The sequence below is a fragment of the Haemaphysalis longicornis genome, unplaced genomic scaffold (assembly GCF_048455015.1).
Source record: "Haemaphysalis longicornis isolate Haplotype H1 unplaced genomic scaffold, Haemaphysalis longicornis Haplotype H1 scaffold_7, whole genome shotgun sequence".
NCBI classification, from domain to species: Eukaryota; Metazoa; Arthropoda; class Arachnida; order Ixodida; family Ixodidae; genus Haemaphysalis; species Haemaphysalis longicornis.
The window spans coordinates 65,319,885-65,383,050 of record NW_027526422.1 but is presented as its reverse complement, the minus strand read 5'-3'; the positions used below and the strand labels follow the sequence as shown (position 1 = coordinate 65,383,050).

General features: G+C 46.9%; 2 long non-coding RNA genes across 2 annotated transcripts; one reads left to right on the top strand and one right to left on the bottom strand.

The window, feature by feature from the left end:
- Positions 1–18,922: 18,922 nt before the first annotated feature.
- LOC144144410 (uncharacterized) lies at positions 18,923–62,887 on the top strand. Its single transcript, XR_013317247.1, has 4 exons — positions 18,923–18,969; positions 22,652–22,705; positions 58,036–58,185; positions 62,758–62,887. It is a non-coding gene; the product is annotated as an uncharacterized LOC144144410 (long non-coding RNA).
- On the bottom strand, positions 38,846–51,615 carry LOC144145837 (uncharacterized). Its single transcript, XR_013317599.1, has 3 exons — positions 51,262–51,615; positions 40,669–40,788; positions 38,846–39,174 (listed from the first exon to the last, which is right to left on the bottom strand). It is a non-coding gene; the product is annotated as an uncharacterized LOC144145837 (long non-coding RNA).
- Positions 62,888–63,166: the final 279 nt, after the last annotated feature.

Below are 63,166 nucleotides of genomic sequence, written 5' to 3'. Positions count from 1 at the left end.
GCTCCGGATTTACTCCGACCACCTGGGGATTTTTAACGTGCGCCGAAATCTCGCAGCCAAAATCTCGTGCACACGGCGGTTTTGCTTTTCACCTCCAACAGAAAAGCGGCCGCCGCAGCCGGAAATCGGACCCACGTTCTCGTGCTGAGCAGCACAACGCCTAAGCCACGGAGCCACCGAGGCGGGTCGCTTGTTCAAAGTTTCCTTTTCTTTTATTCTCTACTATATATATATATATATATATATATATATATATATATATATATATATATATATATATAAAGAGAGAGAGAGAGAGGTGCAGTAAAACTTTTAGCTGCCTTAGAGGAATTCCTCCAGATTAACTCAGCATGCAAAAAAAGCGTGGACTCGCCTGAGAAGTTTGGAAGATCTCCAGAGCACCGTTTCGGAGAACCTTACAGGGTCCTGACACGGAAATTGTGATCTTGGTATTGTTGTTGTGATAAATAGCGAATGACCTACTTATCACGTGTGAAGACCCACTTAGTTTCAGCGTGTGACAGTTCTTTAATTTGAGGCGTTTTCAATGCAGCCTGTCGCAGTTTCGGTTTCAGCGGGTGCCCCAAAACGTGAGATTTTGTATAAACAAAGGTGACCACGGGACCGTCGGAGCGATATCACAGAGCAGAGCTGCCGTAGTACTGTCGAATCCGCGTCGCTCGCAGTTTCTGCGAATTCCCCCACGTGCTGATCTCGTGAGCCGCTTAATAAAAATTTTTTCCGCAGTAACACAGTGGAGAGAAAGGAAATTAGTAGACCGGCTGCTAATGCACCCTCCGAGGAAGTTATTAGTAAATACAGCTCAAGCAAGCTTTACGTTCCGTAGTTTCCCTACATCCCATCCGCTCCTTTTGTCATTGGCATGTTATGTCCCAGTAAATTTTAAGCCTTGTTACAAGGTCTCCCCCCAAAACACATTACAGCACGACGAATCAGATCATCTGCTGCCTTTTTTCTCTGTCGTTAATATTTCTCGCCCCGTTATCTAGAAGATCCCTGCCCATAAATGTCCGGCCCGCGCATGCAGTCCCCATGGTCGCAGCTGTGCGTCCCTCAGTGGTTAATTACGAAACCGCGACCCTTTCACGCGTGCCTAGTAACGACTTGCCCCGTTCAGATCATTATTTGTCAACGCTTTTAATGACTCCTCTTCCGCAGCGTCGACAAGGGCCGGGCGGTCGACTTTGGCACCACACACGAGCGACGTTCGGAATAAATGGCGAGGGCACTCCAGGGGCGCTCTGGGGGCGTTTATCAGCGCGCTCAATGTGTGACACGCCTCTTGAAAAGGGATCCCGCCAGGCGCGATGATGCACCAGCAGCAGAAGGAGCAGCAGAAGGAGCAGCAGAATGAATGAGCGGAGACGAACAAAATTATGTGCCAAGCCTCCGCGAAAGTACGCGGGCAGCTTAGAGATTTGCGGCGGTTTTCGGCGGAGGCCGCAACTCGATTTTACGTGTTTTTCATTATTAAGGGATATTCCGTCGCGTGGACTTCCGCCTTGGGAACGTCGTCTTTAGATAAATGAGCTGTTTAAGTTTTACACCACTGATAATATCTGTCGCGCTTCGTTCACATGTTTGAACTCATTTTAATGACTGGTAAACGTATGACTTTGGTGAGACTTTGATGCTCCAATTACAAGTTTCTCATTAGCTTCGGTGATCACGAAGATACCAATATAAGGTGGTCGGCGTAAACCGGTACTCAAAAAATATGGAAAATACACCCACCATTTTACAGCTCTAGTTGGCGACAATCAGCGGCCCTAGACCCCCAGCTCTAGACCCCCCCCACCACCTTCGTTTCGGTCGCCCACGAACTGGCACAAACCTCCTTTGTCGTCTATTGCTGGAGGTGGAATTCACGAACGCTTACTTATATAAGTGCCGTTTCGACAGGTATGGGGCGCTAACTGTGCGGCACGCCGGAAACTAAGTGGGCATTTTTTTGTATATGCGAGGGCCTTATTTTATTACATCAACTGTGGTAACTCTCCTGAACTCCGACCAGCCTCAACTCGAGGCGAATATTCTTCGAAGAGAATACCCTGGGGCACTGGCCTTATCCGTTATTAGAGCAGATGAAGGCGCTCATGCGCTGACGGCAAACTACGGACTTGAACAGGAGGACCTTGAAGCAATCACTATTGGGCTTGAGCTTATACGGTTTAATGCTGCGCGCACATTCCCTCCCTCCACCGTTTTTTATTCACTCTCTTCCTATTTCCCCCTTTTGTCTCGCTTTCACCTCGCCCTTTCCAGGATAGCAAACAAGGCTGAAGCCGGGTTAAGATTCCTGCGTTCCCCCCACGTTCTTTCCCCTTTAAACTTGGCTAACCTCAGGGCCTTCCCGTTCACATTTCTCCTCCTCCCTCCAAGCCGGGTATGTCGGGGTGAGGCAAGAAAACAAGACACTTCAACTAGTTCACTTTTAGGGGCGGAGCCACTTAAGGGATGGGGCTGTTGGCGTCTCCTGTCGTCGTTGTCGTCGTCGTAATCGTTGTCCTATGTAGTCAGTGTATTAAAACACCGGGAAATGTAACGCGTACTAAAAAAAACACCAAGACACTCGTTTACGCCTGGCGCTAGAGAGCATCAATCTTCAAAGACGACTTTTCCAGAAAAGCTGTGTACCTGTACCGCCCAAAAGGTTTGATCTCCGTTGGCAAGAACGTCAAGGGGCCAAGAATACACATGTACACTGCATGCTTCTCTCCTTTCCAGGTTTCACGTTAGTAGAGATGGCCCGGGATTTTCTCCTATCTTTTGTATATTTTTTAATGTTCGAAAATAGCGAATATTGAAACTCTACTCACAACGTTCCTTAGCAATTTTCTTCTGTCAATAAGCTAAGTATTTATGCGTCCGATACCACCCCATATAACCCTCAGAAAGAGCGGCGCGGAAATTTTCGTTCACAAGGAAAATAGTACTACACGGTAGTTTTGAATGGCGCCCCATTACTTAGTTCCTTAAAAATTGAGCCGTAAGGTAGCATACTCGCGTATTATTGTAATTATGCAGCGTCCATGTCAGCTGTAATTTAAAAAAAAAACTAACATCCCCCTCGCGAGGGGCACGGTCAAATGCAGAGCATTTTCGGGGGGCGCACATACCCGATTTTATCTGGTTCGAAAGAAATTGACAGCGAGAGCGAACGCCGAGAACCGCCCCATCACGGCACGACCGCGCCACGACCACGTCACGACTACGTCACGATCACGCCACAACTGTTGTTGCTCCCGCGCCAAACTACGACGCATGCGCGCCCCACCTGTTGCTCAACGCGATCCGAGCACGCAGAGAACACGCGAGGAGCAGAGGAGAGCAGGCGAGGAGAAGTGGGGGAGAGGGCGCACCTGGAACGGTTGTTGCGGACGCCGAGGCACGCCAACGCCGGGTGACATCGTGAGTTAAAGAAATGCTCTGCATTTAAAAGGCGACCATGGACGTGAGGGAGGCGCTGCGAAAGCAAATTGTTGCTCCGGCTGGAGAACGACGCGCGACGCTCGAGACAGTGGGTAGACAGTCGCGCGCCGGGAGCAGCCGGCCTGTCTGCCCACAGGTCCGCCTACAAATGCGTTCGGCTTAACACTGCGGCGGATATTCAACTGCCGCTCTTGTAAGCGGTGCAGATCACGACTTTTACTGCAACCCGTCATCGCATAATTAAGTCCTTTCTCATATGCGCTGCAATGTTTGGGACTTGGGTCCCATTTCGTACAGAGGTAACACGCTATCGCTCGAGCTACCTGCGCCGGTTTGCGCCACTTCGCGGCCGTGGCCGTCGCCTGCGCAGCGACCGTGCGGCCCGCTCAGTGGCCTTTTCGTGTCCCCGCCGCGTTTTCTTATCCAATGTAATAAAAAGCAACAAAAATGGAGTGCATGGAATTGCTGTAGAACCTAGATCGCGGCCAGTTGCCCGATGAGCCAACGAAATCACGGCGCCTCTTTCGCCACCTATCGGATCGTTTGTTGCTCGAGAGCAGAAGCTCCGACCTCCGATTGAAGCGGCGAGCCGGCGAAAAACGCCGGCAGTGCGGAAGCGGCGTACACTAACTCGTGACGTGCTTGGATGTTGATTATTTACAAAATATCCAGGGAATGTCAACTGCGCGAGGTCCCCTGCTGGCTGCTCTGTTGGGTTTCGCACACTTTAAAATTGATTTTAAATGTGGTCTATGCTGTATTTGCCGCTGATATTTTGCAGATGATGTATGTGGGTTCACATCAATGTATCTCCATAGTTTCTCGCCATCAAAATTTTGTGTCAGTAACCCTTTAAGTCCATTTATGCTGATGGCAACGCTAGAACATCGCTCTGAGTTACATCACGGTCGCTACCCTCCCATAACGGGGCCTTCCATTACCGCGATGTGCAGATGCCGTCAAAAGCAATTGGAACCCTGTATCATAAATATACAGGCATTTTTTCTTCCGGAAACTGCCTGGCTGCATTGGTGTGCGTTTAAACGAGTCCTCCCTAACAGAACAAGCTTCCTGTAAACTGATAATGGCGGTCATAAAGCCAGCCCGACAAATATTTTGTGGCCTTCACAAATCTTTGCTTCAATTAATTTTGAGGGAACATGCACAAGGACGACTTGGCTTTTGGAAAGCATTCGACGCTGCTCAAGACATGCGAGGAAATCCTCCGCGGATTGCACGGAGGCCACCATCCGGTTTTGCTCCTCGTGTCACGAGCTAACGAGGCCCACAATGTTCTCGGGAGTTCTCGGGGCTCGCGGTAGGGAGAATAGCCCATCTTCGGCCGGAAATCAAGGCATTTTCAGGAGTGGGCATTGCCTCCTCTGTGTCGGGGGCACCCAAAACAGACTCTCATATCCCTGCAGACTTTCGAAAGTACCACGGGAATACACCGGGGGTAGTGGACGCAGCTCACCTCCATTGCCACGTTCTCCATCCCTGAATAAACCTTGAGTAGCACTCTCTGATAAATAATAAATATAATAATTCTGAAGTCGAAGCAAAGAACGTGAATCAAGATAGCCAAGACTGTTTCCGTGAGTATCAGACGCGTGTGCTACGAATATTCTAACTCCGGTGAAGCGTTTTTGTGGGGCTTTCCAACGGACAAACAGTGATTGCCCTGCCATCTCCTGAAGAACTGAAGGTTCACTGCTTATAGTATCAAGTAAAAGACTGCTTTTATTGGGGTTACACGCAAAATTGATGCCAAATCGGAGCCCCACAACAAAGCGGTTTGCTCTGCAAACCTTTGCATGCATTTTGGATCTCCTCGAGTATTCAAACGCGTTTGTTATCACTGTCAAGATCCTATTTCACAATGTTTAGAAGTGCAACCTTTCTTGTGACGATGAGGTTCCGCAGGATTTATATCGAGTTTGATGACAGTGGTGCGACAATTTGCAGCCATTCAATGGGATTGATATTCCCTGATTCCCAAGTTATGGCTTCGGTGGCGGCGTTACAAAAGTGAGGTTGCACTTATTTTGTGACGATATGCTCAAGTCTATTGGGTTGCAGATGACGTATTTATGGAAACTGAGGACAACCCCAAAGGATAACCGCTAGATGTTCGGGGAAAGGTGAGTAGCGCTGATAAAGGACGTCACACCAGCTGAGCTAGAATTGACAGCTGCACGCACGAGTCAGTGTATAAAGGAAACATCTACCTACATCAACTACGTTTTAGCAGAAAAGGCTGTTCCGAACAAAGGACGTGACAAGCGAGTGCAGTGCCAATCCTTGTTTGTCACTTCATTCGCCTGCAAATTTTTGTTTTTAATGATGGGTGATCATGGAGCGCCAACTTGCTCGAACCTATAGGTTACCGACATCGGTATCACGGAGACAAATCTGACGGACTCTTTTATAATCCTATGTTTGATTCGCAGTGACACTTATACATTAAATACGTCGCTGAGGAATCGGGTAGATGAAATTAGAAGCCTTACCACTATAGCTGAGTTGCGCTATAGCAGAGAAAATGATAACACGGCTGACCTCCTAACAGGCCAAACATGACCTCAGTCGCTGCCGCTATCCACGTCTTGTTGCGAAGAACCCACAGGAATGTTTTCTTGTCGTGGCTGGGCCCGGAACCAACGAGCCTTCCCGTGCAAATACAATACTTAAAGGGACCCTGCAACACTTTTGATAAACCCTTTCACTCTTACCTTTGCGTCTGGAAGCACTGCGAAAGCTACAGTTATCGCCAGCACAGAGCGGCACTGCGGGATTTGCTCGTCCAACCAGATACACCCTCCGTTTCTGCTTTGTTTTTGGGGCGTTATTTTTAAAGTTGCTATCGAAAAGCGTTCATTGCTTCAACCGAAAGAAAACCGACCAACCGCCGCTAAACAGGCTCAGTGACGTAATTCGGGCCGCCTAAGAACGTCAATACCGGGAAAGAGAGAAAAACCTTTTGATCGATTTTCCACGTTATTGATGGACATAAAACAGTAATTTCTGGCTGAGGTACATTGCGACCCCTTAATCTGAGTACTGGGTGTGTTGGGTGACTACGTTCTGCAAGCATTTAAGACTTCAAAAAAAGTTAAAAAAGTGTTGCAGGGTCTCTTTAATAGAGGATGATCAAGCCGCTTATCTTGAGCCTTCAGGCATCGACCTTAAATCCGGTAGAAATCGCCCTGTTCAACTCTGATACGACTTCACCGAGCATGCGCGTGGTTGCATCGATATGCCCACATCCGGCCGAACGCGGGCAAACTCACTCGGCCCCTGACAAATGATGAAATTCGGTAAGAAAAGTACGCCTAGAGTGCACAAGGTTCTACATTACCTTGAGAAATAGGGTGCGGAACGAAGGAACTGCGCTTGGCGAACATGTAACCGCTTGTTCCTTAAACAGCTCTATAATTTACTTGCTGAAAGTACGGTAGCCGCCATCGAAGAAACCTACGATGTAGAGAACACTAATAAATTTCCACGCTCACGTGACGCTGCGGGTCCGGAACGCGTCGTGAAGACTTTCACACGCTCCTTGGCGCGAAACGCTAGTTCAACTGGGACGGAGGTATTGGATCCTCGGAGAATAACCGGTTATTATGGATTATGGATGCGCTCAACAAGTGCACCGTCTGCAAGCGGTCCTCAAGGCCGCTTGCAGACAGTTGCAGTTTCTCCGGCGCCACCACGAAAGTCCCCCCCCCCCCCCCTTCCCCTCCTCAGCGGCACGAGTGCTGATGGCTTTTTACCAGAACTAAGTCGCTTAGTATCGTTTAGGTGGTTGTGCCAGACTGTACACATTGAGAGGCATGAACTTTCAGGAGGGCCTCCAGAAAACTTTGACCCGCCGTGGTGGCTCAGTGGCTAAGGCGTTGCGCTGCTGAGCACGAGGTCGCGGGTTCGATTCCCGGCCGCGGCGGCCGCTTTTCTGATGGAGGCGAAAAGCAAAAACGCCCGTGTGTACGAGATTTCGGCGCACGTTAAAGATCCACAGGTGGTCAAAATTAATCCGGAGCCCTCCACTACGGCGCGCCTCATCGCCTGCGTTGCGTCGGCGCGTTAAACCTTACAATCAATCAATCAATCAATCAATAAAATCAATCAGAAAACTTTGGAAGACGCACTCTGCAAGACCATAAGGCAAGCGAACCTACACGTGCATTGCACAGATTCATTTATATCGTGGAAGTTCAGTGCTGTGGGATGACGGCCGGTGCGTTCCCCAAGTCACGTTGAATAAAATTCTGGTACGACGGCTAGTTGTCCCTGTACGGCCAGTGTTCACCGCCGGCTAGTTGTCCACCACCTTACTGAAATATCGTGAACGCTCGCCCTCTAACCTTAAGACAGGACGACTTATCGGCTTCTCAGAGCCCCTCCTTTGTCACCGGCGTGCTTTCTCGTCGGTGCAAGGCTCACTGTGGTATTACCACCAGGTACTGAATTAGCGATTCGACTTCCACGAATCTGAAGTGAATGTTTGAAAATAAATATTTTCTAACCTTTCCAAATTTACAACTTTTCTACACTTGCAACATGTCCGATCTCTTGTTCGGCCAGTGACTAGACGCTACGCTTTTTCTAAAGCCTCATCCCGATGTGCTCACCGACTACTTCTTTATGCTGCTACAGAAATCCGTAAGTGGTCACGTTAATTTGTTTTCGAGTAGAGGGCTCCGGTGTGAACGTGTTCTGTTTCCCAGAGCGACCTCACACTCCTTTGAAAACGTTAGTGAGGTCCCTTGAGCACGCATGGGTTTGTTTTAGAGCTGATAGCCCTTTTGGCTGCTTAATTGGGAAAATTCTGGTAATCCGGTTTGTCCCTTTACTAAGGAGCCCGGTCAGAAGTTAAAAGAACTCTCTTCCAAGTCATTTCTACAGGCAAAACTCTTTCAGTAGCATACTACACGCTTGTCGAAATGGCGGAGCAAAAAGAAATACTATTTGGAATATTTAAAGCAAAACAGAAATACATAACGATATAGCAGTTTTTTTTTATTAAAATAGATGTACCCACAATTTTTTTCAGAGTAAAAAACGCGTGAAAACGGTATTTTAACCTCAAAATACAAAAGGATCTCGTGACCGAGCCTCGTGCTCGTGGCTCTATAGCGCGACGATACGAACAGTAACAAAGTCGGCTCGCCAGCAGTGTAAACGCGGGAAAACAAAATTGAATTCAGGAAGAGTCCATTGCGTTTATAACGGGAGCGCCAAAATAGGAGGCAACTGTGTGACAGGGGGGGGGGGGGAGGGGAGAAGGGAGACCGGTACAGTGCAGGGCGGCTCAAAACTATATGCTTTCGACATTTGCAGAGAAGCGCGCAGATTTTCTCTGAAGGCGCATCGGTTCACAAAGGGCTCATAGTGCATTGCTACAACTATCGCTTAATAGTTTAGCAAAAATAGGTTACAAAAGCACCCACACGAGCGCAAAGAGAGGCGTGATCCCTGAGCCTCCAAATGCATTGAAGCAATGCGCATGTTGTTGTAGTGTTGGTTGTAGAAATTACATTCCAACTCTGCTAGGCTCTTTAGTAACTGCCAGCTTTCGAACACGGACGTTAGGGTGGTGTGGTCGCTGGCTTGTTTTAGACGGAGTAGAACTCCCTGTATGCGAATGGTTTCCAACACGAATAAAGCATGAACATCAGCCCCCGTACAATTGTTTTCTGCATTCATTTGCAGTTTCTACGAAAACTCTCCCACCTCTTCAAGACAGAAAACTGGCACGACGTAAGTATAATTGCCACGCTGTAGAAAAAAAAATTGTAACGATTTCTGGTGGCCCCAAAATATGGCTCACGTACCGCTCGGGTTTTCTAGTTTCCTTGAACAATGTACAAAGCTGTCAATTACCCAATCTCTACTAGCTCCCAAAGCGGGTCCATGGTTTTCGGGGCAGTTCGCGCGTGTAGCCCTCCCTTGAAGATGAAACTCGGCCGAAGAAAAAATTGTTAAAATGCGAAGCTTTCTCCTTGGCAACCTAGTCAAAGTCCAAATTCCAAAATCGGAATGGCGAAATTTGATAGACGTCGGGTTCATAACGAGAGGGACCCAGGTTTGATGATTCCGTCCGCGCGAAGCGTCTTTTTCTCAAGGCGCTTGATGGGCCGTTTTGGAAACCAATAGTGTAAGTTGGCTTTCTCGCCGAGCCGTTTGGGCGCAACGGTTCGCATTTCGGGCTTCGACTTTGGAACTTGAAGACATTGTCTGTGGGCGAGAGAAAGGTCCGCGTTTCAACCATCTTTCCCTTCACCCACTATCACCATCATCGTCAGAGAAAGCTGGCTTTCCTGCAGTGCGTTCTGGGCCAACTTCGTCATCAGCAATTCATAGAAGGCTCCGCTTAAAAAAATGGCTGACGATTACTATACTTCCTAAAGCGAAATTTGTGCGTAGCGTGAACTCCAGTGTCCTCGGTCACGGTGCAAGCTGCTGCGTCTCAGAAAGGGATCTTATGATCAGCGAACGCACTGCGGCGCGCGTATTATGCCGTTATTTCGCAGCGCGTCGCCGCCGCCGAGCATGTTGTTGTACTGTACACTCTAAACTTTTTTTCCACCCATATACTCCCTAGAGGTTCTTTTTCGCCTGTCCTCTAGTGATCCTCCTTGTAGGAGTATTTTTACTACATGGAACAGGGAGGTTTTGTTTACCTCCTCAAAACAGGGTGTTTTTAGGTGATAGAAAGGAGGTAGTTAGGGAGTGTTAAGAAATGTTAGGGAGAATTTAAGGAGATCAAACTGGAGTATTCTTTACTTCCTCAAGGCGTTTTTAAGTGATGTTTATGGACTTTTTAGGCGGTTGAATAGGAGCCTATTATGGCTCCCTTGGGAAGTACTTATGTTATTTTAGGGGCGTTTTGAGGAGGTTCAAGGGAAGCATTTACTTCTTTGGCATGGAGTTTTACGTTTTGTCGGCCTCGCGAGGGAGTTTTTAGGAGGTTCAAGGGAAGCATATATTTCTTTTGAATGGAGTTTTGCAAAGTTGGGGATGTTTTGTAGGCCTTCCGAAAGGAGTTTTTTCAAGGACACAAGGGAGAGTTTCTAGTTCCCTGCGGGAGTACTGATTTCACACGGTTTTTCTCGGTTTCAGGTTTATTTCAAACGAACTTTCGCATACAAGTTTACATGGTACATGGTGTACACAAGGAGGCTCCGAAATAAAAACTTTGGGCGACCTCCTATAAATAAGAAAGCAAAAATGGTAAATTGCTTAAAACACGCCAGTTAGGAATGGAAGACAGCAATAGAATGCTAGTTGAACAAACCGTAGAATTAATATTACTACAAGAACTGGAAATACGCGAAAAACAAAGATAGGCGCAAACACAACCACATCGTAAGTGAAATCATTATATAATAATAGCGGGTCGGGAACGCGTCAGTACTTATCAGAACTTATCAGAACGCATCAGCACTCAGTACAGAAAGTGAAAAAAATGGTTGCAGTGGTTTACAACAACAAAAAAATTTCAGTTGGTGGTGAAATGAGCGATCTGTGTGCTAGTTGAACAAACTGTAGAAACAATATTACTACAAGAACTGGAAATACGCGAAAAACATATAGGCACAAACACAACGGCATGGTAAGTGACATCATTATATAATACTAGAGGATTGAAAACGCGTGAGTACTTATCAGTGCGCATCAGTACTCAGTACACAAAGTGAAAAAAAAAATGGTTGCAGTGGTTTACAACAACAAAAAATTTTTTTCAGTTGGTGGTGAAATGAGCGAGAGCTGTGTAACGATTTGATATTGAAAGGTAACGAGCATTTTGTAGATGGTAAAGGCACAAGAGATAAATGATGTAGGAGACATACAGCAATGAGATGGCTATGGATAAATGAGTAATATAAAGAACGAGAAATATGCTGCGGGAAATACCAGTACGTTTTGATAAAGACACAAATGCGCCAAGAAAAGTGACCCAGTCTGAGGGGTTAATTGCAAGGGTATAGAACAGAATGCGTGGTTTTGCGACAGCTTCTTCAGAGTGAGAAGAAAAAGCCATGTAATTCGTGTTTTTCCGATAATTTTAAGTTGATTCATTTGGCACCAGTTGCCAACATTATTTAGATAATTGTTTCAAGCTATATTAGTTGGTTAATATTATTGCTCACTAAAAGATAGCTGTATTATCAGCATACTGAAGGGCCCATCAAATATCCCCTGTTCAGTAAAAAAAAAAAGAAAACGTCAGAAACATAATACGAAATTCTTTAAACTACTATCCAATGATTACAGGATTGAAAACAAATAAAATATTGGTGAGGGATATTGATGCGATAAAAGTTAATTAGTTCTAAATCCTTCACACGTGGTTTGGTGCTGGCAAGGTCCGAAAAGGCATGTTCCACAAACGTTAGAGCTCTGTGTGCCTTCTTGGGATATTGAATGTTGAAAACCCAGAACGATGCAAACAGACTACACAGTCCTCCCAGTAAAGATGATGCAGTCAAGACACTCTGGCCATCGATGCGGAGGCTAATTTCCCCGTTCGCGGAGTGCAGGCAGGGAGAGTCAAAGTAACATCTACCTGAAAAAGCAAAAAAGAAAAAAAAATGACCCACATGTAAAATTCAAAACAGACACTATGGTTAAATGAACTTAATAATTCGGTACAGTAATAAAATTGTTATGCCAGGTTCCCTGCGAAGATTCAGTACTTAAATTAGGAATGCAAAGGCTTCATAAAACCAAGTGCCAGTACATTAACCATCGTGGCTTTTGCAGCAATAAAAAAGATATTACTTCCGCACAATATACTCGAGCACAACTTTAAATGACAGTGAAGTTAAAATGCAAGTCTCTCTAGGTTGATAGATTAGCTCACGGAGAACACTATGATACCCCTCTTACACCTGGCATTTTTTTTAAAATAAGGTTGAAACTAGCAAAAACACGTTTTCACCGAAAGGGCTTAAGTGGCCTGACGCGCACAACTTCTTTCTTGGCTGCCGCTGGATGGTGCTACTCGTCCATACTTGGGGTGGCAGTACCGCTTTCCAAGGGAGCATGCGAGCTACGCACGAGAAAATCGTTCGACGCCAAAACTTGCGGGGCCTCAAAAGGCCAATGTTTTTCATCAGTGAAGCGTAAATACTGATCACAGGTCCAATGGAGAAACATTTTGCTTTGTGGTCTCGAACGGCAAATGACAGGGGAGTTTGGGGAAGCATGAGCGATTTGACCGGAACTGAACAAACTGCTTGGTACGTGGTAATGTTGTATTCAGTTGCTTGTATACTGCTATTAATCACCGCTGCTTCACTTGCTTCCGGTTTATCCTGATGCAAACAGCGACTGCAGTCGTGTTTGCGTCACGTTTGATGAGCAGTTGAACAGCGATTTCTCAGCACTTAAGGCATCTTGGCACTAAATCAATGCTGAAATGGCTATGCGGAGGTCCGACTTCCGTTTGAAATCAACTTGCTGGTTGTCTTCAATGACCCTTTAACAACAAGTTACCCTTATGCCTCATCACTGCAACCGATTGTTCCTCCGTGTGGTCCAAAGTGTGCTACTGTGAGTATTTTCAACGTGAAACGAACCGTTTCTGTGATTTGTAAGACTGATTCTGCTATTAATTACTGCAGTGACAACAAGCTATGAAAGAAAATCCCGCCATCTCCACGAAGTGAATGATGATGAGAGGGGCGAATCTAAAATGCTTATCAGCAGACAATGTGACGCATTAAGTGCAAGCTGCTTTCATAGTGTGTGCATTGACATTAGAATATGGCCCCCTGGCAGAATGATGCGCTGCGCGAGATTTTGCCGTACCTAAAAGGACAGGCAACTCATTTTTACGGAGTATAGGAGGTTGCGAGTTGGGCGAGTTGGTAATTATGCATTGCGAAAAATAAACTGCGCGCAAATTAACGAGGACAAGAACACATGAAGACGGCATAAGCGCACACTCGCAACTAGTTTATTATTGCACAATTCAAAGCTTTATATGCCCAAGCGCCTAATTGCCGCGCCCCCAATGCGTCACAGTTCTCGGCGCACTCAGCCGAAAATACTAAAAAACCGTAACAACAAAACCACAAAACGAACTTTGAGGCGCAGGAAAGGCGAAAAATCAGCAAAGATAACCGCATCATACATGGATTAAGACCCCCCTCCCACCCCCAACACGCATTCCCAGAAGAAGCACCGAAATAGCGCTCAATGTGCGTCTAAATATGCGACTTCTCGATTAAGCAGGGCGATACAGGGATGACTGATACATTCGGAACCAGCTTTTCTGATGTGGCTGGCTTCTACAATTTCTCGCGTTCGCTGGTTCTTATGTCGCAAAAGGATGGCTGTGCGCTCAAACACAGGGACACAATCAGGTCTCCATGCGCGGCAATGAGAAGATAAGTGGCTCAGGTCACGTTGAAAAATGAAAAAAAAAATATACGGTACTTCGTCGTACGCTCGAGTTTGTGACAACGTACCCGTGTGCGGCTCTGTCCTGAAGTTCGGAGAAATGCAGGCGGGTTGTGTTATATTTCTCGTCTTGCATTACGCTTTCTTTTATATATTAGCGCCCTCTTTCCCGATCTCTCTACCTTCCTTCCCGCTTCCGTCTGACTGCGCTGATTTTCGCCAGCACGAAGTAACCGTCACGTTGCTTTGAAACGACGCCGCGCGCGACAAACGATTTTATCTCGAATGCCCTGTTACAAACCGGCCTACAAAAGAATGCGAACGTATACCCCAAAACACACAAACAAGTAAAATAATACGAGTGTGCGCTTTTTTCTTTGCCCGTGCGTGTACGAGCTGTGTGCGGCACGGGTACCCGGGTACTTCGCTGTTAACCCTATCCAAACGTTTGACAAACGCATCGACTGATGAAAGACCACTTACCAGCGAGCTGTCCACACCTGTCGCCGTATCCAAATGCTGCTTGCGGCCGTTCCTCGTGTGACAGGGGCAAATGAAAATCTTTCCACCAAATGGCACTACTAGTCCTTCACAAATAAGAAAAAACGACGGCCCAAGGCGAGGCTTGCAGCTCCGGCCGCGCCGAGTCACCGGCCGCGCTGCGTTGATAGTTGTTTACATCCGGGCAGCCAGTCGTGCCGCCAGGGCAAGTTGAGTCGCTGCAGGCGGGTGCGTTGGCGCGCTGGCACGAGAATTTAAATCGTCTATGTATGCGCAAGCAAGCGAAGCAGATGAACATTGCAATTGTTTGCAACGGCGAGAACTGCATCTTCGTTAGCAGCAGAGTTTGACAACACCTATCGCCAAAATAAACAGATTTGGACAACACGGCCGCGCTCTCTGCCTGTGATCGCGCTGGTTGAAGCATCTATACGGGTATACGTACGGTATTGGTTTTGTAGCTGCGTGCAACCGTCACGTCCTGCTTACTCGTTCTAATTAGCATTAGGCCACGGTTGAAGTGCTGGTGCACGGAGACAACAGAAGACTAACATGGCGACCGCCCGCTTGAGATGATTACCTCAGATAGGGCGTTTATTGTGGACGTGGTAGTATACAAGGAACGGAACGCCATCTCACAAATGGTGTTAAGTCGTTCTAAATCCTCCCTTTTGCTACCCGGATGGGCAACGGTACTACCATGGAGGTTCGTCCACTTCTTTAGATCATGCCTAGGGAGTACATTTTTTGCTATAGGTACTTTTCAGGGCACATTACTTGATTAAAACTCCATTTCCGGCTAGTTTGCGTTTACAGTGTATATGGTATTTGAACCTCCCGCGAAAATTTCACGGGGTTCGAGTGAGCCACGCAACGAGGAGCATGTCTCACTGCTTCCCCCTCACACTTTCGCCAAGCACGGCCACCGACGAGCGTTTCGTGTAGGCTCAGCATACTGCCCTCCCCGTCACAATTTCGTCACACTTTCTTCCGCCGCTTTCTTTCTGTGTTCGCTCGCTCGGTTACGCGCCGTCGCTGCCGCCAAACCACAGTAGAGGCCGTAAAAGTGCTGCGCACTACAAATGCGTTGCGTGCTTTATCTTTCCTTTTGTGAATAAGCAAGGGCACGCGACAATGGCACAAACGTACACAACTGCTTTTGTCTTTCCAACAGTCAACCTATGATTACCCCCTCTATCAATATGGTCTTTCATAGCATTTTCATACAGGCCGACCGAGTTGACACAGGTTCGCACTTCTTAGTTGCCGGCAGAGATGATTGAAGCGCTAAGCTTTGTCTGATACAAATTCGAACTTTAGACTGAAATCCAACTAGCCAAGGTCACAATCTACGAAAACGTTGAGCGAATTGAGTGTGGCGTTTTAATTTCATATCTGTTAGTTTGTAAATGGTTCATCTGATTATACTGATTCGTTTAGGTCAGTGTTGTCGTTGATTTTGGCTGCCCATTGGTTATTAAGCGTGAGGCGTAATCCAAGTGCCATCTGTGCACCTGTGAGAGAATGTTTTCCTCTTCATCACCGCTGAACTGTATGACGCCAAACTGCATTCGCCTCTCATAACAGAACTTGTCATGCGTGTAACGGCATCCAATTGCTTATGCGGTCTGTGATTGGTGTGCCCCTTGTGAAAGCTATTTTCGTGACGTTGCATTTCCTGCAGTCCGTTTTTTTCTAACAGTGCCTCAAGTGGAACTTAGGAAGCTTCATTTTAATTCGAGGGTTCTTTGTCCCCTGAAAAGTTCTGTGAGGCTAAGAATATGAAAACTGAAGGCGGAGCAAATAATTAGCCGCGTATCTGCTCCTTTCGTAGCAATGTCGACGGACAAATTTGCCAAGTAAATGCCTTCCTTGCTTTTCCGCTCACCTCTCATCCTATTCTCTCCCGTTGAATTGAGACCCGCGTGAATTGAGGTACCTTACTTGAACATTTATTATATAGAATGACGTTGTTCTTTTCCACGTGCCTTCCAAGCGGAACGTGGAACCTATCTAGTGAAACCTTTCGCAGCGGTTTCCGTTTGATAGCTTCTCGAATGGTTGCCGTTTGAGAAGCTATAGTGGCGCGGGCAACTGCAGGTGACGAAGTGAATATTTTTTTCTACTGTGGATGTAGAATTTGCTATCGCAAGAATGAAGCATCCATAAATTTTTTATAAAGGAACACTGCAAACTAAAACTGCAGAATATGTATTGATTTTTCGCCTTATATTAGCGTAATTTATTGTGCTTGTTCAAAAATGTTGACAAGTATGAACATTGCTACCGGACTTAGACGTTTAGATTTGGCTCTGTAAGACTATTGCGCAGCTTCTGTTTCGCTTTGGCCGGTTGGCTGAATCGAGTCACAGACAGACAGACATACAGACAGATTAAAATTTCTGCGTTCAAGTTGCCCAAGAAAGACTATCGTCTTTAAAAGTTTAGAATAGGATATTGCATCGAGGAATTTGTGACCAAGTTTTTATCGGCCGTGAAGCGGGTGTCTAGAAACAAGACCCAAAGTCATCGGTCGGCTGAGGACGGTTTTCGAATTCTCTTTCTCTAATAGCTCATGATGATGACTGCGCGCTTGCAATGGCATCTTCGTCCTTTTCCACAACATCCTTCCGCCTGAGACAACGAGGCTGACGCAAATTCACAGAGAAAGCCGGTTCAGAAAACAGTTTAAAAAAAATGAAATAACGATTCTTTCCGCAGTCTGGTTGATTTGGTTGCGCCGGTCAGTTCGCAGTTCGTCAGCCGTTTTCTTTTCCAGCGGAGCTTCGAGAACCGACGTCGCTCCCTAATTATTGTGTTGGTTAGGTCAGGCAACAAAGGTTTAACAAAAATATGAGCCGAGTACAATATGAAACACTGGCCTACTCCAGGTTAAGGTGCTTCAGTACATCGGTGTAACCTAGTCTGCTCGTGTCTCGACTGTTTCATCCGTTGCTGCGCTCGCCTTCTGACCGTCAAAGACCCTGTTGGTTTTGGCAGGAGTGTCTCGGCTCTCGTAGTCTGGTGAAATATGTATTTGCGGCTCTCGTTTTCAACCTTACAGTCCCATTTAGCTTACGGGAGCGGCGCATGTTGCGTTTCTCGTTCAGGTTTTACTTGGTATTCCTGGCTTCACTGTGGGAGTTCAGAGGCATTTAAACAGACTATTGTTGAGGTGTTCGCTCAGAAAATTCTGCTGAGAGTTCGTGTTCTCCACTTTGTAGCTCTACGCAATCACTGGGGCATCCGCTTTGTTCATATGGGACGGTTACAGTCACCAGTTGACAATGGGATGGTTTCTGCTGGTGTCGTCTTCGTTACGAGCATAATCGGATGCCTCATTAGCGGAAGCTCGCGAGGTAGTGAACAGGCTCCACGATATTTCGAATTTTGATGGGTGCTACTTGCGGAGCGGTTGGAGAAAGTTTAACTCTGTGGGCATCAAGCCCAGTTTAGATATGTTATCTGGAAGTAGCCGCTTCGAGCAAAACATCAAGCACAACTATTTGCCTGACCCTTCATAGTATTTTTCATAGCTTAAATATCGAAGTCTAGATCTCGTATCTGTTGGTCAAGCCTATTTATGTCGCCCAGTTTTTGGGAGAGAGATTCATTTAGGGTTTCAATCGCACTTATTTTTGAAGTTGGTCGAGTCCCCGAAGCTGTCTGTCGTTTTGGCGAGTTCCGATATCTCTGCCGCGAGTGTGTCCCTCAGCGCTTTTCAGTTGGCCCACGACCTCGCTGTCCTCGGTCGGTGGAATTTCGACAGGGGGAGTGTTCTGGCCGCGGTTCTGCCGCTGGACATATCCAGGTTCCAGGTGGTCGGTGCGACGCGTAGAGCAGAGAGCCATGGTGGGCACCGTTGGAAGGCAGGCTTCCGGGATCAGGAGACCGAGGAGTTTCCCAGGCCTCGTGTGCCTCAAAATCGCGCTGCGACGTGATCAGGAGTCCACTGGGCCGTTCCCTCCGGATTGTGGCACCAGAATGTTGAGGAACAGGACCAAAGACCACGGCTCTGCTGAGGACGGTCGTTTCTTCCTTTCTACACTAGCTCATGATGCTCATTCCCCGTTTCACATGGCGTCTTCGTTTTTTTCTGCAACATCGGGTTCGCAGTGAGGTGCCACGTTTATCAACGCTACGTATGCATGCAACTTAACACCGTAACGTAAAAAATGCGATCTCATGTACGTCCTTCAGACTCACGCCAACTCGTAGCGTTGTCCGCATACACCCTTGCCGCCCATAAATGCCTTCTACGTACGCGACACTGAAACTTGTCTAGTACGACGGATACGAGCTCAGTATCGAAAACTGTCTTTCTACGCGTAAGTGGATTTTCTGAGACGCACCTGCAAGGGGGAAAATGTCGGCTGCTGGCCATTTCCCATGTGCGTTCAATGATCACAGCAACGTATAGCGAGTGCCACGCAATAGCGGGAACCGACACCATTCGGATCAAATGTCTCTCTGGATTAGCCTTTGCTTCGAGGTATAATGACTGCCTCCGCGGCTTAATACAGGTATGATCGCCTAACAGGTGTTTACGCAATCTCGTTTCAGTACACCAGGAGTGTAGAGCCTGGAGACAGTATACGAAGCACTGTAAGTGTACTTCAAGTTTCACCGTAACGCGTCACAATAGCTGGTTCGTGATAGCTCATTAAATAATGTAACCGCGCGCAGGGACAAATGACGAATAAAGTTTTCGCCATTTCTAACCATTCAATTCCTGCCGGTTTGTTTTCGGCAGGAACGAAAAACTGCTCCGCGTTTATCGCGTTTCACAACGATGGCACCGCTTAACCATAGCAATTATGCCATAGAAGCGATACGCCCATGGAAAACCTAATTACGCAGTTATGTGCTCTCCTGTCACTTTAGCTGGTGAAGCAGTTACAGGGATGAGGGGCAGTGCAGTTACGTGATCAGTACGGCTTGGGCCACCGTTCGAAGCATTTCGCAGGGCTGGGGGGATTAGGTTGCCGAAAGCGGTGCAGTCGCTCACTGCATACCTGCGCATGCCTCCCGGTGATCCCGAGATTTGTACCGCCGCGTGTGAGCTCGAGAGTATTATGGCGCTGGGATGACTGCTAACAAGGGAAGGAGACACGAAAATTCCGACGGACTTCGAAAGTGTCATCTGCGAAACAAACAACTGAAGTAGGCGGAAAATGCGGGGGATTATACCGACATTGACGGAACAAAAGGAGGGAGGCGGCGAAGCATCAGTGCAGGCTGGCAGATAAGCTACAAGGAAGGCCGCAACGCAAAATAACGGCCAATCGAAGCGCACCTGATACCAATCATCATCACCAAACAATTCACTCGGATGAAGAGGCAGCATGAATCAGACAATTGTGAAAGAACGCGTGATATTTCTTTCTGCAACCTGTTAACCTGACTTTCTTTATGTTAACCTCAGTTTATATCAACCCGAGCTCCGTCCACTTTCAGCCAGCCTGAGCTTCTTGCTGTATTGAATATACATGGCACTCTGTCCTTTGGGTGTACTGTACGTGTTGCAGTTTGAGTTTGTGTTCTCTTGTGCCCCCACTGCAATATGCCATATTAGCATTGTGGGTACCAAATATTACCAATAAATAAATAAATAAATAAATAAATAAATAAATAAATAAATAAATAAATAAATAAATAAATAAATAAATAAATAAATAAATAAATAAATAAATAAATAAATAAATAAATAAATAAATAAATTTGTTGGTTGGTTGGTTGGTTGTTCGGTTGGTAACACATTTATTGAGATTGAAGTGAAGGGGTAGAAGAAGGGCGTGGTTAGCCTCATATATCGAGGATGCCTTTTGTCCGGTCTGCCTCTAGGTCACGCCTCACCAGGGCGACTTGGCGCTCCGGTGCGGAGCTGGTCAGCTCGGACTCCTACTGCTCAGGGCTTCTTCTCAGTAGTGGGAGTCCGGGCTGGGGAGCTTGAGTGGGAGACGCATGTGGGCCAGTCCCACCCGCCCCCTCACCAGGGGGGGGGGGGGGGGGGAGGGTTGTTGGGGGCGGGAGAAAGGAAGGTGGTACTTGAAGTAACGTACAAAACCGGGCTAGGTAGCACAAATGCATCGTCACAGCGCAAAAATAACGGGACAAAGGGGAGGAAAACACTGGACAAGCGCGGAACAAAAACTAAAGTTTTTTTATTGAAGAGACACAAATATAAAGACTGCGAAAATAAATGAGAGGCCGGGGAGTTTTCTCCTTCTCGGTCTGGTGCAAAAAAAAAGGCATATATATTCCTTCTCGCAAGACGGTGCGTTCAGGTTAGTAGGTCGTTTTTGAAGCAATAAACATTTGTTGTCGAGTGTTCCGTTTGAAAGGGAATTATAGAGTTCGTCGCTGAAACTCAGCGCGCCCTCAAAACGCCAAACAAACACTGAAACTGCTCGTACAGGTTCAGGCATAGAAGGCAGCGCCGACAACGGCGTGATATCGCCGACGGCGGCGGACTGTCATAGGAAACGCGAGAAAATGGACCAGGAACAGCCAATACGACGGACACGGCAGAAATGACGTCATTTCAGCGGTGCGAGCGCCGCATAATGAGGGGAAATGATGAAAGGCGGTTGGTTTTTTCGCGTCTTTCACAGCAATTTGCGTGCTTGACGTGTACGTGTAATATTTGGCTGAGATATTCCTGGCACTGTAATCTAAACGTCGCGCAGGTTTATTTGTACTGCTCAAACCATGTTGCAGGGCCACTTTATGGCGAATTTTGGACAACAGGAACAAATTTCTATGGTCCCTTCGAGCTCGTCTTATGTTTGCTGTATTTGGGTAATGGTGAAGCGGTAGGAATTAATACTCCAGGAGTGTTGTAAGCTGGTCTGGTGGTTTCATGGCGGGTAACAGCGCGAAAACCGGACGAAAACACAAAAAAGGAGAGCCACAAACAAGCGCTGACTTTCAACTGACTTTATTGAAAAAAAAAACACAAAAATATGTGGAATCCCTACAGAGCATGCGCGAAAAGAAAAGAGTGAGGAAGAAACACCCTGGCTGCTGACACCGGCGGTACAGAATATAATGTGCGACTAGGAGAACATTACAATTCAATCGAAGGGGCTACAAGATCCCACTTGTCGGCACATTCTTCAATTTTGTTCTCTAAATATGGCGTATTCAGTTGGACCCTCCGGTCCTCTGGCTCGGAGTCGCCAGATTCGAAGCCAGCGCGGGAAGCCACCGGGAAAAACCGCGGCGTTTTGTGTCACATGACCCGTCCTCCCGGCCACATAGCGCCACGCTCTCACTCACTTCCAAGTCAGAGCGGTCGGGAGCGCCGCGAGCCTGAGGCTGTCGCTCCGAAAGAACCAACCGAAGGTAGTTCGAGCGCTCGAATTCTACCAACCGAAGGCGCGGCCGCTTTTCAGAGCATTCCAGAGCGCTTGTAAACGGCCAAACGAATACGCCAATAAAAACCAGACGGCCAGGGAGCCGGTCGAGGCAGCGCACATTGTTAAACGGCAGACGGATTGTTTTAGTCAGCCTTCTGTTGTTTTGCATGAAGAAGAGATTTCTTATCGGGCACAGGTTTGAATGTAAATTTTCTATTCTGTACCGTCGGTGTCAGCAGCTAGGGTTTTTCTTCCTCCCTCTTTTCTTTTCGCGCATGCTCTGTGAGGATTCGACACATGTGTATATTTGTGTTTATTTTTTTCGAATAAAGTCAGTTGAAAGTCAGCGCTTGTTTGTGTCTCTCCCTTTTCGTGTTTTCGTCCAGTTTTCGCGCTGTTACCCGCCCTGGAATGAATACTCCTTCGTCGTCTCTCAGTCGCTGTTTGATTGCTAGCGCCGCAGAGAGTACGATTCATCTTTTTTACCTTTGACATTCAAAATGAAAGCATTAGTGCAATCTTGCTAAAAATGCTACTATAGGTTTCTTTTCAGTAAATATATTTGACGTATATTCAGGCACTAGCTTGGTGTGGCCTTTCGGCGTTCGGGAAAGCTCTATACCCCTTTGTTCCTTCCAATGTTGTGTTGATTTTTTTTAGTTCTTGCTATCATTATTGCCTTATTAAACATCAGGTTTGGAATCTAAAGAAATTTAATGTTCATATGATTCAAAGTGGTAACACAATACGAATTTTTTTCGTGTTCCGCACCGCCCTTATACAAGCTTACCACAATTTCTCACAGCGAGATGAGGTAATTTCGGAAGAAATATTTAAGTTCTTCCGATGACGTTTTCAGCAATGGTAACTTCTATTAAGTCCCGGAAGTTTACAAAACATGGTGTTTTGTCTCTTGTTATTTCCAGATTACTCATTTTATACTTTTATTGGGGCTTACAACCCTTGCTACTATTTACAAGGTAAGTAATGCGGTCTATTCCATTGAATTACATTTCATCGGTGAGTTTTATTTCTAATGCGTCATCTAACTTGATAAAAAAATTTTCAACGCGTAACTTACCAGCAATACAGTTTATTTCCATGGAATTATATTTCATCGGTGAACTTTATATCTGTTCGGTCGTCTGAGTTCGTAAAAATTTATTCCAGGAAAACAGTAAAATACAAACTATTGGGACACCCAAGCACTATTTGGGATGTAGTAAAGCAAAAGTGTTAATGTATGGTTTAAAAACGGATATTTCGGTTCTCGGGGCACCGCCATAGGTCTCGAGATCTCTCATGACTGCTGCGACTCTGGGTTGGGGCAGAGTAGTAAGTTCCAAAAATCCCGTGTTCTTGTATAATTACCGTGATGCTTTCCACTCTGCGTCTTTTTCTTCTTGAGTTACTACAACTGTGAGCTCTGGCCATTCGCGCTAGTTAAGCCTATATTGAAGGCTTAATTGATTTAACTTTGATCCTTACCGCGTGCGTAAAGCTGCGCGTACTATTAAAGACGTCACTGTTTGAACGGAAACTCGAGGCCTAAAGTCCCGCCGGCACATACGCTCGTTCACATTCGCCGATGACAGAGGTTTTAGCGGCACGTTACCTTGCTACTCGCCGAACTGCTATTTCTGTCACTGGCATGCTCCAGCACCTGTGTACATGCCTTGAACACCTGTCTAATCAGGGCTAGAAGTAAATCAGAGGGCGGTGGGTCGATTGGCATTAGGAGCACACAGTAAAACAACAAATGGGGCAGTGCAGGGAGATATCGGATGTGCCTCCTTTGAAGTGAGAGAAGCACAGAGCAAAATATGTTTTGAAGAACGACATAGAAGTATTGATGACCAGAGATTGGCGGCCAAAGTGTTACGGTATCTTTACATGAAAAGCGTGGACACACAATGGAGGAAAAGAACCAGAAGGCTCAGGACAAAGTATGAGAAACCTGGAAGTGCAGGGGAAACGACCGAGGCAATAAAAAATGAAGTGAAAGACACAGACAACGACCTGGAAAAAGAGGATGGATGCGAAGAAGTCCTTAGATATCTACAGGATCTGGAAGCAGGAGATCACAAGGGAAAAAATTATTCGATAATACCAAAAAGAGTGCATTGCTTTTTGAAGCCCGAGCGGGTTGCTTGCGGACAAAAACGCTTATCCGCGAGCCGGTACAGGAAGAACTATGCGCAGGCTGCGGAAATGAGCCAGAAACCATGCGACATATTGTAACGGAGTGCAAAAGTATCCGTCCAGTCCTCAGTGAGGGAGCCATCCAGCTTCCGGAGGCCCTTGGCTTTAAGGTTAGCGGAAAAGTGAGTTGGACAGCAGTAGAGGTTAGTAAAAGAAGGTTAGAATGTTGGTGGGAAAAGAGCAGAGAATAATCTGGGAAGAAATGCGGACAAACAAGTCAGACTAGCACAAAAATTCCATAAAGGTGTTTTCCTTATTTTCTTTTATATTTCTTATTTATTTATTTTTGAATTTTCTTGCCGAGGTGATTGTACAGTGGCGCAACGACTAACGCCGCTGTGCAACGCCACCTCGTTACAAAGGGGAAGCCGCTAAGCATCATCATCATCATCAGGCGGCCTCGCAGAACCGGTTCCCAGAATGACGCCCGGAGGGCGCAGGGGTCTAACAGAGTCGAGTTCCTCTTCCACCATCTAGAGGAGCGAGCCTCCCGCCGCTCGCTGACGTCTATACTTGGGAACAAGTTAAAGGGACACTGAAGTGAATTTGTCAAGCTCCCGTTTTTGCTTGCACTGCGTAGACTGGCTCAAATTAGCACACTTTTCATCGTTTATCAGGTTGACAAATTGGTAATTATTTTACAGAGCGCGAAATAAGAAAAACTGCCATGCGCGGTTGGCGCCGCCGCACCAACTAAGCTGTGACGTTGGGAGGAGGGGGCACCGTGATTGGACAATGCCCAAGGTTAGCAATCAAACAAGTTTCGGTTTCGGTTTCGGTTCTGTAAAACAACATGTTTGACATCCGATGGCGTCGTTGGATGGGCATTCTCAATATCCCAGTAATCGTAGTACCGCGCTTCTGCCATGTTGTCGGCTGTAAAATGCATAAGATAAGCCTCCCAGGACGGCTTGGAATCGTAGCATTCACTAGCTAAGGCCTACGCAGTGCATGAACGCCCTCCGCGTCCCCGCAGACGCTCAAATACATGCGCTTTTCCCCCATATTTGGAGCTTTCATCACTCATGCCTGTATCGTAAAAAGCGTGTTCGCACCAGGCCAAGGGTCTGTTGATTCTGGCCTGTGTCCGCTGCCCGCAAGCAGTCGGTGCTTATGGCAACAGCACGCCAACGAGCACTCGCTAGCGCGCCAGTGCCAGCCTGCGCGAGTTCTGTGGACTAGTTCGTGGAGCAATAAACGTTGCGGCCCAGAAAAAGATGAACTCAGTACAGAAAACATCGGCGGAAAACGAAAAAGTTAACTTATAAAAAAAAATAACCATGTACCCGCGAGGATTCGAACCTGCGACTGGCAAAACACTTGCGATGACATAGCACGTAGACGCTTGAAAAGGGTTTGTTCGTGCCCTGGGGAGCAGACTGCTGGCTATGCAAGAAGCCGGAAACTGTTGAACATGTATTTTTGGACTGTTGGGATGCGGTGTTTTTGTGGGATGTACTTCAGAGAACTTTGAAAAAGGAACTCCCCTTGGATCCTCATGGCATACGGTTTCTGGCAGTTGAGAACGATAATGGAGTGCCTTACGACCTATTGATGTTGCTGGTCCTCCACGGAATATGGAGGTCTCGATTGGCAGCTCGTTACTCGGACGTTGATGGACGGCCCGCGAGGCAGTATTTCTGTGAAAGCGTTCGTCGCATTGTAGAAATGTGGAAGGGTCAACCTTGTACACCCGAGTGGCTGCAGGAAGTAGAGAAAGTGTTGTCTATGCCCCGTTTTTAGACATAACACGCTGGCTTAGGCAAAGCTAGCGTTTGTTATCTGTAGCACGTTTTTGTGATGTCTGAAACCCGTAATAAAGAAAAAAAAAAATAGGCCACACGCGGGGGCTGCCCGACGATCGAAATATAAGCTGTATAATGTATAACCAGTTTACACTTTTATTTAGTTTTTGTATTTCAAGCAGCTTAGGTGACTATTTGTTGTATTGCGCTCGTACAGTAAGCGTCCCCCGAGTTTCCACAATAGCTCACGTCTAGGAATTGCATTTCGTAGACGGAAAAGCGTTCGCAGATGCGTAGTCGTGCTGCTGACCGCTGTGCGTGTTCGCCCAGCGCAAAAAAGTGCTTCCCGCACCCTAGGTTTACGCTGTACGGTAAAAATATCAGTTGATTTTATTTCCTTAGTACCTATATTGACTTCGCTGGCTTTTCTCCCGCCTTCAAGAGGCCTGATATTTTCCTACTGGCGTACCAGTCAGCGAAGCGTCGCATGTGCGCTTGTGCAGCGCTTGTGTGAAGCGACCTTGACTTGGCACTAGGTACAGTGTACAAACTAACGAAGTAAAGAAAGGCACATTCTTCCATTCCCAAGCGTGTTGTGGCTTAGTTTCAACTGATCGAGCGAATTGCGACGACCCGTCGGCGGCCGGCGGACTAAATTAACGTTGGGCCGACTGACTCGGTCGCGGAAGGTCGGTGAGCCGTGCAGTAGCGCAGCCAATTGCCAGCTCCTCTCCTGCTGACGTCACACGAAAACGCCACAGAAAATGGGCGAGAGTGCAGAGAGGAGGACAGCATTTTCGAATTGATTTTTCTACTAAATAAATTCGCGTAAACGGGCTCAGAGTGGTCGAAACAGGGCCTAGGGACTCCGGACTACAATTTGCGCTCATAATTCCGCATTGTTTACAAATCACTTCAGTGTCCCTTTAAGAACCGCAATAGTTCATATACGGTATCACTCCGCCTAAGCGACGGACCCGGATGTCAACGGGCGCGCGCGTTTTGCACGGAGATGCTATGAACGCGTGAGATCGTCTGCCTTTCCTCGCGTAGTTTGTTAGGTTTTTAGGTACATATAGAGCGTATTCACATACATACAGGCAACCATGCGTGCGCCGCCATATCTGTGGCCAAGCGTCTGTTGCTAGGCGACGTGTGCGCACGGCCCGCAGATCAGGCCCTCCTCTTCTCCTCCGTGCCTTCATGGCGGCCAGGCAGGTCGCGGTCCGCGATATGAGCTTGTGTTTTCGTGCAAGGCGTGTGCGTGTGGCTTGATAGTCTGTTGCACCGCGATAGCGTTGGTTACGCGAAAATTCATGGTTCCGCTCATGAGTGTGACAACCTTATCTGCAATTCAACCCCAGCCTCTGCGCACACCTACGAGCGAGTGCGAGCCGGTCGGGGCGCAAAGGTTGCATCGTTAGCGCATTGGTCGTTTGTCAGCATGAACTGCATCATTTCCAAACTGATGCCCACTGAACGCAAAGTAATAACTCGACGCTAAGTACTGTTGAGTACAGTGCGATCTACCTATCGCCAGACGCGTATCAAGTCGCCGCCGCAGATCAGCTGATGGCCAGCCGCCGCGCTCTAATGTCACAGGTGAGTTGTTTTGCTGAGTGTGAAACATTTAGCGCACGAGAAACCCAGTGCCAATGTGTCGCCCGTGCCATCTTGACGGAAGCCGTTTTTAGGGCTGCTTTTTTGATAATAACTCGAACATAAGCAGCAACGTGTTTTCTTCTTGTTTTTTCTCGTGCGGTGATTGGATCGCATGCAGCGATCAATTACATGAAGCCCTGTGTTTCGATTGTCCTTGGGTGGAGTGAGGAAACCGGCGAGCATCAGTTAAAGTTCAAAACCTCGGGTACTTCTATCCTGCGCACTTTTGAGGCCGATATATCTTTTAAAGAAATTGCTGTTCGATCACGCCGTCCGGAAACGAACGTCGTCTCAAGCTGTTGTTTTGGGCCAGCAGCGCTTAGCGAAATTTACTATTATGTGTTTTTAGGGGCAGCAGAACTGCCATTTCAGTCTCCGTACAAAACTTGTAGCCCCTGCTTGGTTTAGAAAAACTAATTGTGCACATAATGGAAGTAATTGTGCCTTTCTGCTTCACCCCGAACTTTAGCCCGTTTTTTTTCTTTCTCTTTCATTGCAGGCGTATGCAGCTGCTAGAAAAAATATACGGCGCCCTCACAGAGCTGGTGTGCGTCCTGCGGGGCAAGCCTCAAGAGTGCCGTTTTTTGCGGCATCCGTGAGCAGCAGCAGGTTTAAATACAGTGATGGTGTTTAGCACACTTCGAAACTGATCTACAGAAATATTCAGAAATAAATAGCGAGGTCGACTGGTACCCTTTTATGTGCATTTAGGTGCCTTTCCAGCTACTGCTATTTGAATTTACAATGTCTGTGGAAAATGAAAAAAAAAACACATTTTCGTCATGCTCTTCTTGTGCTAGAATATATAAAAAAAACATTTGTCATACTCTTCATGTGCTAGAATATTTTTTGCAAGACGTGGTTTCTGGCCAGGAAATGATAACTCCTGGCTATCGCCTTCATTTTGGCTAATTCAACTGTTATGAAATGGTGATCTGTACAGTGAGCACAAGGACTTCATTGAATTATCGGGTCACATTTTGTCACACTGCGAAAAGTTACGCTTGTGTTCCACTTTTTGGGAAGTGCGTTCATTGCTTAGAAAAGGAAAAGTTCACACATGAATTGATAGGCGTACTTAAAATTGAATGTTTAATAATGTGTGCATTAGAGACCCTTCAGTTGCACTCCCCAAAAAAAGAAATCGTGTATCAAAACCTTGCTATGTAGCAGGGAAGGGGCGAGATGACGTGTTGGTTTCGATGTGCTTTTAGCCTTTTCATTGGTTGTAATTGCATTGGTATGTTTATTCCTTGAATAAACAATCAGTCACAGTTCAGTGCTTTGTCCTGCCTTTGTTCATATTGCTTTGTAAGACCCACTTTTCATTATGCAATACCAACTAGCTTACCAACCCATGTTCTTTGTGCACCACCAAAGCTTAACATTGGTGTTTCCGGGCATCAGCAGCAAGGCTTAAATTAACTTGTCTTACTTACACCTAGGGTAACTGCTAACAGCAGCTTGGGACACTATTAAAAATGGCATGATGAGAACATGTCTATCAAGAAACATTTTATTACACATCAATAAAACACCACCCAACCAACAGTTCACAATGTAATTACCCATCAGTTAAATATTAGTGATAGTTTGCAGTAGGTCACAGGAGCACCGATGCAGTCTGCCGATTCTCTTTTGTTGTCACTTCTGCACTACTACTTGGAGCTAAACAGAGACAACGAGCCTTGCTGGGGTAAAAAAAAAATTACACCCATCTCCCCGAAGGGAACCATGAGTAGGATGCGGAGTGTCATGGGGGTTCCATTTGCGTTTCCGTTATGTTTAATTGCGTCAGCGCACCCGTTGACGGGACTGTTGCTTCCATCCTACTTCATCTGAAGAAGCTCGGAGTCAAGCGAAGCAAGCGCAGCACTGAACGGGCGCTCTGCTAGTTCCCCTTTATATTCACAGCTGTAGGAGAGGAGACTACGAGAGAGAAGTTTGAAGTTTATTAGGAAGATTGCATATAATACAGTACATACATTGGTAAAGAATACAGAAAGAGGTCCCATAGTTTATCACTGTGGGGGGGCCTCTTGTTAAAAAATACATAAAAAAACGGTAAAACAAGAGCAGTCAGAAGAGATAAGCAGAAATATAATGTAGATTTATACACAAACCAAATGGACACGGTATAACGGTATAATGAACAATTGCGATGATCGTTCATTACTCATTAGGCCAAAATATCAGAGCGGAGGTAAAAAAAAAATGACGCTTCACTGGACATCAACAGTGTCGAAATATAGAACAAAACAGTTTAATTGTGGCAAAACAGCCTAGGCTGATTTGTTCAGCCTTCATAAAGAAAACAGAGCATGAAAGCAGAATTATTGTAAAATAATATTACACAATAAATGCATTACGGGGATCAATCAGGCAACATGCTTTCACTGGGATGGATTAAAAAAAAATTGCAACACAGAAATCAACGTCAGTGAACTGGAGACATACATTTTCCCGGAATATATATGCTTTCCTTGGATTTATAGGGTGAGAGTGAATGAAAGACTATGAAGGAAGAGCCGCGCATGCGCGTGAGAGAGCTGAAGCGAACGGAGGAGGAGCGCGCGCAGACGGTAGGAGAGGAGAGGAGAGTACGCAGCTGTTTGGAAAGGAGGAGAGGAGCGCATGCACAGATGGTGTGCGGACGGTCGCCACCGGTCAACAAGTGACATACCCCCGAGCATAAGACACTCCGCATCTAGAACACGGAAACACCATTTTTTCCCATTCCATTCGGTTTTTGTGTGTAGGTGCTTCCACTTGTAACCTTCCATTCTTTGTGTTACGATTGATACACATAGCCATGCCCTATTGTGCACAGTTAATCTAAAGCAAGGGTGTGAAACACCCGGGCCACATGTGGCCTGCAGACCTTTTGATTTTTTTTTACCTTTTGATGTATTAAAGGATCACCGTAAAACAAATATCAGTGCCTATATTTTAGTCATCCTGGAGATCAGTACTGATATGTTTCTCGAATGGTGACACCAAATTCCATACAGAAATGACCAAGCATATTTACAATGTGTGGGAAAGGACTTGTTTCGTTTGAACGGCAGCATTAGGTGACAATTTGTTACACCCCCCTCCCCCCTGCCTTTCTTGCATTGCAACCTTCCCACGTGGGACTGAACTTCTTGACTGTGGCTTGCTTGCTCACTGATGTGAGTTGAGACCCCTCATGTCACTAACTAAGATGCACAATTTTTTTTGCACAAAACATTAACAACTCTTAAAAACTTGCATACTACGACGACAATCATCAATGTCAGCTTGGACAAAAAAGGGAAAGAAATACTGACATTGGGCAGCATTACAAACACCCTGTATTTTTTGTGAAGACACAGAACTAAGCTGAAGAATGTTTACTAGAGGAGCAGCAGCAGCATAAAATGGACAGTGGTGTAACAACTGACAAAAAATAACCTACCTAAACCATTGGAATCAAAATCACGAGCGTAACAGTTCAAAATTGGGCTTGATGTCTTCATCTAGACTCCCATTGCTTTAGGCTCGCAATGGGTGCTGCCATTCACTGCGTGGAATAGCATTTCACATTATGGAAAATTCGGAGGGCTTATTTTACACATTACGGCACATCAAAACTTTCACCGCCAAGAAATTAGGTAAATCGTCGGTCAACAGGAAACAGCTTTTCATGTCTACAGGAGCAAAATCCTCATAATGTTCTGTTTGAACAGAAGAGTGCATTCATACAGATGACCAGGGCTAAAATCTTCATGACAGAACATAACTGCAAATCACACAATGAAAACCAAACCTCTGTGCATTTAGATACTACAGCGAAACAAAAAATTGCATCAATAAGTCAATCATCAGGAATTGCACTACCTGGTACAGTAGCCTGTGCATTGTGCTGTTATGCCCATCGCTGGGTAGTCCCTAAATCATACTTCCAATAAATACACATGGTTTGCGGCGATTTTAGATGCCCATCACACAACATTTTTTGCACACCCATTACACACCACACTAACCATGCGTTGCATCCTGGCTGTCTTAATGGTCATGTTCGCCTTCTAACCAGTGGCATTGGATGCCTGCTGCTCTTTTCACTGTTGCCCAGTATTGGCATTTCATTGCGGCCATTCCCATTCCATCCTCTTCTGTGTGGCTAAGGTGTTGTGCTGCTGGGCCCAAGGACATTGCAGGTTCGATTCCCAGCCACTTTTCTGACAGAGGCGAAATGCAAAAACGCCCGTGTCTGCGAGATTTCGGCGCACGTTAAAGACCCCCCCCTTCTTGCCCCAGGTGGCCAAAATTAATCCGGAGCCTTCCACTACGGCGTGCCTCACCCACCTATTTCCCACACAATAAGGGAAACTGCTAGACATTGTTGTCTCAGCCAAACTGATGCACACGGCTTGCTGGAAAATGCCTATTCGAATGGCACAACTGACTGGCTCAGATTTGCTAGAGCTGCGCAGACAGCTACAATTTTGTCTAGCTGGGTGAGCCTCTCGTTGTGCTTCACAGTCACAAGATCAATTGGAATAGTGCTTGACAGGATTCAGTATCGTCCTCTAAGTAGCCCAATCACCCGTTCTACATGAATGCGGACATTAGCCAATTTTCGAGTTTTTTGGACGTCCCAAGCCGATAACTGCGATTTCCCCCTAGTGAAAGCCGGCATTTCTAGCTTGGCTGAGTGGATGCCAACAGCATCACCTATTGTGAATCCTCTGTCAGCCAACACTGTGTCACCTGGTACAAGGTTATTAAGATGCCGCAAGACTCGGTAAGGCGCTTGTCGCTGGTCCGACCACCCCAACCCTCGGAAATGAAAATGACTGCACCTCGTGCTTTGCAGCGCAACGCCTTAGCCACTGAGACACCGCGGCGGGTTATATTTGCAGCATTGGTAAAACCATTTTGAAATACTGCAACTTGCCAAGGAATTTAGTCCTGTCAGTTTTACCTTGCAATCTGATTATACTCACATTTTTTGCAGTTTGTTTTTAGTTGTAAATTAAGTGTATCAAGTCATTTTTTTTGCGTGTTTGCCATTCAGCGGAAGACTGCACTTACTGGGCACGTCTGGTATTGATGGTCATTTGTACTCAACACATCCTGTATTTACAGATTTCTTTTCTGACTCCAACAACTGCATCGGTGAAGCAATTTTGTAAGCCTGCAGCTCGTCGTCTTGTTCAGTTGTTATTAACGTGCTATGTTAGAGAAATCACATCAATCTCAATTATCTTTTTAGTTTAAGAGTGTGGCATTACTTTGTGTATTTACCAGAAAACTATTACCTGTCTGTATAATGCCTTTAAATCCCTATTTCTTTGAACTGTTTCAACACTTTTCTGTGTATGATACTGTCCAGTTGCTGTGATTTTTTTAACACGAGGAAAATGCAAATATAATTTTAAGCAGTGACATCACAAATGACATACTGTGTGCTGAATAAACTTTTTCTGTTGTTACCCACTAACCTGTTGCCTACTAACAGCTTTGCATAAAGACCTAAAAAAAAATAAGTAGCAGATAGTGAATTTTCACTATTGTAAACGCGATACCCAGGACTCTGCTGGGAAAAACTCGTCATTGTGTACATAGAAGGGAACTTAGTATCTGGCACACAGCATCACTGAAATGCAATTTACATGGCCATCATAGCTAAAACATGCTAAAATTCACACTCACTGCTACATTGTATTTTTTTTTATTCTAAGCATCCCCTTTTATTCATGCCCCTTGCACTTGCGATAGATGCACTTATGGTTGATGCACAAAGATTTGGAGTATTTAACATTCAATACACCTTTTATTAAAATGGGGTAGGAACTAAGAATTGAGCAAATGGGGCAGTAAAAATTGGAACAATTCATATGGTGAAAGGTGTTTGAGGGCCAGAGACAGATGTGATGATAGTTCCAGGGTGCTTACTGCTCCTACCCTTGTTCTACTCTCCCCAAGTAGGAGCTGTGCAGTACGGTCTCCCACTGCTATTAACACTGCAACTTGGTGTGGCTGTGTGAGGACGCTGACATAGCATGTGTGCTAGGCCTGCTCCTTCCTGGCACCTGTGGCACTCTGCAGGGGGGGTGGGGGGACAGCTACTGTTACCTGTCCTGGGTAACAGTAGCTGTAGACAATTAAGCTCCGACACGAATTTGTCTGGAGGTGTCTCCAAACCACAGATTCCTGGGAGGGATACAGGCTCAGGTCAGCTGACAGTGGTTGGGGATATCCGTGTAGGACACTACTCTGTTCCTGCCTGACAGTGAGATGAAGCCACTGTCCAGATTGACGTGCGCTAGGTCGGTGAAGCCGCAAGCGGCGTTGTGTGCGGATTCACTCCTGGCCATGCCAAAGAGGGCAGCGGTCCAGATTAGATCCAGAATTAGCGGTCCAGAACTTGCCGGTTCGTTTTTCGGGGTCGAAGCCAAAAGTTAGAGGTACGGACACCTCTTCGGAGATCTGCCCTCGGGAGAAATTTAGGATTGCAGACTTGGAGGTTTTAATTAACAGCGATGCTGTTGAGCAAATCATTTCTGTATGGTGTCCGCAGCTTTTAAAATACTACGAAAATGCACACCATTCATGCTCGCGTGCCTTGATACGTGTGCATAGTTTGTCGCGGATAGTGGATAGGCCACAGATAGTTGGCATGGCCGAGGAAAGGAAGAGGCCGGTGTGCTTCGACAGGCTCGGCGTGCAAAGCATCTGCTAGAGACGATAAGTCATGCTTACAGGGCGGCACAAGAAAACGTCGACCAAAAGGACGAGGTCACTCTGGCGTTGCTCAACGTAAGGTAATGAAATGCCATCCCGCCGACGTCAACCACGGCACCACGACAATAAAACTCAACTTTGTGTCCGTCAATGATCAAGTCTTGCACGTGAGCACAAGCTTCCCTGAATTTTTTTACTGTTCTGATTTTTGTGAAGGCCACCATTGCCAGTGCAATGGCTGCTGCTTCATACACCACTGGGGTATGAAGCGGGCCAGAGGCAATGGAGTTTCCCTGGTTATTGACTACAGCAACTAATATTACGTCGAGACGAAAATAGTTGGCCGCGTCCCTGTAAACCACGTCCTCACATTTAGCTTAGCGTTTGCGCAGAGCTTGCGCCCTGGCCTATCGTCGCTCGTCGTTGTAATTGGGGTGCGTTTCACGAGAAGAGGGGGAATGAGGATGCAATCTCCGCGTTGTTGGAATAGCTACTTGTAAAGTCGTGCTGCAAGGAAGGTTAATGTCCAATGTGCTTAAAATGCGACTCCTTGTTTGGCTGTTAGCTAAAGCTCATGCTGCCTTAACCTTTGTAGAAAGTGTACGTCTGAAACTGATCATGGTATGCAGAAAAAGAGTTTTCCTCCATGTTCAAGAACCTTTCCCATGCATGGAATGAGAGATAATGGCTGGAGAATTTCAATCGTAAGCTTTTTTTCAGGTTTAGGGATTAAAATATTTTTAGCTCTTTTCCACTGTTTCAGAATGTGGCCTCTATCCCAACACATATTGAGCTAATGAGTGAGGGCTTCCAAAAAGTCATAACCTAGATTACAAGCATTTGTTCCTGATGTCGTTTTGCCTAAAAGCACATTTTGTTTTGTGCAAAGGGCCGTAATGGCAGCCGCGTACCTTGCCCGAAGTAATGTTGAGGAGGGCATTATTCCGGCTCGAGTAGGGGGCAGTACCTTGGCAGCACAGCTTGCAATATGAAGATCCTGAATAACCTTCAGTAGTTCTTTGTCCGTGCTACCAAACTGATAGGGAATGACACTTATGGCGAATTCCATTGGGAGAGCAGGAGCACTCAAAAGCACTCTGAAAGTGCTCTCTCCTGAGCAGGCGTGTTTCAGTGGTCGAACAGAAGTAGGAGCACTGTCATCCAGTGGTAGTGCGAGACCACTTTCGGTGCTCTGAGAGCAGTTGGGAGCAGTTCGATCTGCTCCCGCTTGAAAAGTCGGAGTGAGCACAGTACGATACGAAGGAAGTCACATGACCTTTAACGTCATATCCTGCCCTTTGTGTGTGTGTGTGTGTGTGTGTGTGTGTGTGTGTGTGTGTGTGTGTGTGTGTGTGTGTTTTGCTCCCTTGTATCGAGGAGCGCGTCAGTATCCATCGTGCATTTGCAACTTTGTGGAATGGGCAGCGAGCCCTACGAGCATGCGAATGCTTCACACCGCCACACGTGCTTTGCCCGGCTTTGCTCACACATGCTTTTCCGCAGAGATTGCTGGGATGCCTAAAGGCTGGAATACGTGGAGCGAACTTTCACGACAAAGTTCGCGCGGCGGGAAATCTCTGAGCTACCGTACTTATCCAATTCTAACGCGCCCCAGATTCTAACGCGCACCCGATTTTTCTGACAAAAAAAAACAAAAAACTTGCACCTCCGTTTGTAACGCGCACGGAACTTTATAACCCAGACAAACGAATGCGGGAGAAATGGGCGATTTATTCCCCAAAGTAATTTCGCTCATCTCACTCCTCGTCGCTTTCCGCTGACCAGAACATCTCGTCCTCGGTGCCACCAAGAGCCTTCGCGATGCCACACTTCTGAACGAACATTCAACCATGGTCGATGGGATCGTGGCCCACGCCTCGCACGCCCATCCCGCGAGCTTCTCCAGAGCCGCACGCTTCAGCCAACCGCTCGTTTTGAACGCGTGAGAGCCGCTGCTGCCATTGCTGTTATCAAGCGCGCAAGTGGAACAATTTGACGATTTGTGTGACCGCCGATAGAAAAGTCTAGGCGCATATGGTTCCTGCGTCCGAAAAATCGTTGCTAAAAGCTTTAGCGCCATCTTGACATGGTGATGGCGATGGGTGGGACGAAATTTCTGCTGTTTCGGTTTCGGTTTCGAATCCGATGCTAACGCGCATGTGATTTTTCGGCCTATTTTTCCGGAAAAAGGGCGCGCGTTAGAATCGGGTAATTACGGTACATGGAGCGACGACATGGCGCGTGCCGCCGCGCTGCCGCTGGGCTGCTCTAAATTAAAGCCCCTCCGCCGCGGCCCTGCCCATAGGAGGGGCTTTACTCTCACTGAACTCCATGCCCAGAATCAACGGTGCTGTTCAGTAAACAGACCCAGTGAAGGAGCTTCCCACTTTGGTTGTACATCATTTAACGATTCTGCGTGGGGCGGGGGTGTTTCTTCTACTGAAATATTCGTTCTCAGTTCTCAAAAACGCTAAAGGCTGAAGAGAGAGAGAGAGAGAGAGAGAGAGAGAGAGAGAGAGAGAGAGAGAAAAAAACGAACGGCACCGGGGAGATTCGCATGAACGACTACAAGAACAAGTAGCCGGCAGTTTAGCCTCTACTTCACCCCGAGAGATGGTGCATATGAGCAAAATAGCCTCTGTTACTGGTTTTTGTCGTATTTGAGACGCCCTCGTAGTGATACCGCCTGTTCCTCACTCGCCAATCTTGCAGACAGGCCTCATATTGCTGCTACTGCAAGTAATGTAGCCGGATCTCCCTTATTTAACCTGATAAATGCTATCATGTATGCCCATACAGCCGGCCGGGACCGTGTTTTCCCCTCGTCGTTTTTTCCTCTCCCACCTGCTCTCCGGGTGCGTGCCGCACTCATGGCAGGTGCAGTGGCCCTGCTCCCGCGTGCCCCCAAGTGTTCTGTCACCTACTCCTCACTGCACGATGCCACTGCTCCTGTTCTCTCAATGGAATTCCCCATTAGGTTGCATCAATGTATGGCTTGGCTCTTACAGAGATCGATTAAGCATCAGACGACGTTTCATGTCTTGGGTAGTTGCTGCTCACGGTGCAATCGCAAGCTGCATGCCAATTTTGTCGCAATAACTGAGTATTCTTCAATGTGTTGGTCAAGCCAATCCAGGCGACAAAACACGTTGCAACTGACTTTGTTCTTGCGGAGTTGCTGTTGCAAACCACTCTTGGCCTCCCACATGTGGGGAAGCTGCAAGTCAACCTGGCATTGGTTCCCTGCTTCAAATGTATAATTAGTTGCCTGCTCAGCATCTCGGCCCAGTTGATCCGCCTTTGCCTTGATGTTAGTTATTTCTCAGATACGTGGACCAATCACCGAGTGTGAGGAATCCCGCTGCACCACTCAGAGCCCTTGAAATGCATCTCAGTAAATGAGGATAAGCGGGCCTACCAGACCTTCGTTTGATGTTGCCGGGTGGTCGCTGCCGAGATTCTCTTATGTGTTGCGTAAAGTGGTCTTCCTTTACGTGTGTTCTGTAAAAGTGAGGCAAGGCTGCTCACACTGCTGCTCATCACTGCTCACACTACTTCCGGTGCAAGTGGGATGCGTATGGTCAGTGGTAAGGGTGAGGCCTTCTTGTTGGGCATCAAGCCAAAGGTTTTCGCTTTTTAATGGTGTCATGCTTGCAATCCCCACTTAGTGTGATGTGCATTAAAATCACCGACAATGAGTAATGTGTCGAAATGGAAAATTTCAAGAGTTTTCTAAAAAAGCTTGGTCAATTTGGAGGTGTTGCGAGAAGGGCTCCATACGTTTAGGAGAAACGTGCCGGTCAGCCATGTTTTGCATTTAGTAATTAATTCGATGCAACAATACTCGCATCCCAGCCGGCAAATTTCACTTCTTTTCACAGACGCAGAAGTTTTGACGCCTCCGAACGCTCCAAGTTCTACACCGTGTTTGCCATTTGAAAAGACTTTCCACACTGATGAGTTCTACACTGTTTGTTGATTAGTACACACATACCCTGAAGTCACTGACCTAAGAACTGAAGCACATGAAAAATTCCTTGCCGGCCTGACCCCTGACCCGACAGGCACAGTCAGCCCTGTGCGGCAGCAGCGGCTCACCATTGTTTGCATTGCTGGATGTAAACAAATCTTTCCTTTGCAGCTACGTCAGCTGACTCCAGCTGACAACGGCTTCAACACGGTTTTGCATTGCCGAGGCGCAACGAGGGGATTCAGTCCTAGAGCGATCTTGTCCTCCCTCGCAAAGCGAGAAAAAGCGATGCCTGGCTCATCACTTGCGACGTCACGCAATGTGCCAAGTCGCCAGTGGGAATGTGCCTTTAGACGATTGGTGAGCACTTTGAAACTGTCCGCTGACGGAGGCCAGACGCACGTGCAGTCGATTTTATGGGGCCTATTCCCCTTCACGCAGCGTCCTCAAAGAACCGGTGATGCAAATGTTGAGACCGGTGGTTTCAGCACCAATCTTATCCTCAAATTGCACTAACATGGCTTTGAATGTCGCACGAGAGTTTCCATGATCTGTTCTCCAAAATTTTGAAGCACACCTTCCGTAACGTACTAATCATCCGACCCCGAAGCAAGGGGGGATTGCCAAGGCCAATTTTCTTGTCCCAGTGTTTTAACTGAGTAGAGCCAGATGGAGAATTGTCCATTGCATCTGCGGACCCAATTTCTGAGGACCCCAAGGTCGGTAACCTGCTGTGGCTGGAGTCAACGATGGCCTGAGATGCTGATCTGACGTTTTGGAAGAGGCGGGGTTCACAGTGGTGTCGACTCCCTTAAGTTCAGTTACGGCTGCTTTTATAACTTTTTTTTTCCAACGATAATGGACTCAAGCATGTGATGGATTTTGTTAATTTCTGAGCATGAATCGGAATGTCTGCCGTGAGTGTATTGACTCTGGGGGACCATGTGTCTCTGAGTGTGTTTGCCGTGGGAGACCGTAGCTGCCCAGCTCACCTTGTTGTTTAGGTTGATTCTGTTGGCATGGATATGGCCGCCAGTTCTCGATGGTTTTGGCCCTCAGTGCTCGACAGCCGACGACGCAACGTCCAGCGCACACAATCCCAGCTCCGGGTGGAGTTGTCCTTGGTCGCCGGTCCACAGCTCGCATTCCCTTGGCTTAGCTGCAACCAAGGAAAGGAGCCCAAATGGTCACTCTCCCCAGATGAGGCCCTAAAGAATTTTTTACTGCTCCTTTCTATTGTCCTCGTCCTTCACGAATAGTCACAATCTGCGCATAGAGTCTAAATCCCGAAGTGCTAGGACTTGATTTTAATGAAGCCTGTCGCGTGCTTAAGCTCCCAATCAGAGGTCAAGAAAAAAACGTTCAATGCATTACTGACCGCTAATCGCTAAAACGCTTCAACAAGGCCGAAGCCACATGTAGCCAAAGCAAAAAAAAAAAAACAAGCACGAAATGAACATCGTACTGTTAAACTAGGCCGTAGCCAGTGTCTTCTTGGCAGGAGGCACTTATTCACGTGGCAGCATGTAATGCCTTTCAGCTGCTGCTTGCATCAATCTAGAGTTTTGCTCCCGTGAGTACACCCCATTGTTTTTCTCAACAGCTGCGTAGTTTAATTTGACCCAATGCAAGTGCAGTTACTAATACGCCTGCAGTGCACTGGCCTTGAATGCAGGATCACACATGCTTGGTGCATTGCTACCGTGGTATGCTGCACGTATCAACTCGACTCAACAGTGTGTCACCTGACAACCTCCAAATGCACACCTGAAACACCTCCTTTAGTTCTTTCCAGGGTGCTCATTCTTCACAGTCCATAAACTGTTGGTACAGCCAGAAATACTTTTAGGGGTTGGGGGTGTATGGAGGTATGGGAGAATGGAAGGAGCCTTGCCAAAATGAATGCTAGCACTTGCTTATGTGCAGCATAGTAAAATGTTGGGGGGAGGGGGTTCAAAACCCCTCCGCGCTGTACCTGGAGAATCCTATCGGCCATCTGAGAGGCCATCACTGATGTGTTGCTGGGGCATTCTTGGCTCGTTTCTCTCTCACAAAGGTGAGCACATGGCGGAGTTATTTGTGCACTTGACAGCACCTGAGGATTCACAAGGATTGTCAGCTGCTGATAATGGCTGACCTGTTGGGTTGACCTTTTTTCTGTGCAGCTTAGCAAAGGGGTCAGCCTCGCGTAGGATGTTTACTAGCACTGATGAGAGGCTGAAAGTTAGGACATAAAGAGTAGTCAGGCAGTGGATGTTCACACGTATTTAAAGAATTGGCCATAATATGGCTTATGTGAAGACTATGACATGCTTTTCATCACTATCAGAAGTGGGGTAGGTCCAGCCCCTTTAAGGGACCGTGGCACACCATCTTGCATTCGGGACAGACGCAAACACCCACACATCAAAACGTTCGACAAGTACTCCTGTAATGATGCCAGCATTTACGGAGGTGAAGGATAAAAAAATCTAAAATGAAGTTTGCCTTGGAGGTGCAGTGTCTCTTTGGCACTGCACAATTTTATACGTTTCAACACGAAAATGCATAATCAACATAAAAAAAAGTTGTACAACTGAAACTGAAAAGCAACACAGGCTGCATAAACTTTACCTTCTTAAGAGAAGCAAAAATAGGCCAGAAACATGCATACGCTATGCCAAGTTTTTTCTGCAGCCTTGTGTGCCTAGTGGTGGCTGGATGGCTTTTTGTTGACTTCGCCGGACTGGAGGAGTGGCTGTTGAGAGCCAGTGGTTGATCTCATGCTTCAGACCTGCAAGAGTGAGTAGTAACATGTGAACTTAAACATGCTGCGATGCACAGTTTTACAACAGTCAGTTCACCAGTGACCACATAAAGTTGAAAACGGCTTGTGCTTGCTTTGTAGAAGGTTTGTACGAACACTTTGATTGACTATGAGGTTTAACGCACTGACACTACACAGGCGATGGGGCACACCGTAGTGAGGGACTAAGGTTAATTTTGACCACTTGGGGATGTTTTAACGTGTGCCAAAATCTCGAACATGGGCATTTCTGCTTTTCACCTCCATTAGAAAAGCGGCAACTGTGGCCAGTTGCCGCTTACAAATATGAAGTCTGGACTAGAAGGTATGCAGGCAACGTTTAACAAATATACATATGTGCAGACGCAAGGATGGTGAGAACAGAGCCTGCAAGCATATGAATAGTCTGCTTGCCGGCTGGGAAGGTTGGTTGCTTAAAAAAAGAATGGTGCATAAAATAACCTGCTAGATACCATGCGTGCCCAAGGCAATGCTTAAAAATCAACTCGCCATTCCATGTAATAAATGCAGCTATGTAGTAAAACCACAGAGGGGGAGGGAGGAATAACCAGGTGTTTTAAGGTGCACAGTAAAAATAGCGCAGTTAAAAGGAACGAGCCAAAGATGGAACTAGCGTTACTCCGCTTTGTTCACTAATTAAAACGCCCAATTTTTTTTCATTCCTCAAATTAAGGTACTTCCTGTCTCGTCGGCTGACGAGTGACGATGAAAGCGACCACACCGACCAGTTGCTGGAACTCAAGTGCCTTTATTAAGCGAAGAGAAATAAACCCCCCCGGTCCCCGATGGCGCGGCGGCGCAGGCGTGGAACACGATAGCTCACGCGTCACACATCCGGCGGGTTTGATCCGCGGAGCTTTCAACCGTCACTGCTGTGTTTCGTCTGTGCTTGAATAACTGTCAGACGCAAGGCCATCAGGCATGCCTGCACCGTTGAACGGCACCAAATGCCGACGGTTGCGCTGAATGATGCATGTCGGTGTTTCCACCACATATGAGCGTGGTCTTCTTGCTGGGCTGAGCACCTTTGCTGCGCATGACATATCCTGCACCCACACATCCTCCCCGTCAGCGAGTGGGCGGAGTTGGTGGGCGGCGTGACGACGGTTGAAGTCTTGACTTTGTTTTGTTTGGTTAGCTTTATCCTTAGCTGCAACTTCGTCGTGTGGTGGCCACTCTGGTTGCAGGGTGTCTGGCATCTTCGGCACTGTCGTTTGCAGACGTCGGCCCATTAGGAGCTGCGACGGGCTGTATCCGCTCGCTCCTGGCGTGTCGCGGTACACCAGAAGCGCCATGTGTGGGTCCTTGGATTTTGTGAAAAGATCCTTCATGGTCCGCACCATGTGTTCTGCCTCGCCGTTTGACTGTGGGTAGCCCGGGCTGCTCGTGATGTGATGAAATCCGTAGGTCTGCGCGAACTCGGCGAACACCCGTGACGAAAATTGCGGGCCGTTGTCGGACACGAACACATCAGGTATTCCATGTCGCGCGAACGTGCTCTTGACAGCCGCAATGACAGCTGTGGAGGTGGTCGACGACAAGCTGATTACTTCCGGAAAACGAGAGTAGTAGTCCACCACGATTATGTAGTGAGTTCCATCAAGTTCAAACAAGTCGGCGCCTACACGCTGCCATGGCCGATTTGGAGTCGGTGTTGCGATTAGTGGCTCCGAACGCTGAACTCTCGTCTGAGCGCATTTCTCACACGATGTTACGAGCTGCTCAATTTCGCTGTTAAGGGTAGGCCACCATACTGCGTCCCTTGCCCTTGCCTTGCACCGTCCAATGCCCTCGTGGCCTTCGTGGATTTGCTGAAGTACCTCACGGCCCTTAGCGAAAAGATGCCGTATTTTTAATGTATTTTGAATGCATTTAATACATATATTAACTTTGTATTTATTCTGCATTATTTTGTCCACATTCCAAATGCATTTCGAATACATTTACAATGTATTTAAAATGTACCTCAAAAATACATAAGCAGTGCATGAAAAATACATATTTAATACATTTTAAATGCATTAAAAATGCTCAGAAAATGTAATTTTAAATACGTGCAAAATGTATTAGTAATGCATTTTAAATGCACAGAAAATACTGCTTCAAATATACTCAAAATGTGTTACTAGTGTATACTAAATAAAACCTAAATACATTGAGAGATGCCATGGCAATGTGTCTTAGGGGGAATTGTTAACGTTCAACTAGAAAATATTATATTGTGGTTTCAAAAAGTTTAATAGGCGCTAGGCTAAAGATATGCTCCATTGTGAAAATGTAAACCGGCCATGTTCGGAATGCGGGCCAGCAAATGACTCAAAAGAACAGCACGTATGCGCACAAATTGGCAGTTTGAAAGTTGTTTATTGTACACCTGAGTCGAGTGGCCAATTTCGCCATTACAAAGTAGCAGGAATGAATGCCTTTCAGCCACCTCGGTAGCCAGCGCAGATGAAGCGTTGTGCATCAGTCCTCGTACTTCGGATTCTCCACGCGGGAAATTTCACCAGCAGCTGCAGTGAAAAGAAAATGGGAAAATATTAATGAAACACTTTTTTAGAGGCAAATAAATGTCACATCAATCAGACCTTTTCTCTAGCCGTGCCAACGTCCCTCGCGAGCAAGGATTTTTTAGTTTCCCCTTCAGAGAAAAAAAAAAAACCCGCCGTGAAAACAATGCCCCTTTGAAGGACGTAAGACAATTTATGTAATGGTAAGCATAGTTGATATTGTCATGCGGCATGGGATCTTCAATACCATTTTTAAGAAAGAATGGTGGCGGGGGGAGGGGGGGGGGGCGGTTTATGTTTGGAAATTGTCTAGGGATAAAAATGAGCGAAAATTAGGAAAAAAAAAGACAGAGCTAAGATAACAACGTTAGCAAACATGCAACAGAGTTCTTAGAGTTCTGCTACTTCTCTTTCTTAGGCGCTTGAGTTAACTTGAAGCGGTGGCAATTCTAGTTTTCCAACTAACTTGGACAAAACTGGTGTGTGACCTCACAGGACGCTAATAAAATAAGATAGGCAGTAATCTTATTAACTACAATTATTGTTATGTGTTCCATATTTCGGCGTCACCTTCTTTGGAGATTACGTTCTAAAAAAATAGTGCGCAGCGATACAATTTAAAAATGCATGGGCAGGATTGATGTAGAAAGCTTACAGAAATGTCATTAGATTGGCGTGTGCACTCAACAATGCTTTCAAAGGAACGGCAAAGTAAGGTTATTTCGAAAAACAAGAAAAATTTCACGCTGTCCTTAAAATAACAAGCTCTTATATCGTAGGCACCTAACCGAAGCAATTAAAACAAGCAACGCCAGAAAACGTGTATTTGTGCTTGCACACGCATGTAATTTTTTTGCTCTCCGCCGCACATCACCGGCAGGTAATTTTATACTTTTTGCTGTACACAGACAACGTCATCATTTAATTAGGGAGCAACGCGGAAAATAATTGTAAATGCTCGCGTAAATACAAAAAAAAGATAAACACCTGTTAGCTTCAGGGACCATCAAGTAAAAATAGTTGCTTCATAAATACTCGTGACACCTAAAAGAAACTCGTTTAAGTACACCCTTTAGACGCAAATGGGAAATTGCGGCTTCTAAACACACACAACCGCCAAGCTGCCCATGCTGTTTTCGGTGCCTTTGGGCACATTTCTGAAATTCTCAGGTGGCGTGGTCCAGCGTTAGCGCGTCGGGTTCCGCGTGTCTGTCACTCGACCACGAGCGGCCGAAGGGCCTCTCGGAACGCGCACACGTTTTCGTGAATGCGCTACGAAATGAATACAGCAATGAGGGAAAAAGTTGCAAGGAAATACAAAAGAGGAAGGGGCCAACGTCCTGAAGTTTCGCGAAGTTTTGGGGGAGCAATCCAAGGAACAAAAAGAGACGCACCCGCCCGGGGGACCCGTTCCGGGAACCGAGGGGTCTCGCGCGGGGAACTGGTTTCCTCCCTCGAAGTCCCCCTCCCCACCCGCATTCCTTCTCCTTCCTTCCTTTGCTGGTTCTTGGTTCTGGGTGGCGGTAGGAACAGAAACTGATTGTAACTTAGCGGCTACTCTCATACAGTTTGTCTTAGATGGACAAATAATTTGTAGTCCCTGGGCATGAAGCACCTTCGCTACTGCGACATGCACCAAAGATTACGTGGGTCGCTTTTAACACTTTCGGTCACTTCGAAACAGACGGCATAAACTCTCTCATGCCTTTAGTTGACAGAATGGCGACATGCGACCGACAAAAATCGTGAAGGCTGCTCGAATTCCCGCCGTATGGCCCGGCCACGCGCATTAGTCGGATGAATGTATGCCACAAACTGGGTTCCTTCCCCGTACGGCGGCTGCCGTGAACATGCGCAGCTGTGAGCGGCTGCTGCGAACAGAAAACAAAAGAAAGCTGCGTCCCTGGATACACTTCGCAAATTTCTCAAGCGCGTAAACATGGACGCCGGACTTTCTGTGAACAGGCTGTGCTAAAAACGTTCCTGGCTGTTATGTGTTTAATGCAAGTGTTAGTCCTCAATGAGTACTCGATCTACAAGGAAACTCGTAGCAACAGTCCCCCGTCCGCTCAGCAGGGCCCGAGCTAAAAATTACGCGCAAAAAGGAAAGCACTAAAATCCATTTTTTTACGTCTTCTTGCTGTCGTTGATTTGTGAGTACATTCCCTTGCACGGCGTAGTTACGGTAGGAAATCTTGCTCGCAGGTGGAGGTAAGCTTAACAACCACGTGCGGATTTTATAAAAGGCATTAGCACTCTTCGATTGCAAGGCAAACATACGTCCATTAATTGTAGTGCGACACCGTACGCGCAAATAGCCGGTATATCGTGCTTACCTTGGCTAGACGGCCAACGCCGCAACGCGCCGTCCAAGCAGAGACTGCGTCCACCCGACGACCGCGCGTTGAGGAGTCCGAAACAGGACAGGCAAAAGAAACGCAGCGAAGGCAGACAAAACGTGAAGGAGGGGTGAGCCGCTCGACTCGCGCCGCAGGTGCCTGGCACAGAGGGGGAGGTATTGAGCGGCAGTGAGAGGCGCCGAGCTGCTCGCCCTCGCAAGCATAGCCAGGGTTGTCCATCTAAGGCCAATATTTTTCAGAAAAAGAAAATTTTCAAAGCCTCCACAGCGATATCGTCGTAATAACGCTGGCAAATTTCATGTGTTTTCGTACTATGAATTCGATGTTTTTTCTTTGCCGATTGCGTTGGAACACCGCCGCTTACATATTTGTACGCCGAGTTTCCCTCTAATACGCAGAGTTATGTCTGCTTTAGACAGCGCAGTAAGTGAAAGTATCTCCCTCAGTTTCTTTTATTATAAGTAAACATGGAGGAGAAATTCTCAGTACGTTTATTCATTTGAGATGTATTTTATCCGGCACTTCAGATATGCTTTACGTGAATCTTACAATTCAGCAACTGAAGCAGTGCCTGTAGTGTACTCGAAATGTATTTCGGCAAAGCTTTATGAATACATTTAAAATGTATTTTCTATAAGTATTTTTCATGCATTGAGAGTGTATTTCTACCATGTTCGTTCGACAAACGTAAAAGGCATTTCAAATGCATTTCGAATATATTCGGAGTATATTTCCATGCTTCAGCACACTTTTAAAGTATACTCAGAGTGCTGCTCTAAATGTAGTTAGGTAAGTGTATTTTTATAATATTTACAGTGCATTTACAAAATGATCGTTTGGCGGGAAGAAATACATTTTCAATATATTCTGAATGCCTTAAGCGCACATTCATGAGGTTCAGTGCATTTTTAATCTATTTGGAGGGTACTTAAAAGCACTGTATTTTTCCCGTATTTCTAATAATGTATTTTCAATATTTACGAAAAATTGAGAAAATGCATTTTTTAATGCACTTAAAATACATCTACAAATACAAAGCATATTTGAAGTGCACTTCAAGCGTACTCGTACGTATTTCAAACGTATTACTTTTCGCTAAGGGGGCGCATCAGGCTTGGAATAATGATGCGGCGATCTTTGAGAAAGAAGCCATCGCACACTGTGATGTTGTCTCTTTCCTTCCAGTACTCCCTTAGATGAACTGGAACCTTTGAGACGTTTTCTGGCCATCCTTTCTCACAGAAGCGGAGTAGCCCAGAACAGATGCCGTCTTCCACTTGGTGCTTGCGTAAGGCATCCATGCGGGAGGACATGAGGTTGGCAGCTGCTGTAACGACTTCCCCGATGAATAACTCGATGGAGTCTGTCTGCCATTGACTTCGCTCAGGATCGTGTCCCTGAATAGGAGCCCTTGACAGCGTGTCTGCCGTGGCAATCAGCTTGCCAGGGACGTAGAGAACAGTGAACTGATAGCGCATAAGACGGATTCGCAAGCGCTGGATTCTGGGCGGAATCATGTCGAGTTCTGCTGATCCCAGGAGCGTGACTAAAGGACGATGATCCGGTTCGACTTGAAATGCAATGCCCCTCAGAAACTGGTCGAACCTCTTGACAGCCCACGTCACAGCCAAAGCTTCTTTTTCTGTTTGACTGTAGCGGCTTTCAGTGTCCGTTAGGGATCGTGAGGCGTAAGCAACCGCTCGTCGTTCTCCCGATGGTAGATCTTGAAGCAATACAGCTCCGAGACCGTATGAGCTTGCGTCAGCTGACACAACTGTGGGGTACGATGGGTCATATTTAGCCATGCAGACCTCTGAACTGAGCAAGCTTTTGAGCTTGTCGAAAGCAGCTTGCTGGCACGGTCCCCAAAGCCATGAGTTTCTCTTTTGAAGCAATGCCCTGATCGGTGCTGTGATGTCGGAAAGATGAGGAATGAAGCGGCCCACATGGTTCACCATTCCCAGCAGTCTTCGGACACCGCTGACATCCGATGGGGTTGGTAGCTTGGCCAAGGCCTCAACCTTTTCTGGATCGGGACTGATTCCTTGTGCGCTAACCACGACTACAAGAAACTTGACTTGGTTTGCAGAGAACGTGCATTTCTTGCGGTTCAGCTTGATTCCTGCTTCTTCCAAGCGCTATAACACCTGCTTGAGACGTTGGTCATGCTCTTGCTGCGGTGCTCCGAAGACAAGAATGTCGTCAATCATGCTCACAACTCCTTCGAGGCCTTCCAGAATTCTGCTCATCTGTCGCTCAAAATATTCTGGCGCTGAGCAGATTCCAAAAGGTGACCTTTGGAAACAGAATCTTCCCATTGGTGTTATGAACGTAGTGAGTTCTTGACTTTCTTCTGAAAGCTTCACCTGGTGAAAGCTAGCGGTAGCATCGAGCTTAGAGAATACCTTTGCTGATCCGAGGCGTCCCAGGATGTTCTCGACTGAGGGTAGTATGTGACGCTCCCGAAGCACGACTTCGTTGAGTCGGGTGAGGTCAACGCATATTCGGTAGCCTCCTCCTGCTTTTGGAACAGCCACCATACCGGAACACCATGGTGTGGGACGGTCCACCCGTTGGATGACTCCCTGGGATTCGAGCTTGGTGAGCTCCTCTCGAACTGGTTTGTGAAGCGGAATCGGTACTCTTCTCGGCACGCTGAGTGAGAACGGTTTGGCGCCTGGTTGGAGACGTATCACGTCTTCGTCTTGCAGCTCGCCCAAGCCATCCAAGAGACTGTCCTTCAAAGTGACGGTAGAATCCGTTACACTGTCCATGAACCGTATAACTCCGAGAGCCTGTATCGCAGGGAATCCAAGAAGCGGCGGGTCTTGCGAAGGCACAACATACACTGTTTGCACTGTAGACCTGCCTTTCCAGCTCAGTTTCGCTTGGAATGCTCCGAGAACGGTGAGGGAGTAATTTCCTGGGCCCGTAAGCTCACCTTCTGGCTTTTGCAGCTGTTTCGGTATGCCTGGAAACGAGTCCAGTACCACTGTCACCTCCGCACCCGAGTCGACCTTGAAGTTAGCGTAGTCCGTTGACGGCCACTTTTACGAACTTGGCTCTGGTGATGGCTGCTACGGAGTGCAGTGTGAGAGCTCCCATGTTCTTCTTGCTTTTCTTTTCGCAGACTGCTTCGAAGTGTCCAATCCGATTACACCCTTTGCACTTGGCTTGCCTAGCTGGGCAATCTGCTCGAGGATGCGTTGGTCGACCGCAGTATCTGCAGCTCGTGGTAGCGTCACTTGTGTTGGACTTCGTAACACGCTTGCCGGAGCTCCCTTGAGAATTCGAGCCATGTCGCGGCTTTTGGAAGCGCTTTTGAACTTTGGCCTCGGCCACAACGTGAGCAGGATTCGGCTCTTTTTGGAACACTGCTGCATGGGCTTTCACGGCATCTTCGTTGGTGCGAGCCTGTAGTCTTGCTTCTTCAAGGGTAAGCTTTTGTGTTCGGCACAGTTTGTCCACAAGGTTAGAGTCCCGGAGAGCCACGACGAGCCTGTCTCGAACGAGTCGTTCTTCCACTTCCGCTGAGGCATAGTTGCACTTTTTGACAAGTGTACGCAGCGCAGTGTAGAACTCATCTACGGTCTCGCCTTCGCCCTGGGTTCGACGGTGGAAGCGGACACTTTCGTAGACCTTGTTGACCGGGTGGATGAAGTGATCGGTGAACTTCTTCTAGCGAGCTCCAGTCTTCGCTGGACAATGCTAGAGTGTTGAGAACGCGGCAGGCGTCTTGGGAGCCCATGTCGTAAAGAAGCGTTCTGACCCATACTTCTCCCGGCGCTTGGTAGAGCCCAGATGCACAGCAATAGTCGTCGAACTGGCAGACCCATTCTTTCCAAGAGCTTGGGTTCCCAAAATCGAATTTCGGTGGCGGTTGAAGCCCGGTGCCGCTGAACTGGATAGAAGGATCTCCATCCGCCATAGCGTGTTTTGCAGGCTACGCACCTTAGACTGATTGGTATTAATAATTGATCGATGTGTCGCTAACTTTATCCCACTTCTGACACCATGTCTCGTCGGCTGACGAGCGACGATGAAAGCGACCACACCGACCGGTTGCTGGAACTCAAGTGCCTTATTAAGCGAAGAGAAATAAACCCCCCCGGTCCCCGATGGCGCGGCGGCGCAGGCGTGGAACACGATAGCTCACGCGTCACACGTCCGGCGGGTCCGGTAACGCGAACCGCCGCCCGAGCGAGCGTGAGAAACGCACCTTCAGCGCGCCGTGAAATGCGCGTCCACTACACTTCCGAAATCTGGGTCCTAGTAATTTTTCTGCGTCAAGACTTGTGCATTGAATCTACACGGCACCAGCGGAATGGGTTGGTCACTGCAACAGCAGATTTTCTCTGGAATTGGAGTCTGAAGAAAATCTCAGTGATGTCAGTGATTGTCAGTGTCAGTGATTGCCGCGATTTAAATAAAAAACAAGAGCGCGCCTGTTTTTATCCCTCGTACGAACAACCGACAAGGCATCCAGCGTGCGACCGCGACTGGTGACTGCGAAGCTGATGGTGGCGCATTGCTGCCTGCCTAAGTTTTCATTCCAATTTATTTGAAAACACGTTGGCACACGGGGGCGTGCACGAGTAGGTAGAGCGATAAAAACGTTAGAGCCCACGTATGCGTGCGACTGCGTCGCGATAAGTCGATCGCCCGAAGGCATATGCAGAAAATGTTGCCGTACGGAAGCCAAATTCGAGGGATTTGTTCAAGGCTGTGTCTAGCGTTCCGTCCAGACGGAACGGCAACTAGTCACTAAAGTTCCGTCCAGAGGAAACACAACTCGCGTTGAGAGCAGTCTTTCTTGATTTTTACCTAACCGGCCAAACCGCTACCGCTCACTGACTAGCCAGAATCACTGATAATTATTAATCATTATTAATAAGTACAGATGATACAGATCCGGACGGATCTCAAAGCCGCCACCCGACGCCCGCTTCACAATATTTCAGCGAGAGCAGTCGGTCTTGATTTTAACCTAACCGGCCAAACCGCTTCCGCTCACTGACTAGCCAGAGTCACTGTTAATTATTAATCACTGGTAATAATTACAGGAGATCGGGCGTAACTGGCGATAGCTACGTCGGCCTTGGCTCCAGTGAGCGGTAGCGGTTGGGCCACTTGAGTAAAAAACCAAGACCGACTGCTCTCATCGCGTGAATTGCAAAGCGGGCGTGAAGTATATCTATTACAAAACGCTAACCACGACAGCAAAAAAAAAAAAAAAGTTCCAAGAATCGAACCAGGGACTACAGCGTCCGTAGACAGCGGCGTAACCGCTACACCAAATCCCAGGACGAGAAATGGCGGCTAATCGGCTGGTTTTGATTTGGCGTTCAGTCTGGACGGAACTTTAGCAGTTTTTATCGTTCCGTCTAGACGGAACGCTAGACACTTCCTTTGTTCAAAGGGCGCTTGCGATCCGTCAGCGCTCGGGTTACAGCACGGCTCGGGAAGCGGCCTCGCATTCGCTACCATCGCTAACTCGGCGTACGCGTGAAACAGCTCTCCAAAGAAATTATTCGGTTTTTGTAATCAACCATGTATTAGAGGGAACTTACCAGACAAAGTCGTGGATACGGTGCGGGTGCACTTGCGTCGGCATCCACGGCGGCAGCCAACAGCAGTGTCGGACTTTTGCGCGCCGTTCCGGCCGTTCGCTGCCGCGGTTTCATCCTCCGGTGATGCGAAGTTATCGATGGCAGGTAGAGCGCCACCACGTAATGTGAATGCGATTAATAATATATCTCTTGACGCCACTACCGATAATTGGGTTGAAACGCGGCAGACGACAAACGGGACACCGGTGTTTTTTTTTTTTTTTCTCGAGATGTGGGCGCACAGCGCATGCGCTAGCACAGTGGCCACAGACATGGCGGCTTTCAGTGTGGCCAAGCGAAGAAAATCGCCCGCTAAACTTTTGAATGAATACCGTCTATACTTGAAAAGCGTGGACATGCAGTGGCTAAGAAAGACTAGAACGCTAAGGATGAAATACGGAAAGAACAGTGGAGAATCCAGAACAGCCAAGGTAGCCAAAAAAAGAGGCAAGGCAGATTGAAACGAATAAATGGAGGGACAAAAATACAAGCTAAAACGTCGTTAGAGATGTACAGGGCTGAGAAATTGAACATCAGAAAGGAAAATTTCTACGATAATTCCCAGGGCAGTGCTTTGCTTTTTGAGGCTAGAGCAGGTTGCCTGCGTACTAAGAGCTTTGTGGGGAAGTATTCACAAAATGATGAGGTATGCGTGGTCTGCGGAAAAGAAACAGAAACTATGCGGCACATAGTGTTAGAATGTGAGGGTATCCATCCAAATTTACATGATGGGAATATTGGGCTTCCAGAAGCCCTAGGATTTAAGGGTATCACAGAGGAAGTTAACTTCAAGGCTGTCCAGGACACGAAAAGAAGATTAGAATGCTGGTGGACGAAAAGCAGAGAGGGGAATATTGCATGGGACAGTTTCCACCTGTAACAGGAAAAAAAAGTATTTTCTGCTTAATAAGCTTTTTATGCCTGCCCTAAGCAGCGCTAGTATTAAACCAAGAGTGTAAAACATGGGTATATTAGTCCTTTTTGGTAAGGTGACATGTCATCACCCCGCTACAAAGGGAAACCAATAGCAATCATCATCGTTGCCGTTCTGAAGTTTTAACCGAGTATAGCTGCCGAATCTTTTGCTCGAACCGCTGAATTTGCGCGGTGACGGCGCTTCCGTTCTTGGGCGAGCTTCCATCGAAGCTCGAGCCGACACAAGAGAACCACGGCTCCATTGTTTCAGCAGATTTCCCACTGGTTGGAACTTTGTTCAATTTTTTTTTTGCTCTCGTACAACGCGCGGCGAATTATTTAATTCAGTGCCTTTATGTATAATTCTACCAACACCTGCAAAGCATCACCTATTAACCAAACAAAGACATTTGATCAGAATACAGTAAAAGCTCGTTAATTCGAACTTGAAGGGGACCATAAAAGTGTTCGAATTGATTGGAGTTAGAATTAGCGGGAGGGCGCTAGAATGAATGGAAATCGCGCCACACAGCGCGTGAACAACTCAAAGAAGCCACCTCTGGACACGTTATCGCGAATTAAGCGCTACTACACGTTGGTGGAAGGTGATTTCGTAAATAATGTTTCGTAAATAATGTTTCGTAAATAATAATGTAATGCGCCGGACCACTGGCGCCGAAGGCAAGCGCCCTTTGTAGAAGGGAAATAAGCTGTTTTCCAGGCCCAAATAAACGATTTGGGCCTGGAAGAATGTGTCTTTAGTTTCTTAATTTGTAGTCTGTATTAAGCTTAGTAGTGTCTATACACTCCAAGTAGCTCCACACAAGCACATATGCGACGCTTCGCTGCTGGGTACGATAGTACAAAATCTAATTTAGTATAGGTACAAAGGAATTAAAATCAACGGAATCGTTTATTTTAAAGCGTAAAACCAAGTTACGGGACGCACTTCTTGCACTGGGTGGAGCTAGCACAGCGATCTGCACCGCGACCACACATTTGCTGCCTTTCGTTTTTGCTGCCTAAAAAATGCAGGCGCTAGAGATAAAATATTCGTGGGAATGAGGGCGACGCTCACTGCACAATCAGTAGTCAAAAAATAGTAACCTAAGCTGCTAGAAATGCGGAAACTAAAAAAAAAAAACTAAACGGGCTATACGATATATGCTTTATATTTCCATCGCCGACAACGCTGGGGCTATGGCCGAGTGGTCTAAAGTACTAGCTGAGTGCAAGTGCAGTGTGGCTCAATTAGCTAGTTCGAATCTGCGATGAGACTTGTATGTCAGCAGCGGAAGTGTTTAAGCTTTGAGTTCCGCCGAGGAGAGTAACCGGAATACTCTGCCCAACTTTGCGCCCCGTCAAGTTGCCTAGCAACCACCTGCTATAACTGCGCCTACCCCAGCCTAGCTGAGATACCGCTTCCGCGATGACGTAATATCACGTAAGCCTAGTCACGTGACCTAAATTGCTTAACCTCACGTAAACCTAGTCTCCTCACCAAAATCGCGCCGCTGTGACCACTTCACGTAACTTGGACACTGCTTGCATGACCACGTAACACCACGTAAGTCCCGTGGCCATTATCACGTTAAGCCACGTGACCAAAAATCACGTAACATCACGTAACGCTAGTAACGGGACATGTTGTGGCCGAAACCGCCTAACATCACGTCAGGCTAGTCACATGTAATGCTCCCGGCAAAATCATGTAACTTCACGTAAAGCTAGCCACGTGATACCTTCCCGCCCAAATCACGTGAAGTTAATCACGTCAAATGTTCCCGTCAAGATCACGTAACATCACGTGGAGCCGGTCACGTGGCATTTTTCCACCAAAACCACGTAACATCGCGTAATAACAAGTCACGTGACATGTTCCCGCCAAATCGCGTACAGCTACAGTGACGTGACATGTTCCCGCCAAGACCACGGAAAGTTAGTCACGTGAGATGTTCCCGCCAAAAGCACGTGAGCCCAGTCACATGACTCGGCTTAGCAACACCGATTCCTCGCCAGCATCTGCTAGAGCACCGAGCCACGTACCCCCTCCCACACCAAGCGCGTATACGGCGGAGTCTGCGGCATGTGCGCGTACCGTGTGTGAAGGCGGAGCGTGGCCGCAATGCTACGGGCGAGTAATATCTCGGAACAGCCAGCGCGGCGACAGTCCTCTCGCCTCCTCCACCCGTGCGTACGGGCTGCTGCCGTGGGAAGACCGAAAAAAGTCCCGATGACTAAAGAAAAGGCGGCTTGCGAGGAAGAGCGCACGAGCTCCGCTGTTGACTGCAGCCTTTCACCACTGGTGCAAGCTGCGCACATTTTTTTAGCTGATTTTTTTTTTTTGTAGTTAGGTAATGTTTTCTAGACTGAATTCCCCATTTTGCGCCTCAACCTTCATTGCTCCACGAACGAGTCGGCAGGCTGCGTGCAGACTGACGCTGACGTGCTGGCGAGTTCTCGTTGGCGTGGTGTTGACATGAGCACCGCTTGCGGGCACTGTGCTGAATCAACCGACTCTCGTCCTGGCGCGAACACACCTCTTTACGACACAGGGACGAGCCAAGAAAGCTCCAAAGGCGGGGACGAATCGCCTCGCATTCGAGCGTCTCCGACGGCGCGGAGACCGTTAGGCCACAGGCACAAAGCGCCCACGCATCGTCTAGTTAACGTAACAATTGTAAAAGGTGCTGCTTGTTTATCTGACCCATTCTGCAACCAGTAACATGGCCGAAGCGCGGTACTCCGATTCCTGTTATACCGAGAATGCTCAACCAAAGGTGGCGTCGAATGCCAATTATGTTGTTGCACAGAGCCGAGACGGCAACTGGTTAAAATTCCAATACTGATCGTGGTCCAATCACATCGCAGCTCGAATACAACTCGCTGCTGTTACTTGCAGCGGCCGCTGCGAATGTCGCATGGTATTTTTTTTTTGCTTTTTGAGGCGTTATGAATTAAATGCTGCTTTATCAACCACATAAAAGATGAAAAGTGTTTTTCTCTGAGCCAGTTTAAGCGGTGAAAACAAGAACAGAAGTTTGGCAAATTCCCTTCAGTGTCTCTTTGAGAACGTGTTTTTGAGATACCTACTGAGGCCTACAGGAGTACTAACTGAACACCCTAACTACAGAAGGAGCAAGTTAAAGCATGTTTAAGCCGAGCAAATATGTAGGGCTTACAAAGGTGGCGAAGAAAATCTTACACAATAGAAAAGAAGCAAATCGCGAAGGGAGAAGGATCCCGACATTGTAATTCAGAGCAAATGATGGGATTACTGGAGGCCTACAGGAGTAATATGAGATAGGCGCAGGCTAATTGCAAGAGTAGCAGAGCATGTTTATGTTAACAGCGCGTGAGTACGGCTCACATGGCGATTCGCCATGCCTCTCAGTCGTTATATGAGAGAAGAAAACCACGCAATGGGAAAGGGTCAGGAGGAGGACACAATAGCTCCACTGGACACGTTTGTGACATCTGTGCCCTCCCTACGGCGATGGGCTCTGAAGCTAACTAGCTCGCCGGCAGTGGTGAAACGTGATGGGTCAGGGAAGTACATCAATAGAAGGTCACCCAAGCCTGCATATAAATGCCGCACCGAGCGCAAAGGGGAACGTTATCGCTTTAGCTAACGCTATCACCAGCACAAACTACGGCAGTTACGGCCAGGTACGGGAGGAACTTCTTCTGCCCCCACGATACATTTCACCTCGCATAAATCATGAACATAAAACTACCACCTTTTCCTCGTCATTCATTCTCCGTACAACTGAACAATGGAACCGCCTTCCGGCACTGACGGCAACAATTCTGGGCCACTAACGTTCTAAAAAAAAACTGTGTATAACTATAACCTTTTGCTCTACTTTGTTTCTTCTCGTTTTGTTTGTTGTTCTTTTTATTTTCCTTTTACTTTTTACTGCACTGCTTTGTAATATGTTTGTAAAAGTTGTGATCCCACTCCCCTCTTTAATGATTTGACTCTGAAGGTAATTAAAAAAATAAATAAATGATTACGACGCAAAGATTACACGCCAGATACATATCGCCCTCGGGAGGAGGACATTGTCGCAACAAGAGATGACGTATTTGTGATGGTGGTGTCATTATATCTGGAGGACGACATACCTCGAAATAAAATGTAATGTTTTTGCATTCTCCCACGCAATTACAGTGTCTCTCTCAACTTTGCGGCTTCTTCTAGAGTATAACTTGTATTTTATGCGCAGTCGCAATTCATCATACTTTAAAAACGTTTTAAGGTATCTTTCGCGTTCAGAGATTACTTTTCTGGCGCTTCGCTTAAATTTGGTTGTAGAAGACGAAGACCGCAGGGCAGATAGACTGCAGCCACACAAACTCGGTCTTCTGCAGAGGTCAGCCTGGAAAGGTTGGCGTGCGCTCAGATGTGACCGATATAATTAGACTTATAACAGAAGTGCTAGAAAGTTACCATTAGAATTGGACCAACTGAGCTCTTCGGAACCTGTAAGCGATATCAATAAATTGGGAGAAGGAATATATATCTTTCGCAATGCAGATAGCACTACGGCCGTTGACCACATCACGACATGATGAAGCCGGGAAAACAAATCTTTGAAGGAGTTTTTCATAACGATGGAATGATTTTGGGACGATAAGCACTAGAAGTCAGCACTACATCTTGGTAAATCTGCAGAGAAGTTGTAGGATTTTTCTCGCCATGGAAGTGAAGGCAAGCATCGGGATCGAGGTCCGGCATCCTCGTGAGGGGTTAGTAAAATGGGGTTTTATCCCCTTTAGAATTCAGGCTAGTCCTTGCACGAAAGGTGATTTCAAAATTATGGTCACTAAATACAAATGCAGTGGGGAAAACGCAAATCTTTATAGAAGTTTCTGGTAATGAAGGAATGCCTTTAGGTACGTAAACACTATAATACGACCGTATCTCTGGGAAAGATTGCAGAGGAGTTGTAGGATTTTTCTTCCCATGGAAGTGAGTGTAGGCGTCGGGATCGAGGTCCACTTCAGTGAAGGAGGACTTGGTGAAGTGCGATTTTATCCGCTTTAAAACTGAGGCTAGTCCTTGTATGAAAAGGGATGTCGTAGTCAAGATCCAGATCCTTACTTTGTGGAGCAAGCGGCGAGGATCTCGTGAATCCTGACTCGGGTGTTTATGAGAGATACTCCTGCATTGTTCTGTTTCCCACGGCGCCTTTGGCGAACTGCCGGATCGGGATGGGGAAAAAGGCCATCATTAAGCACACCATGCCGCATTCAGGCTGAAACACCTGCAACAAATGCATGGTAAGCGGTCCCATAGTAGTACCAGAATCCACAGTATAACGAACCAAGTACTTGTAAGCACGGTATGAACCAATTTGTCGCGCTGTTTGCGCGAGAGAAAGGAGAGGGGTTTTTGTTTGTATAGCACCAAGAATGGGGCCCCGACAATCGCAGTGCTCGTTACCGTTTGGATTTGATGCGTAATCTTGTTACCTGATTCTTGACAGGTCACTGTCCAGAATCAGAGTGTACCAACAGCGGTGTTGGCTCGTCCTATTGGTAGTACATTTCAATCGCCTTTGTGCCGAGTAGATTACCCAAAACTCCACCATTGTACAACCGCGTGCGCCGCTGAGCCCACGTGTAGTTTCGGCGCGTTACATTACACTTTGCTTTTATTTTGAAATCATCCCCAGAAGAATCAGTCTCTAACCATGAACTAACAGAGGAGTAAACATTTCTTGGCGCCGTAATAGCTTCTGTGTGCCGAAAGCGTGACCGAAATGATGCAGAACTTTCCGTCTTGTCTCACAGACCTTACGGTGGTTCTTGCAGATCTGGTTCCTGTATATTGTCCACGACTATTACGAGGGCGTGAGACAGCAGGGAACGCTCGCGAATGATGGCCTCTTGGACGACGATAAACTTCCTGCGCACAGCCTTCAAGAAAGCAACGTCACATCGAACCTGAACCAGTCACAACAGGTAATTTTTAGGAAGAGCAGCACTGAGGTTACTAAATTGACACATTCGAAGGTTCGCCGGAACAATGCGTCCGAACGACCAGGGCAGGAATACAGCTCTGGGAGCAGGTCTTTGGCAGGCGGGTAGGTAGGATAGGACAGGCAAGGAAAGGTATGGGAAGGCAAGGTAGGCGTAATCATCATCATCAGCAGGAACGACAGTCTACTCAGGCCCCCTGTAGGACAAAGGAATGTCCCATTGAGCTCCAACCACTCCTGTCCTGCGCTTCTCAAGTCCATTCTTGACCGCGAATTTCCTTCTTTCATATCTCCATCGTGGTATTGGCCTTTCCCTTCCTCTAGACCCACCTCTTTGTTTCCATTCTGTTACCCTGCTGGTCCGCCCACCGGTTGTATTTTCTTCTCACTACATGGCCAGCCCAAGTACTTTGTTTTTTTCTTTACTTGAACTGTGATACTATCTACTCCAGTTTATTTCCTGATCCAGGAAGATCGTTTTGTGTCCCGAAGTGTTACTTCTATCATTTTTCGTTGCATAGTCCCTTTATCGAACCTAAGTTTGCTTTCCAGTTGTTTAGTAAGGCGCCAAGTTTCCGTTCCATTTGTCATCACCAGCAGTATGTGTTGGTTGTATATTCTTCTCCTCAGTGACAGAGGTTGGTTACTTCTCATTATTTGCGAGTTGGGGTCACCACTCACCGCCGTTCCGAGGTAGTTATTTTCTTGAACTTTTCTAGCGGTTCGTTACATCTATTGAAGAGGGCACTTTGGTCATGTTTATTTATCATTAGATTTATTCCCATTTCTTTTGATCCCCAAGGAGGTGCTTTCTGGTTGTAGTTCCTCAAGCATTTTCGTAGATGTTCCGCAGTCTCATTTAGCTGGACTATGTCGTCTGCAATGCTGAAACGGCTGAAATATTCTCCGCTTATCCTTAAAAATGTGTTTTCCCAGTCCAGGTTTCGGAATACCCCCTCCAGATATGCTGTGAATAGTTTTGGCGAGACGGTGTCTCCCTGTCTTGCTGCCTGTCGATCGAAACTTTGTCGCTCTGTTTGTGAAGTATTATCCTGCCCGTACATCCCTTATATATATCGTCTAGAATCCTTATGTGGCTCACTTGTGTCCCCAGGCCTTTTAATGCTTCCAGCATGGCTGCGGTTTTTACTGAGTCTCGTAGTACATAAATTTCATACAAAGGAATTTACTGTATGCTGAAGAATTTCCTTTTACTTGATTGACTACATGGATGCAATTCATTTTCAGTACCCTTTCTTAAACCCAGCCTGCTCTGTCGACTGTTCCGAATCTAAGCTAATACTTACACGGTTAACTATTTTGGCAAACAGATTCTTAACAACTGAGAGTACGATTATGGATCTATAATTGTTAAAGTCTTTGGTACCTCCCTTCTTACAAGCAAAATATGTTGGCCTTTTTCGTACTGTGGGCTCTTTTTCAGCCCATAAGTAATCTGAAAATACTGCAGCAAGCTTTTTCAGAACAATATCTCCTTCCTTTAAAACATCTATGTTTATATCGTCATCACCCGCAGCTTTTCCTATTTCCATTCCGTTGAGAGCATTCTCCATTTCCTCTGCAGTTTCTAGAGGGACATCGCAAGATAAGCTTGTACGCTCAGTAATTTCCCCTGGTCTGACTTAACTGGCATACGGCTTGGTGTACAATCGTTCTGATACTTTTATTGTCACATCCATGATCTGCGTAATGTTGCAGGGGATGTTCACGGGTCCTTTATGCTTTCACATTTTGATCGTTTGATGCTATGGAGTCACAAATGAGCTGTTAGGCGAGCCGTAGTGGCAGGCTTTATTTTTTTGTGACAACCTAGAAGCCTTTAACGCGCGCGAGATCTCCACTCGCGGGCGCCACCGCCACCGCGGCTGGGATCAAACACGCGTCCTTGGGCGTAGCAGCACGTGGTAGCCTTAGCTGCTACCACGTTTTTGTTGTTATTTATCGTCTTCGACAAACAAATCAAGGGGAAAGCCGTCAATCCAATGTCGGCTGGTCCCTGAGCCAGCACGGAGAGTGGCGGTGGCATTTTAAAGATGGTAGTGTCTTCCGTTGTCTAAAAGAGGGAAGTTTGGCCTGGCTGTCGGTCTGTCTGTTCCTGGAATCAGACACAAATGTTAGTGGTGAGTTTGCTCGCAAGGGGGTCACTGGTCTAGTGGGAATGTACGGGTGAGGAATTACTGGGACAGGAGGAATGTAGGGGAAGGAAAGTGGAGTATCTAGAGGGAGGGAACAGAGGGACAAGAAGATGGAAAAAAAAGAATTTGGGAGTATCGTTGTAGGAGAGTGTTGGGGAAGGCGGAATGGCAAAGAGGAGGAGAAGGAGGTTAGAGTGAATGAAAGAGCAATAGAACGTACAAAGGGTATGAAGGTATTGTGGGGCAATTAAGAAGTGTTTCAAGGTGAGAATAGGAGGGCAAGGGAAGAGAGGAGGGCGGGAAAGGTGTAATCAGGGGCAGAAGTAAAGAGAGGAGGGGAGAGAGAGAGAGACAGAACGATAAGGCTGATGAAGTCCATCATGAGGCTTCCCTTATTGACAAGGCAAAAAAAAATGTACATCTTCGCCTGCCTCCCTAGATATATTATCATAACCCTGCTTTGCGTGGTATTTGGATCAGGCCTTCCGCTTACAGTCCATATCGCCGAATGCCCCTTTATAAAGTTTATGTTTCCGTTCAAGCACGGTAGCGCATTCAGAAAGCGGTCGCATTTCCTCAGTAGGGTCAGTGGCCACAGCCTCTAAAAGGAAGCCGCACCTCTTCCCCGCAGAGTTATTTGGGAGTTGTGATTAAAGTTCAACCGGCACTTTACGCTTCTTACGGTGAGAGAAAAGTGTGCCACAGTTTGCTCACAGGGATCGCGTTGACCGTAAAGGTAAGAGAACTGCAATGAATTATTTAGTTGAGGAACTTGTACGACTTCAGCAATGTCCTTTCTACATTTTCGTCTAGTGAGTGTGCGCACACCAGCTTCTTTCATCCTCATCGGTCAAGAAGATGTAATACAGTAGACTCTCGATAAACGGAACTTCCAGGGATCGGAAAAATTAGTTCCGTGTAACAGGAGTTCCGTTTACTGAGAGATGTTCTAAGGTGCAAATTTATGTGCGTACACACTTCTAAGGGCATTTCATGGAACTCTAACCACTAGAAATCGACTGTAGCTGATAGTTTTCAAAAAGCAAGAAAACTACAAGAAGCGTAGGCACAGCATTCACAAAGTTGATTTGGCAACAATGAGTCGCTGTGCACTACAAAATGCGTCAATTATTTTTGTTTGAGTCCTTGCAACTGCATCTTCACGGAGGCTAGAGGCCTCAACTTCGCGAGTGCTTACGAGCCACCAAATTTAGAAGACGGCAACGTGGTAATGAAGGACGAATAGCACAACGATGGCACGAACGAGGCGACAGGAGGTGAGCCATGTAGCCTCGGCGTCTAGAATCGAGACCGAACGACTGGAACAAGAACTGCGATGTTGCATTCGTTGCGCTAACACGGCTAACCACTTACACGATGAGGCTTACGAGGCCAACAAGGCTAAAAAAGCATGGAGGAAGAAAAAAAAACAAGAACGAAACAGCCGGAACCGTAAAAAGCTGATTCTCATGCCAGTGGATTTCACAAGAAGTTCCATTTCTGGTTCCGTTTAAATGGGGATGCGGAAAGTTTCGTTCCGATTACAGAGAGTTTTTTTACGTTATCTGAATACAAAACCAACCAAATTCCAGGCAACTGTTCCGTTTAAGCGGCAATTCCGTTTAAGCGAATTTTGTTTATCGAGATTCTACTGTATTTGCGCTACTCGGCACTGTTCCTTCGTTCTAGCCAAGCCGTCATTTCTCTTTCCATCCATTTTCTTAGAAGTTGAGCAGCCTTGAAGACGAAATACGGCTTTTTTATATGTAAAAAAAAAACTATCTCTTAGTAATACCTCAGCTTGATTCCACTCCTTCAGGACAAAAAAAAACACCCTTTGGTAACTCGCTCAGCTCCATTCAATTCTTTAAAATAAAAACTACTCTTTGGCAACCCTCTCAACCTCATTTCATACTTACAGACGAAATAAAAACTATCCTTTGGTAACTCAGCCGCGAAAGACGCTTTAAAAATGCGACAAACATGGAAAGGCTTTCAAATTTCGCTCTTCAGTGACGCAATATTGGCAGCAGGGACTCAATAGAGGACATCACTGAAAACATATCAGTGTTGACTTCACGCCAGCATTTAAGTCATACGAGCAAACGGAACTAGTGGTCCCACTAAAATCGCCCAGTCATGTTTCTGGACCGTCGCTGTCGTCGGCGGCCGCCAATCACACAAACAAGATTCTGTGACGTCACAGAGAAATCGCCGAAAGTGTCTGAAGAGTCGCCACTGCTTCACATGGTTTCTCTAATACCTCGATTATTTGTTTGAAGTTTGCCCTAAAATTTATATCGTTGTTAGTGTAATAAAGCAGACTTTTTAACGAACCAAACTTTGGTTTTCACAGCCCCTTGTATATGCTTTAACATGTCCTTTTCTGCTGCGTGCAGTTGCGACGCCTGACTGAGCAGTCGACGTGATTCCTCCTGCATCAACAGCCCGCCACGTCGAATTCTCTGTAGTCCATGGTCGGGTTTTTCCGGCTTGCGCTGCGTGAAAATAAAGAATTCGCGTACGGCTATTCTGGCACTGTGAGATGACATTAAAGTGGCCCTGGTGGTCTCCAGCATCAGAAAAAGTGGAAGAATAGATGAAAAGTTCGTAGCCTCTTTTGTGATGCCCACGGTAATGTTTGCACTCGTGAATCGCTCGCTTCTCTTTTGTACATGCCAGCCTGCTGACACCGCTACAGGGCTGCTTGACTGGCGGAATGGGGAGGCTATAGCGCGTAGAAACAGTCGCTGAAGACAGAGCCCGGTTGCAGGTCAAGAGACCCATCGGCTCTCGTAGTGAGGGGGC